At 40.1% G+C, this 72,089-nt stretch overlaps 1 protein-coding gene and 2 pseudogenes across 1 annotated transcript; 2 read left to right on the top strand and 1 right to left on the bottom strand.

The window, feature by feature from the left end:
• The first annotated feature begins 1,412 nt into the window (after positions 1-1,412).
• Positions 1,413-16,545, top strand: LOC109093130 (annotated as a pseudogene).
• A 9,716-nt stretch (positions 16,546-26,261) lies between these two features.
• On the bottom strand, positions 26,262-27,770 carry LOC122145142. The gene is made up of 2 exons (XM_042757290.1): positions 27,550-27,770; positions 26,262-26,819 (listed from the first exon to the last, which is right to left on the bottom strand). The coding sequence occupies exons 1-2, from the start codon at positions 27,670-27,672 to the stop codon at positions 26,262-26,264; spliced, it is 681 nt and encodes a 226-aa protein (XP_042613224.1). The 5' UTR covers positions 27,673-27,770.
• A 2,228-nt stretch (positions 27,771-29,998) lies between these two features.
• Positions 29,999-71,514, top strand: LOC109097844 (annotated as a pseudogene).
• Positions 71,515-72,089: the final 575 nt, after the last annotated feature.

Here is a 72,089-nt window from a genome sequence, read left to right as displayed (position 1 = left end):
TTGTGCTACAACAAGGTATCTCTGGCTAAAACTAGCTAATGTTAGTGTTTAAGTTAGTGAGTCCATGCTAACATACAAACCTAAATAGCGAAAGTCAATGTTGATCTGGGATGTTGTCATTGTGATTGTGACAACTGTAACATAATTATCCCATTTGCACTGTGATCTGTATTTTTACATATTTATTTTAATATATTTTATATATCCCTCCATTGCACCTCTCTAGGACCAAATTGGCCAAAATATATCCTAATGTGGATCCCAATTGTACGCGTTGTCACCAAGCCCCTGCTTCTCTGGCCCACATGTTCTGGTCATGCCCAAGAATAGGCACATTCTGGTCTGAGATATTTAATACATTCACCTACATTTGTAAAAAGAATATTGATCCAGATCCTATCATTGCAATATTGGGGTGGTACACAGTAAAGTTGGGGTCTCAAGAGGTCAATCTCTTAATTAATAGCATTCTCTACACTGTTAGCCCGAATAATTCTTACAAATTGGAAATCTCCCTGCACCCCCCAAAACACTTACGTTGGGTGTGTGAAACTCATTGTCCATCTTGAAAAGTTTACAAACCACAGTCCAAAACTCAACAGAAAGGTTTCAGAATGTATGGCAACCTTTCTTGGATTATTATGAAAATGCTAATTCTTTAGATTAAAAAAATTTAGGTTCTCATCTCCTTTTCTCCTCTTTTTTTTATTTATTTATTTATTTATTTTTATTTTTTATTTTTGTTGTTGTTGTGTTCTGTGTGCATTCTCAGTACTTGTACGAACCTGGGATGGAAATCTGCGACGAAATGAGATATGTGAGATAATGTATACAAAGTATGAAGTTTGTGGATGGGGATGCCTTGTATGACATTGGAAATGTCACTGTTTGTTTGTGTTATGTACATTTAAAACAATAAAAACACTTTGAAATAAAAATATATCCCTCCATGGCATATTTAAGTCTCACTTGAAGGTCCTGTGTCCCAAATTAATCATATAACAAATAAAAAGAAAAAAATACAATAAAAAAATAATAAAACAACATAGAACAAAGTACACGTAGCAAGGTTTTTAAATCATATAATAAATAAAAAGAAAAAAATAGAATAGGAAAAGAATAAAGCAAGCTAGTGCTAGATGCCTTTTTTGCTTTTGTTTTAATTGTATAAATAAAAAATAAAAAAATACAATACAAAAGGATTAGAGAAGCTAGTGTGTTTTCTTTATCTTATATATATATATAACTTTATTACAAATCAGTCACGGAACAAATATCACCCACACACAAACAAACTACTCCCGGAACAAATATGACTTTCACTGCCACCCTCTCCTCCAGTTACAAATAAATTATGGGGAAGAACTTTTTTTCTTGTCTTAAGTCCACATTCATAATCTCCACCCCTTATGATGAAATCTAGAGTCCTATAAAAGAACATCTGCCTGATTTGAGAGAAAACAGCTGCTGTTGTGAATGGGGAATCCCAGTATTTTACAAGACTACACTAGAACAGTGAGTACATGTTTTCAAGCTTTTACATCAGGCAATAAAAAGTTTTTTCCTTATAATGGTTTTCTACGGGAAACCATTTAACGTGAAACTTTGCATGTTATGTATATATTCTGGGTTCATATGCTTTCCTGTACAAAATATCCTGTACAACATCATCAATAAGGTCAATAATTACTGAATTTCACCTTTTAATATCTGCATTTTAATACATTACTACTTAATGCAAACACTTAATGCAAAACTGCGTAAAAATAAATGGCGGTCAGTGGAGCAAAGCTTCGTTTTGCCCTCCAGGTGGGTGTTCCTATGAGTGTGTGAAAACTATCACTTGTCCTCATTTTTAAATTGCTTTGGATAAAAGTGTCTGTACTAAATGTGTACTAAATGTAAATGTAAATGTAATGTAAATGAATCCAGCACTTTCCAATAATGAGCTTTAATTATAAAGAAAACGTGGCCAATATCAATGACTTAAACACCAGTAAAGACTATAAATATATACCCCTGTTAGCAACTTTTCAGGCAGAATTGTGTAACTTGAATATTGACATCTTGTTTTACAGATGAGTGCATCTAAACTCCAGGAAAGGTCTGTAATCCTTCTCAGATTCCAGCATTATACGCTTGCAATCAAAATTTTATGAAAACAATTTGACCAAAGCATCAGTAAACTATTAGAGAAAGTTTATTAACACACATTTGAGTGATTCTGAGAATTATTGAACCACCAAAAGTCAAATTTTGTGCAATTTTTTTTAAGTGCTTGGAAGCTTCTGTCACCCCTCTACTGCTTTAAAAAGCTTCCAGATCACGGATAATCTTTGATTTTATGTTTCTACCAAATATTTTCAATGAGATTTAAATCTGACTGAACAATTCTATGGCTGATCCCTGAACCAGAGATTATAGCATATTCAGGTCAGCCTTTTGTGTTCTTCTTGGCCATGCTTGTCTTATAGTCTCCGCTGAAAAGTTCTCTAAAGCTTTTGTGAGAGCCTTTTGGCCATATGTGCTACTCAACTTTAGAGTTTCCAAAAGCTTAATTGTGTTTAAACACTATTTTGTACCATATTGTACAAATAAGCAACTTTAAAACAGCAAATATGAATATGGGTCGAATAATTATGACATAGCTGTATTATAAAACAAATTACTCAGAAACATTATATTTTATATTGACATTATACATGCATTTTTTTAGAGAAAAGAAAATCTGTATCTTTATAAAAGATTACATTTGTAAATTATTACAGTTGATAATAATTGAGTAATTGAGGGGTTGAGTAATTTAACAATAAACATAGTTAACGTCTATTATGAACTGTATCATTCTGCAAGCTTTTCATAATTAACATAACACCAACTGTATTAAAATCTAATATAAAAAAAAATATATAAATATAAGTATGTCTGTTTATGTCTCCACTTCAGTGGTGAGGTGAGAATCGCACACACTCTACATACAAAGGAGGACGAGTTTGTATTCGAAAGGAGAAAAACTGTTTTTCAAAGTCTGCAGGAACTCAAGATATACTGCAGTGAGGTAAAACATCGGTTTTGTAGGCATGCATGTGTACCGAGCAAATATATCTGCGTAACACTTCTAGTTTGGTATATCTTCATTTTAACAAATTGATACTAATTATTAAATCCCACAGAAGGATTTTTTTGGATCTAACCCCTCAGTTAAAACGGCAGTGCCCCTAAAAGAACACGTACATCACAGAGACGTCTGTTCCACGTCTGCATTTACATCTGCTAGATGTATTTTTTTAGAGTGTTTGCTCATCTGCAGTACGTGTATAGGACGTTTCCTATCAGATGTCAAATAGACATTTAGAAGACGTCTTTAAGATGTTTATGATTTAGAATGTATGTAAAAATGACATCTTACAGACGTTGTTTGTATACAGTTGATGCTTTCCAGATGAAGCGATCTTTAACAGACATCTTGCAGACGTACATGTGCTGTCTAGGGCAAATGGACGCGATCATCCTTCACTCTTTACTACAGCAGGAAATAAACTGTGTAATCCCATAATCACTGTTTTAATCAAGGAAAGACATCAATATGTAAACAAAATGTCAAGTAGCATTACATTTACCTCAGGAAAGTCATTCAGTATCCACAGCCCAGCTAGAGAAATGAAATCTAGAGAAGAGCATTTCACTAAATATATGCACTGCATTTTACTTAACGTGTTAGTGATGACTTAATTATTTAATGCAAACAAATCTGTCATGAAAACAAGTTATGACAGCTACTGTGTAAATAATTATAATTCAACAACGAATTGGAGCATAAACAATTTTAGACTTAAATTTTTGTACAAGCTGCCTTGTGTACAGTTTAAATGTTTGCATACAATTTTTAATTTTTTTATTTGAGTATTTATTATTATATCTAAAAATAAATGGCAGTTGAATTTAATAGTTTGGACTCTGTTGTAAATTATTATAACCTTTAACCTATTATAATGGGCAAGTAATTGGGCTCCATACATAGTTTACAGCATTAGCTGAGGTAGATCTTTCATCCTTCAGAAAATTTGAATTTGAATTTATTTAAAGACAAAGACAAAAATGGTGTTATTGCTGATGAACATAAAATGTTTCCCAAGTCAAATTGTGTGCATTTCAGGATGAAGTGCCAAACATTGCATTACTGGGTTCTGGAGGAGGACAAAGAGCCATGGTGGGTTTGCTGGGATCCCTGGTTCAGCTTGATAAAGCGGGTCTTCTGGACTGTGTTCCTTTATCTGAGCGGAGTCTCTGGATCCACCTGGTACGAACCCTGAGAAACCATAAACACACAGAGATGAATTGGGTTGAAATGTCAAAAATGAGAGCAGTATGTTCTTCTCTGAAGGTGCATGGCCTCCTTATACCAAGAACCAGACTGGTCCACCACCAAACTAGAGACTGTGAAAAGAACAAAATCATCAAGAGACTCAGCGGTCCAGGAGTCAGCTGGGGAAACGCATTGGCCAAACTGAAGAAATATTAAAAACAAAAACACCACTACAGACTTACTGACATCTGGGCAGTGATGATCGTCACAGAATATGTGAAAGAGGTCTGTAAATATTCATAACTATTACCATAGTCTGCTATAGGAAGCTGGGTCCAAAATCTGAAACCATTTTGAAAATCTGAGATTTAAAGGCTAATCTGAATTGAACTGAACTCAAGCATAGCTGAGAATGAATTGGTGATTAATTTTTTTACTCTTGTTATCGTCATAAAATCTCACTCACTGAAAAAATGAAGAGTTGTGGGTTCTTATGGACTCCATTCTGTAAAGTTTCTCTGAGATGTTATTTATATATATATATATATATATATATATATATATGCTCAGAAAAGACCCATTTCCCATCTATGCAATGAATGAAAACCAACACATCAGTGGGACCAGCACAATAAAGACCCGTTTCCCATCTACACAGTGATCGACAAGCAATACAAACAGTGCAAGGACGAGAAAGGTCTGTGTTGGTGTCTGAACGAATTAAAGTGAGTTTTTGTGCTCGTGTCAGCTGTTATATGGAGGTGTTTTCTGTCTGCAGACCCCTGGTTTGAGATCAGTCCACATGAAGCTGGTTATTCTCTCACTGGAGCATTTGTGGAAACATCCAGCTTCGGGAGCCAGTTTGACAATGGCTCAAAGAAAAAACTTCAGGATGAAATGGACATGCTGTATCTGCAAGGTAACAAACTCTGTCACAGGAGAGTTTACTAATATTTGCAACATTACAGTTAGAAATGATAAAAGTCATTTATCATTATAACAGCAAAGTGAGTTTTACAACATAAAACGTCTCACTACAGAGTGATTTAAAAAAAATAAAAAATACTCAGTCTTACAGAGATCAGCTCTATCTTGCCTCAACACACCTGCCTGTAACTTTTATTTTTAATTATTGTGTCCTAAATTAGCTGTATCATATTTTAAAAATTAGGGTTGGAGCTGAGCTCTGCAGGACACCGACCCTCCAGGACCGAGTTTGGAGACCCCTGCATTATACTGTTATATTGCATATTTTGTTTTAAAATCATGTTTTTGATTCATTTATTTTAAACACTTTTAAACATAAATGTATTTCCTGCAGCTCTGTGTGGCAGCGTTTTAGCTGATGGAGACGAGATTAGGAAATTCCTCTGGCAAAAAATAAAAGGTGAAGCTGCATTTTAAGATTCACTTTTGCCTAAAGTTGACAGTCATTTCATTGTCATGTGAACTGCGTTTCCATTTGATTTTTACCCCCCAGATTTCTTTGAACATTTATTTCATATAATGCAATTGGAGATGTTTGATGAAATTAGGAAAGGTAAAGCATTTCTTTTCATTGCTGCATTTATGTATGGATAAGTTTTATTTTTTTCGTCTACTGATCTGTTCGTCCTTCCTGCTGACAAATAAAATGTGAAACTCTATAAAGGTGAAAAATAAAAAATGAGCTATAATTATGATAATCTGTAATCTGATTTTAAAGACTGTTAGTGACCCATAATTAATTAAATATCACTTGCTAGGTATAAAATATACTGTAGTAACATTAATAAAGTTCCATTTTCCAATGAAAAATACTTTTAAAGTATTTATTAATCTTAGATCATGTTAATTTCAACATTTACTAATACATTAATACAATTAAAAGTTGTATCTGTTAATATTACTCAATGGATCTGAGCTAACATAAGCTAACAATGAACTGTTGTATTTTTACTAACATTGCTAACTTAATAAATACTGTAACATATTGCTAATGCACCTTATTGCAAATTGTTACCGAATAGATCATAAGAATGCCGTCAAATTAATTTTAGCTTCAAATCAAAGCATCTTAAATGGCTTTTGCACAATGTTGTGTGTATGTTTGCTTGTGGGAAACCCCTGATATCTGAACATGATGAATTTGGGGATGTAAAGCAAGACATTCTGCAGTGTGTTCATGTTTGTTCACTATGTGTTTTCTTCAAAAGATCCTAATGCCTCACATGCAGAAAACAGTTACCAGGTGCTCATGGATCTTGTTAACATGAATCTCACAGTTTTGAATGGTAAAGATCCTTCTGCTCTTGATCAATCCATCAGAAAAACACTGAACGGTAAGACTTTACATCCAAGACATACTGCAGTGTGTTGAATGTGTGTTTTCTTCAAAAGATCCTAATGCCTCACATGCAGAAAAGTGTTACCAGGTGCTAATGGATCTTGTGGACATGAATCTCGCTGTTTTGAATGGCAAAGATCCTTCAGCTCTTGATCAATCCATCAGAAAAACACTGAACGGTAAGAGTGTGTTACAATTCATATAGAAGAGACTACTTTAGTTAATTTAAGAGTCTAGTTATCACATTTACTGCAGTCAGTATTTCTCAATGTTTAGTTTCTGACATATGGCCAAAACATTTATTTAACTTTAATAACAGTAATTATCCAGAATTTAACACGGTGAGGATAGTTTGATGGCAATGAAATCAAGGCTGTGAGAGACAGGCGTACAGTCTCTTCAGTGTGTTGTAATGTTCTAGATGACTCTTTTTTTTGTCAGCTGAAAGAAAGAATGACTGTCATATGGCTGAATGACAAAATGCAAGTTTTGATTTGAGAAGAATACCATTTTGTTTTTATCTCAAATGCTATTTCAAATAATGAGTATATATTTCATTTCTGTAATTAAAATTTCTCTTGTCTTTTCAGCAACATTTAAACAGTAAAACATCTGATTAACAAAAGGCACACAAACCAGAAGTATATGTTGTCAGATAACTAGAACTCAATAAATGTACTTGTTTCCATCTTTTACAGAGCTAAGTGGAGGAAAACATATGGATTTTCCTACAGAAAAACTGAATCTCACTGATAAACAAGCTGCAAAACTGTGTATAAAGCAATACACTAAGGATATGTGTCATAATTTGCGTAGTTGGTTCAGTTTCTGGCCTTTCGGTAGGTTGAATTGTCTGTACAATCTATTTGATTTGTACGATGTACTTCTTTTTTATTTTCTAACCAGATTAATGTGTGAACTGAGAAGTGCTTTACTGTGATTCATAAAGCTTCCAAAACAGACTGATGCCACAAAATAAACTTTTCTTAAATCATAAAGCTGAAGAAACAAATGAAACATCAAAAACCTTTTTCATCTCCAAAAAAAAAAAAAAACAAACAAACAAAAAAAAAAAAAAAAAATAGTAAGCTGAAAACAACATGGATAATGAAAAAACAAAAAATCAATGTCATTTACTAAATTTAAGAACCACTGTGGCATTTGTTTTAAAGATGTTTGGATCAGCATTTGTAGATGCATGGTTCAGTGGATCTGGGGCAGGAAATATGACTTTCTCCAAAACATGAACGGTGAGAACAGACCTGTTTGTAAATTTGCAATTTAATTTGAAAAATAAACTGATTTCATGCTGTGATCTCTTAGATGAATCCATTCCTTCTACTCTTCTGAAAAGTGAGACCAGAGACTATGAAGACACTGGACTGTTTATGAACTCACCCTACTTCTCAGTGCTGAGAAAAGAAAGAAATATTGATCTCATCATTTCTCTGGATTTCAGTGATGGCGATCCTTTCATGGTATTCATATGCACATATCCTTAGCAAAATGAGCATGCATATGCACACCATACAAGGTGCCAGTCAGAAAACATCAAAGTTAACAATCAATTAATCTCAATCCAACCAACAATTAATTAGAATTCAAATATTAAACACATTCCATCAAAATACATAGATCGTCTATTGGAATAAATATTGACCGAATACAAATCAACTTACTTAAACACATCATCTACAGAAAAAACTCAGATCAAAATCCACATTCAAACCATGTGGAATCAAAGTGTTCAATCTATGGATCCAGGTGGATTACGGTATTTTTACAGAGGAGAGGGGGTGACTTGGATCGTACTTGCTGAAATGGGAGGCTTATTGGATCCACCTGCTTGGATTGGGCAGGTCATTCTACCAGGAGGGAACAGTTAATGAAAAAGTCTGTGAAAGTGATTTTGTGCCTCTTTGAGATGGCACAATAATGCATTGTTCACTTACAGAATGCAAGCTTCTAGACGGCACATAACTCTCAAGTAATGAATTTAGGTAAAAGGGTGCCGAGCCGGTGGTGGTTTTGTAGGCAAACATTAATGCCTTGAATTTTATGTGAGCAGCTACTGGTAGCCAGTGCAAAATGATGAACAGAAGTGTGATATGCATTCTTTTCGGCTCATTAAAGATTAATCTTGCAGCAGCATTTTGGATTAATTGTAAAGGTTTGATAGAACTGGCTGGAATACCTGCCAAGAGAGCATTGCTATAGTCCAGCCTGGACAGAACAAGAGCTTGAACAAGAAGTTGTGTTGCATGTTCTGAAAGAAAGGGCCCAATCTTCCTAATGTTGTATAAATCAAATCGGCAGGACCAAGCAGTTTTACCAATGTGGTCTGAGAAATTCAGCTTATCATCAATCACAACTCCAAAGTTTCTTCCTATTTTTGAAGGAGTTATGGTTGATGAGCCTAACTGGATGGTGAAACTTTGTTAAAGTGATGGGTTTGTTGAAACCATAAGCAGTTCTGTCTTAGCCTGGTTGAGTTGAAGGTGATGGTCTGTCATCCAACAAGAAATGTCTGTTGAGCATGCTAAAATGCGAGCAGCTATCGTTGGATCATCAGGATGGAATGAGAATAGAGCTGAATGTCAACAGCATAGCAGTGATATGAAAAGCCATGATTCTAAATGACAGAACCTAGTGATGCCATGTAGACAGAGAAGAGAAGTGGTCCAAGAACTGAGCCCTGAGGCACCCCAGTAGCTAGATGTTTCCAACTCACACACCCAACACACCCAAAACAACCTAAATGACATATAAGACACAAAACACTCAAGCACTGGCGTGTGGTTTCTGAGATACTATTTTCCAATAGGGTTGACAGAAGAAACTGGTGGTTCACCGTATCAAAAGCAGCGGACAGATCTAGCAAGATAAGTATAGAACATTTGGAAGTCGATCTTGCCAGGGCTTCAACAACTGAGAGCAAGGCAGTCTCGGTCGAATGTCCACTTCTGAAGCCAGATTGATTGCTGTCCAGGAGGTTGTTCTGTGTGAGAAAGGCAGAGACTTGGTTGAACACAACTCGGTTAAGTGTTTTTGCAGTGAAAGGTATAAGGAAAACAGTCTGTAGTTCTCTAAAAGAGTTGGGTTTAGAGTGGGTTTCTTAAGAAGTGGGGTTATACAAGCCTGTTTAAATGTTGAGAGAAAAACACCAGTGTGAAAGGATGTGTTAATGATGTGAGTCAAGTCAAGTCACCTTTATTTTTATAGTGCTTTTAACAATACAGATTGTGTCAAAGCAATTGTAAAGCATTAATTAGAAAAATGTTGTGTCAATAAGGCAAAATGATAATAGTAAACACTATTTTTTTAGTTAAAGGCAGTTCATCATTGAATTCAGTGATGTCATCATCCAGCTCATTTCAGAAAAAACACTAACTCAGCAGCCAGTTCAACTATATCGCTGGAAATGAAAGGTCCCCAACTAAGCAACCCAGAGGCAACAGCGGCGAGGAACCAAAACTCCATCGGTGACAGAATGGAGAAAAAACCTTGGGAGAAACCAGGCTCAGTCAGGGGCCAGTTCTCCTCTGGCCAGACTAAACCAGCAGTTCAGGCTGCAGCAAAGTCACATTGTGCAGAGGACTCAACTGGTTCCCGTGGTCTTGTCCTGGTGGCTGTCTGAGACAAGGTCTTTACAGGGTATCTGGGTATCATCTAGTTGTCCTGGTCTCCACTGACTTACGGCCTCCCGAACAATGTAAAGTAGGTTATTCCAGAGTTTGGGTGCTAAACAGGAAAAGGATCTGCCGGCCACAGTTGATTATGATATTCTAGGTATTACCAAATTGCCAGTGTTTTGAGAAATCAGCGGACGAGGAGGACTATAATGTAACAAGAGCTCATTCAAACACTGATGTACTATGCCATTCAGGGCTTTATAAGTAATAAGCAAGATTTTAAAATCTATACGATGTTTGAAAGGGAGCCAGTGCAGTGTTGACAGGACCGGGCTAATATGGTCATACTTCCTGGTTCTAGTAAGAACTCTAGCTGCTGCATTTTGGACTAGCTGGAGTTTGTTTATTAATAAGTGTGCAGAACAACCACCCAATAAAGCATTTCAATAATCTAACCTTGAGGTCATAAACGCATGGATTAACATTTCTGCATTTGACATTGAGAGCATAGGCCGTAATGTAGATATATTTTTGAGATGGAAAAATGCAGTTTTACAAATGCTAGAAACGTGTCTTTCTAAGGAAAGATTGCTATCAAATAGCACACCTACGTTCCTAACTGATGACGATAATTGACAGAGCAGCCATCAAGTCTAAGACAGTGTTCTAGGTTATATGAGTGAGTGCAGGTACAACAGCAGGAGAAATGGCTTGAAGGAGATGAGATGGAACAGAATCAAGCGGACAAGTAGTAGGATGATTGGAAAGGATGAGCTTAGAGACCTCTGACTCAGAGAGTGGAGAGAAGGATGAAAACGAGTGTATGTTTGCTGGTAAGATGTGTTTGACAGTTTGTGGTGTGGCAAATTGTGCACCAAGGTTTGTAATTTTATTAATGAAGACTGTGGTAAAGTTGTTAGAGTCAGCTGTCAGAGGGAAGATTAATGTTTTAAAGAGCATGCGAGAGTTAGGCAAATTGTTAATTTTGTTGTTATAGTATGTCCTTTTAGCAGTGGAGACATTAGCAGAGAATGAAGAGAGGAGTGATCGATATACATTAAGGTCAGTAGAATTTTCGTGATTTGCACCATACTCTTAATAAAAATTAATAATTTAATAAAAACAAATTGTAAAATATCACAAACATGAAATTTCTGAATAAAATAACTTTATACACTTTAGTTATATATTTGAGGAAATATGATGAGGAATATACAGTGCCTTGAGCTTCATGTAGAATGATGAAATGACGAAATGAAAATTAAAATATACAAAAAACTTTTTAAATGACTTCTGTTTCTGAATAAATAAAGCCATATTTAATTTTTGTTCTAACTGCTGCTCAGGTTTTGTATGTGGACAGGTTGCAACAGTTCTCTTGTATTTACATTTAGTCATTTTGCAGACGCTTTTATCCAAAGTGACTTACAATTGGGGATACATAAAGCTATTCTTCTTAAAGAGGCAAACAGACATAGGAAGTGCTTGTAATACCAAGTTTTAGACATTGTTCAAAAAAGTACAAGCTAGAAAGAGAAGAAATAAATAAAGAGAAAGACAATTGTTTTTGTTTGTTAGTTTTTTTGTTAATGATGAAGTCAAGTAGCTTTGAAAGAGACGAGTTTTCAGCTGTCGCTTGAAAATTGTCAGAGATTCAGCATTCCGGATAGGGGTGGGAAGATCATTCCACCAGCCAGGAATGGTGAACGAGAATGTTCTGGAAAGTGATATTGAGCCTCTCTGTGATGGTACCACAAGACGTCGCTCACTAGTGGATCTCAGACTTCTGGAGGGGATGTAGAGTCGTAATAGTGAGCAGAAGTAGGTGGGTGCTGAGCCTGTGGCTGTTCTATATGCAAGCATCAATGTCTTGAACTTGATGCAAGCCACAACTAGTAGCCAGTGCAAGGAGATAAAGACAGGTGTAACATGGGCTCTTTTGGGCTCGTTGAAGACCAGTCGTGCCGCTGCATTCTGAGTCACTTGTAGAGGTTTGATTGTGCTTGATGGAAGTCCAGCCAGAAGAGCACTGCAGTAGTCCAGCCTAGAAATGACAAGGGCCTGGACAAGAAGTTGTGCAGCATGCTCCATTAGAAAGGGCCTGATCTTTCTGATGGTGTGCAATGCAAACCTGCAAGATCGAGCAGTCTTTGCAATGTGGTCTTTGAAGGTCAGCTGGTCATTAATACACCAAGATTTCTGACTGAAGTTGATGGGGTAATTGTAGAAGAACCTAGCTTGATGGAGAAATCATACTGTAGAGTTGGAGTGGCAGGGAAGACAAGAAGCTCAGTCTTTGCCAGGTTGAGCTGTAGGTGATATTCTTTTATCCATGCCGAGATGTCCCCCAGGCAGCCTGATGCCTGTTTCACACATACTCTGCAGTGCGTGTGCGTTGCGTTTTGTTTTTGTTTTTTTTGCACCCATGTTAACGGATTAGAGCTTTCACATTGCATGAGGTTGCGGTACGTCAGTGCGTTCCAGGTGTGGCGCATCTGCAGCAGTGCAAGGATCGTTTTACGCCCAGAGTCTAATTTTGCTGTGCTGCATGTGCTGAATTAAAGTGAGTGCTTTGTTCGCATTAAAAATGAACATAGATCGATACGGAAATGTAGTAATTTCACAGTAAATAGATATAATTAAAGTTTACTGTGTTTCACAGGCTTTTTGGCTAGGTTTAAAACAAAGAAAAGTGCACTTTTAGATAAACAAGTCAACATATGCCTTTTTGGAAGTAGAAAAACAAGTTCTTTAAGACCTGTGGGACTGTTTGTAATAAAAATTTAAATGTAAAAAGCATGAGAGCCGACTGTTTCTGTCAGTGATAAGTTTTATTTTAAAATATTTGTGATAACCTAACACAAGAAAGCTATGTGTTCAAATGTGTTTCCACTTGCTTGAGCAACTTAATAAACAACGCTGTTTATATTAATTATATATTAATTAAATATAAACGTGAATATGTCTATGAAAGATTGTGTAACTGTTCTGTGACAAAAAAGAGGATCCCAATGCTGAAAAAGCACTTTCAGTATAGACTAACTACGTTTGGATTTGAAATCAAAATAATGGATAAATGTTGTGTTCATGGTAAACAGCCGCAGATCAGTAGCGGACTGCAAACACATCCTGTGTGAAGGCACAATGAGTCCGTGCTGCTTCTGCACCGCATACGTAACGCGCACGGACCGCATACGCACTGCAAATGGATTATGTGTGAAACGGGCGTGAGATCTGTGCAGCTACAGTTGGATCATCTGGTTGAGATGAAAGATAGAGCTGTGTGTCATCAGCATAGCAATGGTAGGAGAAGCCATGTGCCTGTATGATGGAACCCAGTGATGTCGTGTATATGGAGAAGAGAATCCATCCAACAACTAAACACCTACCAACCCCAAGTAACAAGCTGATGTGCTTTGGATACCTCCCCTGCCCAAGCCACCCTGAAAGACCTACCAGTGAGATAGGATTCAAACCAGCGAAGTGGAATCCCTGTGATGCCCACTGAAGAGAGTGCAGACAGGAGGATCTGATGACTGATAGTGTCAAAAGCAGCAGATAGATCCAGCAGAATAAGTACTGATGATTTAAAATCAGCTTTTGCAATCCACAGGGTTTCCATGAGTGACAGTAGCGCAGTCTCAGTTGAATGACCACTCCTGAAGCCTGACTGAAGCCTTGTATGCTGATGTTGTATGACTTGAGTGACACTGATACAAGTTCACGTCAGTTTTTTGCATTCGTATTAGTGTATTACGTGTATTAGTGACCTGGCATGAGAGATTCTTTCTACATAGTTTCACAGTTTTATTAACCTACTGTAGTCTGCAACAGTTTTAGGGGTTTATTGGGGTTTATTGTGAATGATTTTAGGCTATGTTGGCAATGGACACACTCGTGACGTTGACGGAGATGTGGTAGTTTTACTGTATGTGTCTTCCACTGTGTTCAACAGTTTATTTTTCAATAGGATCAAAGAAAAGAAGATTGAAACGACCTGGATATTGAGTCCAACTCCGTCCGTTAGTTAAGCTACCAGGGCCATTCACTTTTGCCTAGGCCTGCCCAAAAATAAATTTCTGCCTATGGAACTCTAGGTTCGGGCCGTTCCCAAGCTCAGAACCCTTCCCCGGAGAGCACGCCAAATATGCATCACCATACTTCAGCTAAGTAGTAGTTATTTGTTTGAATATCAATACTTTAGATACTCACATCAGTATCGATATATCGATACTACGCCCATCCCTACACGCCATATATTTCTCTGTTCACCATGCTCTACTTCATCTACCAGTGAATTCAACGATCTTATCATGCTGCCATGTTTAGAACGATCAAAACGTAACACTCTTCCACCAATCCCCACCTTGAAGCAACGATTGATGGAGGGTGGGCGTGGTCAGCTCGGAATGCATTTTCAAAGCTGCACTGAATTTTGCTACAAATATCCCATGGCATCATGATGAAAAAGCAATCCTAAGTTCCTAACTAGTCTAAATGCATTTAGAACAAATAGCATTTAAATCATCATTTTGCTACTATTTCTGCTTGGATGTTACACATATCAAATCAATGTGGGTTATACATTTTTTGTTGCCATTTTGCATAGTGCATTTTAAATTGAATTTTGCTACCTATATGCTTTCATAGAAAACAACAGGAATAATCGTGCTGCTTTTTTCCTCATGACATTCATTCCGACCACCAGAGGTCGCACTAACCTTGAAAACATTGACAGATAATTACAAATACTGTGTATTATTTAAACTGATGAAATAAGAAGGAAGAAACATTTAAACAAAAGTGCATATTATTTCATTTTAAACATATTTATCAATAATATATTCTATAATATATTATATAATATTCTCAAACTTATGATTTCAGTGAATAACAACTTTAATTTCAATTGAAATGTTTCGTTCACCCTTTTAATGAAGCGATACTGCTATGCTTTTCAACTACAGACAGTGAGAGAAGCTGCTGAGATGTGCGAGAAACTAAAGATCCCTTTCCCTGAAGTCAACATTCCCAGTGAAGACGTGAAGAAACCAAAGGACTTCTATGTGTTCAAAGGCACAAACACTCCAACCGTGATTCACATCCCTCTGTTTAATGTGGTCAACTGTGGAGGCAAGTTCAGATTCTCTAGTTGAATTATAATGAATCATCAACTATGTTCTCATTTAAGTGTTTTACTCTTTCCTCAGATGATATTGAGACCTGGAGCAACAAATATTGCACCTTTCAAGTTCCTTACAGCACTGAGATGATCACTGAGCTTATGGAGGTCGCTGGAAAAAACATCTCAAACAACAGAGAGAAACTGCTGGAGCAGATAGGTGCAGCTGTTCGGCAAAAAGGACACAACTAATGAGTTGAATAATAAGTCCTTACTGATTGTTTTAAGGTTGTGCGTGTGTGTATGTTTGTGTGTAAGTAAATTCCATACTCTCTGTCACTTTATGTATCTTTTAGGTTAAATAGTTAAATAGATGAACATTACTTCCACTATAAAGGAGAAATGAAAAACTAACTAATGTTCTGTTTATTAAAAGAAATTTAGTGCTTTTTAATTATATTTACATTTATTCCAAACTAATAACTATAATAAATGTCATATTCCATGCATATTTGTTAACTGCTATTCAGCTGTTCTTTTCAGTAGTCAAATTATTTTTGGATTATCAGTCATCAAAGCTCAGTAAACACTGTAAGTGTCATGTAATTTTATTTCACCAAACTGATTTCTCACTAAAAGGCTAGAAGAAAGTGAAATGTCATTTCAAGCCTGAATGTGATGTGACACATCTGATTGAATTGTTTAGCCTACTTACCTTTTAATTAAACTTGTCATTAACACCATGATTTGTTTATTCAGGTCAGTTTGAGGATGCAGTGCATGAAAATAAGAAGTGGGGTTTATCGGCCAATCTCAGCTCTTTTCTGTTTAATATGTTAAGTCTGTTCCTTAATGCTTGACTTTCATTAAGCAATAAATAGATGATCATTAATAAACAAATCAACCATATCCTACCACAGACTTACAACTATGCATGCTTCTGTTCCAATTAATTAATAAATTGTTTTCTAAAAATAAGGTTTTATCCTGCTAATATGATTTCAAACAGCACAACTGCTTATCATAGGGGTTATGTGCAACAGACTTATGTATTCTATTAACCAGGTCTTGTCACTTCCGATTCAAGTGTTTTTCATATGATCCCGACACCAACCCTTTAAAAATTATTAAATTGATGTGATTAAATTAAATAAAAATACCTATGCACTGCAGTTTTCAATGTATTCGAATGCAGCCCATGAAATGCAGCGCTTCACTCTGAAACATGCAGCACATTTATTTATTCTCATTTATTTATTTATTTCAGAGTCTGTAAATGGCATTAAAGGCCAGAGATACAAAGAGGAGAAAGTATATATTCTTCCTACTCATATTTTCATTTTTTTTCTTGTCTTTTGCTTAAATAAAATGCATTAAAAATCAGTATTGGATTCTGCCATGAAAAGTTAAGATCAGTGCTTCCCTAAAATTTATGAATGTCTGAAATTACGAAATTAAGACTTAAATGTTAAAATTTAAGTCTTAAAAGTTTTGTAGCTGTCTTTGGACGATAAAGTTCTCTAATTTAAAAAGCTAGTTGAGTTGATGTCAGTTTATTTATTTATTTTTTGTTTTATGTCATAAAGATATGCAGTTTCTGTGTGAATGATCGGTGGTGGAACTGGCTGGGATACAAGGGTTGCATAAATTACATTTGACTGAAACACTTGTATTGAAACATTTTGCATTCTACCTATGATAAAATGTGCTAGATGATAAGTTTTGTGAAGAAGGGCCATTGGTAGGAAGCTTTTTAGCAGTGTTCATGATCAATATGCATAACAGTGACTGTAAAATATGTAAATTATGGAAATTACATATTTTGAGTTTTGATATTTGAGATTGCACTACTGTGGGCGCTTTCGGTATTACTTTAACCACCAACCAACTACATCCCAGACCCCACCCCACCCACACCCACTGTCCCCTTTTTAGAAAACTAAAATATGATCACCCTAGTTTTAGTTCTTTGACTTTTAGCAGCAACAGTTCCATGTCTGTTCTTCCATATTGATCATGTTTCATTTCAAAATGGCTTCGAACTAGAGACCTACATCAGAATTCGTACATGTGAATTCGTACGACTGTTATTCGTAGTTTAATAAAAACTTACTTGTTTATACATATTTTAGGTTTAGATATTTCTAATTTGTGGGAGTCTGGCGAATCATTTCATTCTTCCCACAATACAAAGACAATGGAGAGGGTTGGATTGTTTTCCTCCCGTTGGGCATGGCCTAAATGCGCTCTGTCTATATCCCACACACACACACACACACACACACACACACACACACAAGTTTCTAACCGCCCACGCCCATCAAGTCTTGTGCAGCGCTGCACTCTGTTGCGTCGGATCTTTCAGTAGTCCCCCGGGAGTGTAGGTCTTTACATCAAATTTTATACACTTAAAAAAGTCAGTGACTCACTCTCTACTACTGCCAAAAAACTAATAACATCAACCAAAAAAAAATTTTTTTGTTTGTATAATATATGTCTGTACTGTGTATACTTATTATGTATATATATAAATACACACACAGTATATATTTTGAAAATATTTACATGTATATGCATTTATATATTTATATTCTTATATTTCATATTATATATTAATATATTTAATATATAAACATAACATATTTTTCTTAAATATATGCATGCATGTGTTTGTATTTATATATGCTTAATAAATATACACAGTATACATGCATATTCAGTCATGGCCAAAAATATCGGCACCCTTGGTAAATATGATCAAAGAAGGCTGTGAAAATTAATCTGCATTGTTAATCCTTTTGATCTTTATTTAAAAAAAATCACCAAAAGCTAACCTTTGATTGGATAATAAGAATTTAAAATGGGGGGAAATGTCATTATGAAATAAATGTTTTTCTCTAATACACATTGGCCACAATGGAACACACAGTTATGAGCTGAATGATGGAAAAACTTGGGAGGTGTCTTATTTGGCACTCGTATCTACAGATTACATTCTGGCTGAACAATCAGATTCGGCTCCACCACTGGAAAGTGTCAACATCCAAGCAGAGAGGCATTGTTGTAGAAGGAAGCCATTGTGGTTGAAAGACTATGTAACTTTAGGTCTGACAGCAAGAAGAAAAAAAGAAAAAAATAGGGAAAAAAAGAAGAAAGTAAAGATCAACTAAAAGTGAAAATTATAGGTTAAAGTTAAGTTAAACTGTATTAATGCACATATAAATGTTCATGTTGCACATGCTTGGTTATTAGAGAATTGTTCTGCATTTGGTGATACTTAACCAGAAAAAGAAATCAAATCAGAAAACATGTGAATTAACTAAGAATACTCTTTATATTGTTGGTGATGTTCAGTGAAATGCAGTACAGATGTAATCAATTAAGTCTGGGGGATATTTTGTGTTCACTTAACAATGTTGAATGGTAAATGCCACTAGAGGGAGTTGTTGTATAATGTGGAAACTGGTATGCATGTAAGAAAAGAACTGTTGTGTTAGACATGCAGTGCTAGTAGAGAAACCATGTGAGTTACTTGAGTGTGATCTCTCGTGATTATACTGTATACAGCTACACAACAACATGCACCATTAATGTTATAATTTCTGTTGATTGTATTCAGTTCATCACCACATTCATCCATACAGAGCAATATTTGATATTCTGGTTTCTTTTTCTCCAGTTTCCTTGTATGTAATCAGATCATTGGTTCTCCTCTGTAATTTTGTTTTTTTGTCAGACACATTCTGTTTTTGCATTTAGATTTGTCATAGCCATTTACGAAACCTTTACTTTCAAGTATATTGGATATCATATTTTTTAAATGAAATGTTTGTCACAAACTTGGCAAATACTGTAAATTAAAAGTCTATGATGGACATACATTAGAAGTTCTACCTCCGTATACATTGTTGTGTTTGATATACCAAACAGGACCCAGAAATCCTCTAACTCACATCTTTGTTTCTCACAAGCAGTTGCAATCAAATAGATTTGCCCTTACCTCTTGAATTAAGAAGATGTAATCAGATGTTTCCAGAATCCTTCCCCGGTGTCCATGCTCACTCAGCCAGATCCGGACCACTATGGGGCTTCGACAGAAGTTTTCTTCAAGTTCAGATAATAGGTTATTAATAATAAAATACTCATAGACTTGTTTAAAAGAAGTTTAATGCATCACCATTGGAAATGGTTTCATTAATACCTCATAAGTAATAAAATCAAAAATAACAGCGAGAAGACTTCACCTCGAATTGCAGTGTGAATGTGTTCGAAACATAGTGTAACATAAATTTTGAAGTTGATGTTAAGGCTGTAGGGTTGCGTTTGTGTGTGTATTGCTTTTCTGTCCCTCTGGGCTTGTCGTAGGCAAGGTTTGGGCACGCACATGTTAACAAGAGCACCCAGTTGTGCCATGTGAGTTTCTTTGGAGTTAAGAAGAATGAAAAGTACATTGTCCATATAATACCTGTGTTTCGCTTTCTTTATTTTATTATTTGAAAATTGTTTAGGCGAACCTGAGACGTAAACTCAGTCACAATAGCATTTTATAGTCATGCATAAAATTTGCATTGAGGCAGAATGTCTCCACCTTTCCTACTGCCATATTTGTCATATACAGTGTACACACACACATAACGCTCTGTGTAAGCAGAAACCTAGGTTGCTATCAGGGGCGCAGAGAGGATTTTTTAACTGCAAGGGACCAAGCTGTAAGCAGTCCAATTTTTTCAGTCCAGGAAAATCACCAGCTCAGTCATAGACGATGGTATATGATCAATATAGTAACCACTACAGGCACAATTAAGGCAGCTTCCAGCTCCTCATAGGACCCCGGGGTCAGGAGTCATAGCATATACACACACAGAGAACTTAATTCATTAATAAATACATTTATATATATATATATAAACTAAAAATGGTTACTGTAATCATACACAAATTAACCATGGATTTACTACTCTAACCATAGTTTAACCATGGCATTTGTGCAACTGTGGTAATACAAATTGTAATCAATATGCCAAAAACAAAAACAAAAAACAAAACAAAAAACAAACAAACAAACAAACAAACAAACAAACATGGTTAATTTTCATTTTGTTGGGGTAATTTTGTTTGTGTTGTGATCGTATTTGCAGCGCGTTTCTTTATTTGCTTGTGTTGTGAGCATTTGCAACTTCAACTGTCAAACTGAGGAAGATGTTTTCTTAATTTGCTGTTGCTTTTTCTATTTGCATGTGTTTTATAAAGTTGCAGCACACTGTGCTCTCTTGGCAACCGTACCTCGCCCCTATTTTGAAATCTCTGCCCCACACGTAGGTATGCAACCATGGCAACGACGATCGCGGAAACAAGTGAAGATGACACACAAGCATATTCAAACAAAAGCCAACACAGGTAATTAGTGTTTTGTTTCTCTGATATTTTCCTCTTTTTTTATCTGCCATCTCTCTCAATCTATAGTCGATCTGCTAATATGCATCCTGTGCACTCAAATTGAGTGCTGTTCTCTCTATCAGGACAAGGTATGCCCTCTTACTGCTGATTAGCTTCAAAAATACAAAAATCGCTTAGTGCACGTTTAAGGAGCGGTGGGCCCGGTCGCCACTACTTAGGCTCATGTACAAATTATTTCCTTACGAAATTAATTCCTTGTGAAGCCAATAAACTCCTCAGGAACTCATACAAGACAGATGCCATCCAATAAAACAATGAAACTGATCTGGAGAAGGGATCTCCAAAGAGAAAAAACAACTCATTTATGACCCCCTTCCTCCCTCTCCCCTCCCTGCCCCTGGTTCTCCCCCAAAAGCAAGAATATCCATATGCCACATGTGTTATATCTTGTAAATATGTTGTTTCCCTTTCATGTTTGGTATCATTTTAAAGATCTTTGTGCAATTGGTAAAATGGTCTCAATTTCACAGTAGTCACTTGTATTATGAGAAATATTGAAAACCTTTGTAGAATTATGTTCTGCTGAGGAAGGGGTATGTCCCATTTTAGGGTCTGTGGGAATGCTTACCTATCTCCAAGCCAGGTGTGACCCTGGGGCCACGAGAACCTAACAAACCAAAAGGTGTTTATGTTTTTACAACCGATTTGAATATTTCTTTGTTTCTGGTTTGAGTATATAAGGGAAGTGACAAAACATTACTTTTTAGAATCTGTAGTCAGAAAACCCCCCATGCAGTGTGTGAGAGTCTCTGGAGCTCCGCACCAGATCTCTCGCTGCTGTGTGTCTCTCTGCTGTCTGGTATGATTAAAAAATGTAATTGTGGTAAACACATTGTGCCCATAGACCACACTGTATAGTTGTTTGTGCTACTACATGTGCACATAGGCTAGTTAAGTTTATTCTTTAAAAACACGTGATTACTTTGCTGTAAGTGTTCTTTGAGATACTTAAGGCCCCGGTATACTTCAAACAAAGTTAGTTTTTGTTCTTCGTTTGGGGGCAAAAAGAAGTTCGAAAAGGCTGAGCGAGGGTATACTGTATTCGAACAGTTCCATGCGCTGCTGGAGGTGGGTGTAGATTAATGTAAACATAACTTGTGACGCTCGCGCGTATCCCCTAAACACAACAACGATGAAATTATGAAGTTTAGGCAATCTAGGTGTGAGACGGGCACCAATGGTCAGAATATTATAGACAAAAGAATAATGACTAGCCCAGTTCAGAGACAAGTATCATGTTTGCTATACAAAAAAGAACCATAATCAGTCCTTCATGGGAAGTGTGAATGCCTGTAAATCTTTAGCATGATGTGGAAAAAAAATATTGGAATCAGTTTGTTACTTTATTTTATTAGTGTTCATTTATTTGATTAAACTGGATAAATTGTTACACCTTTTTAAGTTTTATGTGGTGTCATGATTTACTTTTGATAAAAACAAAGGTTTATTATGGTATGTTCGTTTGGCATTTCATTTATTGTATACTCTTTAAATTCACTTATTGAAAGAACAGCAGCAGCAGCAGTGTGGTGTAACATTTATTTGAAACACATGTATTTGGTACTTGCTACTTTATATCTTTACTCTTTCCTTTCATTCTTTTCATGGCTTTGGAAAACTTGTCTATGATGTTTCTCTGCATGGCGTTTTGCATAACTATGGGTCGTTGACACCAAGCTTCGTTGCAATTTCTTTCTAGCAATTAAATGCCTTCTCTTAATCTTTAAAGTCTCTCTGCGAGCGATCGCACAGGTGCGGATATATCTGTGCCAACTCAGCTATTCGGCACTCCAGTGTATTCATGTTGCTAGTGACTAGGCCGGAGATATTGTTCTATGTTGCCTGACCTCCACTGAATGAGAAATGAATAAAAAGAAAAAAAAATCGCACGTCAAAGAAGGTGGAGTTTCAGAACACACCCACCGATTGCGTAATTGCCACTGACCAATGGAAACTCAAAGGTGTTTAGGAGCCAAAACGAACTCCCCCAGAAAGTTTCCTTTGGTCAACTGTTTCGAACTGCCAAAACGAACTCAAAACGAACTTCGTTTCAGCCTGATTTAGTTCGAAATGACGTCATATCAGTTTGTTCTTCACTTTCGGTTGAAGTATATCGGGGCCTTTAGGTAAAAGGTTATTGATGCTACAGTATACATTTTAGACTGTGTGTCTTGTGTTAAATTAGGATAACTGTTTCATGTGTGACTTTGTTAAATTTGTTTGTCTTCTGCGTGGAAGACTTGACTATTTCCATATAGTTAAAGTAAAAGGAGCAGGTTGCCACGCGGCTACAATGTGATTCACAATTGCATTTTCCTTTCTAAATTGGCTTCTACTTGTTTTATTATGTAATTGGCATGATACAATTTTACCTGATTAATAATAATAAATTGTTAGATTTTATTTATTCTGAGCTCTCCTGAAATCATTATGACTATTAGACTGTGAGGAGGCTTTTGTTACCGCAAATCTATGGCCAGGATAGGTCAAACTGAAGGCTCATGAATGATAGGAGCAGTGGGCACGTCATTGGAGACCTTCTGATTTCTGTCTATCACAGGTGTTAGCAAGTTGTATGAGAAAAGACTAAGTAAACTACACTTTTGTTTATATATCACTGTACTTCTAAAGGAAACCAACTGTCTTCAGGAAATTTTGGATATCATTTTTAATTCAATGTAATGCCTGATAAAGCAGCGTTTGTGAGAGCGCTGCTTTGTGTACAGCGTTACTGGGGAAACCTCGATCTCTACCACCCCAACAGCTGCTGGCAGAGAATGAATTTGCACATTTATGCCGCCACAAATAGAGTGCAAGTCCATGGGAAACACTGGAATTATTGCAGCATCTTTTCAAAGAAGCAAGCTAATCTATCTCTACTTTAATCTTAACAGTTACAACATCTTAAAGTCGTAGCCCAAGCAGTTTAGCAGTTTCTCAACTACAAAACACTTCTTAAGATAAAATAAAAACATAATAATACGTGAGAAAGTAGTTCCATCTCGCAACAGTATATGTTGCAAAATGCATCTCCTTGCAGAACCATTGTACAGCACACCCAAGATACACATACATGGCAGTTTTTACTGTTGAGCAACACCTGTTTGCAGCTCTAACAGGATGTACAATTTAAAACTGCTTCTAAAACTTTTCAGATGTTAGAGTAGAGGTCTGTAATCTCAAAGATCATTTGCTAAAGACTGTAACTCCAAATTTCCAATTTAGCATTCTCATAATTTTCTTATTCAGAACTTCCCGTTTCCTGAGCAACTGAATTATTTTCCTTATTCTAAAAATGATCCCCTGATGATGATCTGGCCGATGTTCTGTCCTGTGTTCCTTGGCGTTGTTCTTTGTTCTTTTGTTTTTTAACTTTGCTACTCCAGTCTTTCTGAATCCCATGGACAAGAAGATCATCAAAATAAATTTCTAGTTTAACTGGTTCATTGTTACAATTCCCAATTTAGAGTTTATCGGGGGAGGGAAATTTCATATTTATTGGATCATCTGATCCTACAACATATATTTATTTCTTTTATTTTTCAAAATTAAATTGGAATGAATATCATTTATTTACAATAGTATCATAATGAATTATTTTCTCTTTAAGAGACTGAAAAACATTGATAAGCCACAAGGTAATTATAATTTATTCCAAGAATAAGAATAACAAAAATAAATAAAATGCATCCAACTTAACACTGCTTTTTATTTTTCAGTGGGTTGAAAGTTCTCTTTAAACACATTGCTTTCTTCTCATCTTTGTGCATTTTCAGATGTTGTGCATATTTATGAATCAAAATGTTTAACTTTTAATATTATAAAAGTAACATCATTCATATTGATAGACATCTTAGCAGCAGTATAGACATCTTCTGTCTATACTGCTGCTATACAACATGCAATATACAATATATACAATATTGTACAATATGCAGTATGTCAATCTGCAATACCACTGTCTGTACACTTTATTTATCAAAACTTCAAACAAATGCACTAAATAATATGTCAGGTGAAATTACTATATCTGGTTACTAAATGTGAAACACTATATCTGCAGTAAATGTGCAATAATATACACTATATGTCAATTGTACAATAGTTACTAAATCTCTACAGATACTCATTCCATTTAAATTGTACCTTTGTATAAACATACTGTGAACATTTATAGTACTGCACGTTGGCTAACGTGCAATACTATAAATGTTCACTTTACTCAGATTGCTCAATGTGAATATCACGACTCAGTCACTTGTTGTATTTATTTGTAAAATTGTACTGTACAGTCTTATAGTCTAATTTATTGTCTGTGGTTATATGTTTGTTTTTCTAACACCAGTCAGGAGCAGTGCTCCTAATTTTGTTGTATGCAGAAAAATACAATGACAATAAAGGTGTTCAATTCAAATTATACACAGGGGTGCACATAAGTGGTCCAGCAGGTCCGCATGCGCGACCAAAATAAAAAATGCGCTGTATAAACAAGTTCTGCATACCGACATGGTTGACAGCTGTTAATACACAATTACCATTTTAGATCGATAAACTGTACTATATAAGATTTCATTTCAAAATCAAAGCATAAATATAGGCTATCTCATGCCGTTTTCAAAGCATAATGCAAAACTGTGACATTCATTCACTGACGCTCTTTAATCAGCAGCAGCGCTAAAGCTGGAACCGTCAACACTCAAAAACAAAAGCCCGCTCAAAATAAAATCCAAAATAATTAAAACTCTTAAAATGAATAAAACTATTCAATTTAATAATCTATTAACCAAATCAACTATTTTTAGACGCTACAATCCAAAAATACTTACAATTGGATAAAATACATAAAGCGATTCTTCTTAAAGAGGCAAACAAAGAAAGTAGTATTAAATATTAGCATTTTATTTTTAACCTCCTAAGACCCGAACATTGGTTTGACTTGCATTTTAGATTTCTTCTAGCTATTTGGGGTTAGGAGGAACCAATAAATATAATAACCAGATATTATCTTTGAACATGAAGCACTTTTTGAAAAAAAATGATGTCCACATATGTGGACACTTGGTCTGTATCCATAGAAAAAAATCAATACACCATTGTGTAACAAAGTGCAAATCTCTTTTATTTAAAGCCTGAGTACTGTGCGGAACAGTTTTTATTGTTACTGTTGCATATATACGTTTCAAAGCTTCTAAACATGGATATAGAAAAACACCATTTATAAGAAACAAGCGGTCATATCACACAACAGCCCAAAACTTTAACTACTCCAAACTAGGAATGTCCTTTTTATCTGTGGGAACAGTTGATCACACTTAACCACTGTGAAAAACTGTAACAGTTGCCTGCAGCTTGCAAGCACAAGAACACCTGCATGTTACAAATTTGGACTCAAGTGCTGCATTCTTCAGATTGGACCACCTATGGAAGATGTGCATTAGCCCTTCTGCGGACTGAGATGTGGGGCACTTCCTTCACAGTGCGCTTTTTCTCTGGCTCTGAATGGTCTGTGTTGTTTTCCTGTTCTGAGAGGTCTGTACTGTCTTCCTGTTCATTGTTATGCTGGGCCAAGTATGTCTTAGCCACTTCCATTCGGAATTCAAGAAATTGCATGATGCCCTTTCTTGGCGTGCCACGTACTGTGTGATCTTGGCGGTACAGTAGCCAGCTGTTGGCTAAAGCAACATTTGTGAAGTGCATGAGCATCCAAAGCGTCCACTTTTTGGCAATGCTAAGGTCTGAACGATAAGCATAAGTTACACCACGGAGACGTTTACGTCCCCGGCTGGCCTTAGTGGACTGTGGAGTGGGATCTTCATCCCCACTACTCTCCTCCTCACTGCTGCTTGGCTCCTGTTGTGGAGGATGGTAATCAACATCCTCTACAGGGTTGTCAATGTCAGACAAGTCCTCTACCTCTGAGTTGTCCCCAGCAATTGACTCCAATACTATTTCCAGTGCCTTTGAAAGGAATATGCCCTGGAAATTTATCAGGAGAAAAATAAAATAAAAATTCAATGTAAAGTTGTTATCACACATGCAACGTAAATTTGTACTGTTGTAAACTATTGTAATTGATGTTTTCTAACAATTTTTCCAAAACTAATTTTTTTGCTAAAGTTTTTACATTTTAAATTAAATAAAAAATCAATTTAAAGTTATTTACACATGCAAAATCAAATAATACTGTTGTAAACTATTGTAAATTGATGTTTTCTAACAAATTCTTCCCAAACTACATTTTTGCTAACATTTTTAAATTTTCAACGAATAAAAATCAATGTTTTTATTTCACACATGCAATGTCAATTTATACTGTTGTAAACTATTGTAAATTGATGTTTTTCTAACAAATTCTGCCCAGACTATATTTTTGCTAACATTTTTAAATTTTTAACGACTAAAAATCTATGTAAAGTAATTTATCACACATGCAATGTCAATTTATACTGTTAAACTATTGTAAATTGATTTTTTATAACAAATTCTTCACAAACCTATGGTTTCACAGTTACATTTTTTGCTAACATTTTTACATTTCAACGAAGCCATAAGTCCCACTGTCCACATATGTGTACTTCAAGTTTAGCGAGATAGTACATCTTTACCTTTACAAAAATTTGTCAAATTGTCATGCCATATTAATCATACAACACCAATATGCATAACTTAACAAGAATCAACAATTAAATTTTATTAGATTTTTTACCTTGTGGACGTTTTGGTCTGGTGCGGCTGCCTGACTTTTCGGATGTGTTCGCCGCCATCTTGGAATTTCTGTGTAAAGTGTTTTTCTCTTCTGACCCCACCAGATGGCAGTGTAAGTGTCCATGTTTGTGTACAACAGGTTCCAATTACACAGAATTAGGTTTTATGGCGCACACAACTAAAAATGTGATGTCCACGTATGTGGACGCCAGGTCGTAGGAGGTTAAGTTTACTATAAAATAATTGTATTTGTATTTAATACTAGACCTACCTTTTATTTTTAATATTACTATCACACATTATTATTTAGTTTATTATTTTATATATATATAAATAAAAAAAACTAAATAAATAAAGTGCAATAATATTATAACTATTATTAATTAATTTTTTATAGTTATATTTAATGGGTCATGCTATGTACAGTGTGAGGACCAAACCAAATCTCCAGGTTCTCTTATGAGAACCAGTCTGAAAAAAATATGCACATCCCTGATTATACATCATAATATTGGTTGTCTTTCTCTTTTCAGTATTGTTTGCCGTCTAGTCCTGATCACAGAGTTTAGCTCCAACCCCAATTAAACAGACCTGAGCTGCTGAGCTCAAGTATCAATAGAAACTCTGCAGAACGTTGGTCCTCCATGCCCAGGACTGTACACCAGTGTTGTAAGTCATCAATCTACCAGTCATCCTGCATCTCTGAATTGTCATGTTCAGAGCATACTGCAGAAGATCTCTTTGAACATTGTCTGTCAAGGTTGACTAACATAAAGAGTTTTGCTCCAACCTAGTCCAGCACACCTGAACAAGCTAATCAAGGTCTTCAGGTTTACTAACTTTACTAAAGTTTGATCAGGTGTGGACCTAAAGTCTGGGTGTGTATCACTTAGGTCCTTTAATTTTTTTTTTTTTTTTTTTTTCATCTGATAAAAACGTCTTCATTTGTGTTCTGCACAAAAGGGTCTCATTTTTGGGTGAAATATGCTCTAATGTTCTAATTGACATTATTCTGTTTTATAAACCTTTTCAATATTTTAAAGATTTATTGTTATCAAAAATTCTGTTCACACAGAAATTATGTATTCATTTCATGAAAAGTTACAGTAAAGACTTTTAAATTGTTATCTATCTATCTATCTATCTATCTATCTATCTATCTATCTATCTATCTATCTATCTATCTATCTATCTATCTTTTAAATAAATACTGCTCTTTTGAAAGTTCTATTCAAAGAAAACTGAAAAACTATCATGGTTTCCACAAAAATATTGGGCAGCATAACTGTGTTCAACATTGATGATAATAATAAATGTTTCTTGAGCAGCAAATCATCATATTAGAATGATTTCTGAAGATCATGTGACACTGAAGACTGGAGTAATGATGCTGAAAATACAGCTGCGCATCACAGAAATAAATTACATTTTACAATGTATTCATATAGAAAACAGTTATTTTTGTTGTATTTATATATTTTACAATATTACTGTTTTTACGGTATGTTTGATTTAATGCAGGCTTAAGATGTGATCAGGGAAGTATTTTTTTTACGTGAAATATGTATTTAAATAAATAAAGTTGGTACTCATTTGTGAATTGTCTTATTTTGACAATAATTATGAATATGAAATATAAATATAATCATGAATTCATGGTTGGAATTAGACCTGAAAAAGACATCTTTTCAACTTTCACGTTTCAACCAAATTGTACCGTTGTTTAGACGTCTGGCAGTGTCGTCTTTTCAACGAGTTATTGCCGGGTGGGAAGCTCCTCACAACTCCAGTAATGATGACAGAATAACTGCTGAAATCATATACAAGATCTCAAGCAACACGTGAGAATAAACATGGTTTAAACAAACACATATGGACTCTAGTTTTTGTCTCTAACAAATACAAGAATATCAAAGGCAGGATGTTACAAATGTGGAAACAAAATGTGTCACACTTGCTGTTATTTTAGTATCATTGAGATATAATTGTTTTATTTTCCATTTTAACTTTAAAGTTTTAGTAATTGCGTTGTGTTTTTGTCATTTTTATTAGTTAAGGTTATTTTAATGTCTATTTTTTATTCATTTTCACTTCATTTTTATTTTATTTATTTAAATTAAAACGAGAACTAGCTGAAATAAAAGCCTGCTGATTGGTGGTCAGTGAAAAAGCACATGGTGATCAGATCAAGTCCTCATCCTGCGTTCCACAAATGAAGACAAAAGGCATGCTTTGTTGTATCAAATCAAAACGAAGCTTTCCAGTCGTCATCTGCTGTCCACTACAATTGCAAGTTTCCAACACAGTGTTTATTTATTATTAAATCAGTATTAAATTATATATGTATAAACTTTATTATAAACAGTTTACAACGGTTTACCATGTTTTCACATGAAGCTTTTTTGCTCCACCCTCACCTCCAGTTACAAAGAAATTACATGCAAGAACTTTTTTTTTTGTCTTGTCCACGTTCATCATCTCCACCCTTCATGATGAGATCTAAAGTCCTATAAAAGAACATCTTCTGCCTGATCTGAGAGAAACGGCTGCTGTTGTTATTGAGGAATCACAGGATTTTACAAGACTACACAAGAACAGTGAGTATATGTTTCTAAGCTTTTACAACAAGCAATTCAAACTATTAATGTGTAAATTTCCTACCGAAAATATATAAAAAATGTATTATCATTAGTAATATGCATTGCTAAGAACTTCATCTGGACAACATTAAAGGCGATTTTCTCTGTATTTTTATTTTTTTGTACCCTCAGATTCCCGAGGGTCTTATTTTAAATGATGTATACATCTCAATTTTTCTCAATCAAAAAATTGACCCTATGACTGGTTTTGTGGTCCAGGGTCACAAATGATGTTGGTTTGATTGCTTCTATTGTCCTCATTTGTAAATCACTTTGGATAAAAGTGTCTGCTAAATAGGGTGGCCATATGTGCCATTTTTACGGGACACGTCCTGGCCAGGATTTTTTTTATTGCCTAAAACATCCAAATTAGTTTGACCGATCAAAGACACCAAAGTACCGCGAGAGCGACTTAAAAGCATAAGGAGCCGTCTGCTTATGGCGTTATTTCCCTGTCAAATGTCGAGAGCGCATTATTGTAGCGCGAAAGTACATTAATACAATGCGCGAGCGCGAATCTCTCTGCTTGCGCGCGGAATATAATGTGCGGAGCTATTCTGCTCTGCTCTCTATAGCTCTCGTGAAATAATGTCATACAACGATCGATCTGCTCAGTGCAAACAGCCAAAACCTGGACATTTTAGGCAATATAGAAATCCTGGCAAGGGTGCGACCCTTAAAAATGGTCCGTATGGTCACCTTACTGCTAAATGACAATGTAGATGTAATGTAAATAAATAAATACCACTTTTAGCAACCTTTTTTTTTTTTTTTTTTTTTAAGTGGTTTAATAATTGACATTTCAGGCAGGATTGTGTAACTTGAATGTTGACTTGTTTTACAGATGAGTGCATCCAAACTCCAGGAAAGGTCTGTAATTCTGCTCAGATTCCAGCATTATATAGTTGCAATCAAGATTATTCAACCCCCTTTACCAGCAAGACATTTTGCTGCCAATAACAAAATTTTATATAGTTTATTAACACACATTTGAGTGATTCTGAGAACATTGATGAACAAGTTGATGAAAAATGAAAATAAATAAATAAAATAAAATAAATAATAATAATAATAAAATCTAACTGGGTTTAAAAATTCATGTACAAAATTATTCAAAAGTGACGTGACATACAGTGAAGTGACACACAGCCAAGTATGGTGACCCATACTCAGAATTCGTGCTCTGCATTTAACCTGTCCAAAGTGCACACACAGAGCAGTGAACACACACACACACACACACACACACACACACACCGTGAACACACACCCGGAGCAGTGGGCACACCATTTATGCTGCGGTGCCCAGGGAGCAGTTGGGGTTCGGTGCCTTGCTCAAGGGCACCTCAGTCATGGTATTGCCGGCCCGAGACTCGAACCCACAACCTTAGGGTTAGGAGTCAAACTCTCTAACCACTAGGCCACGACTTCCCCGACTACAACCACCAAAAGTCAATTTTTGTGCAAATTTTCAATTTTAAGTGCTTAGAAGCTTCTGTCTGTAACGGTTCTGCTGGTGTGCCCTAGTTGGCCACCAGGGGGCTGTTTCATAAAACAAGTTTACCAAATAAGACAGGCTTATTTCAGTTAGTCAGGCTTATTTTCACTTGATTTGGTTTCATAAAGCAAAATTATCATAGCTCAAGCTCAGTCACTGTGGCAACTTATGCTGGGAAACTAACCTGACCCTCAGCATAATAACAGCCACTCTAACACTAACCAATATAAAACCAGAAAACAGAAATGCATTGATATTACGACGCTGACTCTCTCACATACAATTATTTGACGTTATCAGTCCAAAAATAAAAATATACAGAAAATGCAACTTAAATAAATCAAATAATAATAAAAAATAGGCTACAACCAACTGTATTTAATGTATTGTGCCCAAGATTTAATGACTTTGTTTTAAGATATTTGAAAACATTTTAACGTGCTGCTACATGCGCATTCAGTTGATCAGCAGTTTCTAGCCATGCAGTCTTTCTCTCTGGTTTTATGACAGCTGTATTTTATGGTTATTAGTAGAACATTAAAACATTACAATATAAAATTACTCTTAAAAGCATTAAAAACACTAAATTGAAAGTTAAAATCACTAAATTAAAAATGAAAAGAAATAATATAAAACAGACTATATTTTATATGATAAGAGGAATACACATGAACTCATTTGAGCTAGTAATTAGGGCTGTATTAGCTAGCTTACATTTGATTTACAGTTACTGCTATCATAAAAATACTTATATTTAGCATTAAAATTCTACATGTCACATTTAATATCCAACAACAAATATTTTAGCAGAATGCATATTTTATTCAGAATTATTGAGCTTTTATTCTATTGGCTGCCATCTATTTAGCGCGCATGCGCCCAGCAGCGCTCGTTCACTCACGCAAGCCTCACCCACCCCTTACTGCAAAATGGATATATTTGCATGACTTTCTAACATTTACAAATGAAAAATATACCTGTGATGTGTCAGTTATGCACTGAGGAAAACACAATGTCTCAAATGCATTAAACGGCACAGATATTCGCTGTTAGTCATGGTGGATCGATTTGATCCATGATCGACATTAACGGCTGTTTAAGAATAAGCCTGCACATCAAATTAACATGACTCATTGAACCTGGATCGAATTTGTGAGATTGCTGAACTTAAATTGTCATTTATGATACTTAAGTACCAATTGATTTGTTAGGTTATTTCAAGTCAGGTTTTGGACTTAAATCCCCGCTTTTCTTAGCGTCTTTTATGAAAGAGCCCCCTGGTCTGGGGCAGCCTAAGGCCCCGTCCACACGGAGACGCGTTTCGTTGTATACAGGTAAATTTTGTTTCGTATAGGTGTTTCGTCCACACGGATCCGGCGTTTTGGGAGAGTGAAACCGATCATTTTTGAATCCGGGTCCCAGAGTGGATAAATTTGAAAACGCCACCCTTTCGTTTTTGTGTGGACTGCGAATCCATATATTTTCTGAAACGATGACGTTATCAGCCCATGTCTCGCCCCTAGTCACACACCGCTACGTCACATAACAACAACAAAAACATGAACAAACACTGAACGATTGTCTTTTTTATTAACTAACATTAACACAGATTAAAAAATTTATTATTCCATGTTCGTTTGAATACCGTGCGCAAGGTTTATGTGCATAGTCCAAGTCTTCATCTCCGTTTTTAGTGTTTCTCTGTGGCAGAATTACAGCGCCTCATGCTGGTCTGGCATGTATACTAAATCATTTTGTGGTTTCGCGTGGATGCAGATATTTCTTGAGATGAGGAAAACAAAAGATCGGATAGGGAAAGCTCTGGCTTCATGTGGATGTAGCCTAACTGTCAGGCTAAGCTGAGCTCCTCTAACACTGACCAATAGGAACGCATTGATATTACGGTGCTGAGTCTCTCACATACAATTATTTAACGTTATCGGTCCAAAAACAAAAGTATACACAAAAAAAAAAAAACACACTGTCTCAAATGCATTAAACGGCACAGATATTCGCTGTTTGTCATGTTGGATTGATTTGATCCATGATCAACCTTAAGGGCTGCTTAAGAATAAGTGTGCACATCAAATTATCCCGACTCATTGAACCTGGATCGAATTAGTGAGATTGTGTGAACTTAAATTGTGTTTTATGAAACTGCTTTAGTCCCGAATGGTTTGTTAGGTTATTTCAAGTCAGGTTTTGGACTTTAATCCCCACTTTTCTTAGCATCTTTTATGAAACAGCCCCCAGATGCCACTGTGTGTTCTGTTGAGCACATGGTTTGTTGTTTGTTTTTGGTGCCGTGTGTTCTCCTGTCTATTGTCAGACCTCGCCCTTCTTGTCATCTCATTATTTTTTTTAGTTACTTCCCCTCTGTCTCCCTCATTACCCTCCTCGTTTGTCTCCCTATTTATTCTACTTGTGTCTGCAGTACTATGCTGGTACATGAGTTTTATGTCAGTTAGGATTCGGGTGGGTGTGGGTGTGTGGTCATTTTATTTTTCCCTCTCTGGGTAGTTTTTGTTAGTTTTGTTTTTTCCACTTATAAAGAGCCATTCATCCTGCATTTGAGTCCTCGCTTCTTCCACTCACCCATCCCGTGACATTAGCCCTATTCACACGGGATTAGTATTACTTGGTGACCTCCAGTCATTTCTTAATAACTGCAGAGGTTGTCTGTGATCTTAATCCCGTGCAAATTGGCCATGTCTGTAATTTGTAAAGTAAAAATTCCCCCACAAATGACCTACCATATTTTGCCGAACACAGAGGTCCTGTGATAATATTAGTTCCGTGCAAATCGACATCTCTGTGATTTGGCCAGCATTTGGTGGGTCGTTTATAATTTTTTGCGGTTTTTGTTGCCTGTGTACCTTTTTATCCACCTTTGCGAAGAATGGAGCTACGTTGGAGTGTTTTGATAGTATTTTGGGGGCTGTCATATCGCTATACTACACCATACAACTATACAATTTGCAGAAAGAGAAAGCTAAAAAGTTTTCGAAGTTAATGTGTTACAAATTAATCAAGCATAAGCTTGAGATATTATTTTAACCTGGTGAAACGTAAATGACACAGAGCACAAAACTATTAGTTTCTTTTTTAAATCCATCTAACCTGACCATAGAATGGGACTTGCAAAGCCTTGACATCCGGGTATCCGGGAGATAAATCAGTAAATTTGAGTAAAATCACAGGCTTTGCTTATCCCGTGCGAATGCACCACATGGAATTTAGATGTGGGGGGGTAATTTCAAAATCACACAAGGTCCCCAGATAATACTTATCCTGCACGAATACACCAAATATCACCACTCAAATTCAAACCTGAAAAAAAAAACTTTCAGATCACGGATCATCTGTGGTTTTCATGTTGCCACCAAATATTTTCAGTGAAATTTAAATCTGAAGACTGAACAGGCCACTCAAGAACATTCTAACACCGATGCCTGAACCAAGCTTAAGTAGATTTGGACGTTTACTTTTGGATGGCTGTCCTGCAGGAAACTCCATTGACCATCAAGCACTGAAGGCATCACAATTCTCGCTAAAATGGCCTATACTTAAAATAATCCATGATGTCCTTCATACAGTCATGATTTCCACTTCATGAAACAGCAAAATACCTCTGTATCCAGACTGGTCCAAAAGGTTTCAGTTGAGTCACATCACTCCATAAAACATTCTTCCAGAACTCCACAGGTCTATCCAAATTAATTATAGCATATGCAGGTCAGCCTTTTATGTTCTTCTTGGCCATGCTTGTCTTCTTAAACTCTGCATTGAAATGTTTTTTTCCTCCTTTCATCAGGTCATCTTGCAAGTCTATGGCAGTAAATTGAGGGGGTTTCTCATTGACTTTTTTGTGCTTTTTAGGTTTTCTGGTACAACACAATTTAAATTTATGCATAAGGCTGTCAGCTGTGTCTCTAGGAACTTTGTGTTTTGGAAATATTCTTGTAGCCATAGACTTTCTGTTTCAGAGAAAGCACCGCAGGTGCTTAGGAGGCTATAGTTCTCGCCCTGTAACGTCGCTCAGAACGTAGGAAATGAGGCAGGAATCAATTTGAACAGTTTACTGAATTTTCTTCAGTAGCACAGACATACATTAGATGGTATAGTAGTTGCAGTATCAGGGTTAAATTCTTGGTATATTTGTGTGAGGCTGCAAATAAACAAAACAATACTAAATGACACATTACACCATTATTGATACAGTTTTATCAGTTGAACGTAATGTCTAGCACAAAACAAAAGCTTAAACAGGCAAATTATAAGTTATAAATCACTATTTACATATAAATTGGTACAGAGCAAATAATGCATTATCTGATACAGGAACAACACTCAAATTAATGTTGTCACAGTACCAAAATTTCAGCATTCGGTACTATTACCAGTGAAAATCCATGGTTCTCTGTACCAGTTTCGGTACAAAAGTAAAACAAAATTTGATTATACTTTCATTTAATCCAAACTGTGTACATAATAATTTTATAGGGATTTAGAATGTTAAAGTCAAGAATAACAAGTTAGCTAAAAAATACAAATAAAAGAAGCCCAGAACTGCTTTTCTGACTGATATGACACAATGTTAACCATTTGTACATTCTCTAACACGTATATTTTAGATTCACAATTCTTTAAAAAGCCTCTGGTGTGTAAAAATAGTAAATATCATGTCATCCAGTTTTTTACCCTAATAAAAGTTATAGGACCATTAAATAGTTAATAAAGAAACATAATTCTAATGTTCATTATATTAGCGTTAGCCATGCTTATGCTAACGATTAACTACTCTAATAACAGCGTTGATTTTAATCCTACATTTAAATTAAAACATTGCATAGTGTTCATAACAGATGCAAATTCATTTTTCTTCGGTTTTCTTCAGAAATACAGTAATATAAAAACACCCGGTTTAGACTTTGACACGTGCAGTGCTCATGTATATTCAACGAATTCAAATCCTTTCACCCTGACCATAGACTGTTTAACCTCTTGTCCTTCGGGAGGCACTTCAGGATCCTCCGGACAAGGACCAGCAGACTCAGGAACAGCTTTTTCCCTACTGCTGTCTGCTTACTGAATTCTGCCTACTGAACATTGCACTTATTGCACTTCTGGTTAGATCCTAACTGCATTCCGTTGCCTTGTACCTTACATGTGCAATGACAATAAAGTTGAATCTAATCTATGAATCTATGAATCTCTTACTTACATTGGACGTACATCTGCGCTTTGCTGTTTATGATGAGAGAATTCGCAACAGTCAGTGAACGGGCGCACACTTATCAAAACTGATGAGTTTGAACAATGACTCATCTGAACGCCTCTGATTGGCCATTGCATTCCTAAGCTCAACAGAATTGTGTGTGATTGGTTAAAATGCGCAACACTGTAAAAACGCCTAAAATTAAATATGGTGCAACATGAGATCTTAACTTAATGTCCTAATCGACACTGTCTATACAGTACATATTCACTTTTTTTTTTTTTTTTTAACAACAGATGTAATAGATTTAATTTGTTTGTGCAGGGGCATTTTTGTCCAATTTAGTGGCATTTTTGCCCCAAGTCCCCGTGGCATACACACGCTCCGCCTATCCTCTTGGCCATATGTGTTACTCAGCTGTAGTGCATGCATGGACTAAATGTGTGCATGTCTAAGGCTGATGATACATGGGGCAACTTTTTGAGCAATTTTGCCTGTCAACTTTTTTTGAGCAATGTTGCTTGGGCACTTTACCGTTGAGAATGAATAACAAATGTCTATCTGGATGCTTTAGAAAGGTCATGGGCCCTGTGTTTCATCTGCTTGCCCATTGGTGACAACATTGCTCAAAAAGTTGACTCATGTATCATCAGCCCAACAGCTCAAGCTACTGTAATTCAGTTATGTTATATATTTTCCAAAGGCTTAATTGTGTTTTAATTTTGTACCATACTGTACAACTTAAAAACAGCCATTTTGAATAGGGGTTAAATAATTATGACATAGCTGTATTACCCCAAAAAAAATCCTATACCTCAAAAACATCACATTATATATTGACATCATAACTTTTAATTTGCTGCTAGACAGTTTGTAGATGCAATTTTTAAATAAATAAATAAATAATAATAATAAAAAAAAATTAATCTTTAGAAAAGCTTACATCTATAAATTATTACAGTCTCCGGGGGTTGAATAATTTAACAATGAACACAGTTAATGTTTATTACAAACTGGATCATTCTGCAATCTCTTCATAATTAACTACGGAGTTAATTGTCTGCAAACCTAAAATAAAACATTTATGAAATATCAGTATGTCTGTATGTCTCCATTGCAGTGGTAAGGTGAGAATCGCACACTCTCTACATACGAAGGAGGACGAGTTTGTAATCGAAAGGAGAAAAACAGTTTTTCAAAGCCTGCAGAAACTCAACATAAACTGCAGTGAGGTAAAACATCTCATACTTAATATGTTTACTATTAGCGGTGTAATCCCAGATTACACAAAAATCAACACCCTTCGGAAGTTCTGGGCCAGATCTGCGCAACGGACTTGGGCCGGTGTCTTTTGGCACAACTGACCAATATTGGCATGGATCCATTTTTTGCATCCGGACCAGAAATGGGCCAGCTCTTGACCAGATGCAGATTCTTTTATGGTGATTTGGCCCAAATATGGGCCAGATCCGGTCCCTTTCCGTTCTCAATCTGCTCTAGTATCATGCCGGTTCTGGAACAGCTCATTTTGTAGCTATATATACAGGCCTACACACACACACACACACACACACACACACACACACACACACACACACACACACACACACACACACACACACACACAGATAAATAGAATACATATCTAAAATTCAAATACAATTCAATTCACATTTATTTGTATAGTGCTTTTCACAATACATATTTTCATGCAGCTTTATAGAAAATGCATGTTTCTGTGTTACAATTAAAAAGTAAATGAAGGTGACTGTGTCAAAATAATGTCCATATTCCACCCCAGACAGCAACATAGTGTTGGCCCAGATCCGGCCCACATCTGGCCCGCATTTATTCGACATGACGCTCTTAGACAACAAAAAGTTTAAAGTACTTTATTTAGATGTATAGACAATAACTTTACTGAACATTTTATTAAAACAATATTCATATTACTACACAAAACAATGATCATTTTGATAATTATCGCACAAAAAGCAAAATTAAACTGTATATGAAACATTACCCCAAGTAGTACAAGTCTTGTAATCAAGTACTTACTGTACAAAATATATTCACTAAGCTAATATATATATATATATATATTCACTAAGCTAAAACAGTTCTCATGAGAATGAAAAGAATCTGATTAATTACTGCAGGGAAGTTGTTATGCAACAGTTCTTACAAATGTGTGTCACCACTGTGTGCTTGAGTTGGTTTTAGATGTCATAATCTCATGCAATGTCATTTTTCAAGGGAAATGTGAGCCCTTCATCTGACCCCACAGCTTAAAGACAGTTCCCTACTTTTCATTGTCTTTAAAAAAGATTAAATGACCTATTAATGATCTAAATAAACCATAGAATGTATATGTACAGTACATAAAAGATGTTTATCCGAACAGTGCTTGGGACAATTCCTAAAATATTCTAATCAAGGGTGCGTTTCCCAAAAGCAACTATGGTCACAAGTTCTTTCGTTACCAATAGAGTTCAATAGAACTTACCAAAATCATTAGCTAACGATTCTTTTGGGAAACGCACCCCAGATCATTACTCCAGTCTTCAGCGCCACATGATCTTCAGAAATCATTCTAATGTGCTGATTTGCTGCTCAAGAAAAATTTCTGATTATTAGCAATTAGAAAACAGTTGTGCTCCTTAATATACAGTATATGCAGAAACCATGACATACAACCATTCAAATGTTTGGCGGCTGTGTGTGTATTTAATAGAAATCAATGATTTTATTCCGCAAATAGGCATTACATTGGTATAAGTAAAGTCATGTTACAAAAGATTTCAAATAAATTATGTTCTTTTGAACTTTCTATTCATCAAAGAAGCCTAAAATATTAAATAAAAATATTTTTTTTAAAAATATTTACAGGAAATATTAAGCAGCAAAAACTTAAAATAGGACATTGTTATTTCATGTTATATTAATATTTCATAATATTACTTATTTTTTGATCAAATAAATGCAGCCTTGAGGGTCTGCAGAGGCTTTAGTTAACACAACATTAACATTGATGCTAGTCCATCACTAATTACCACGCAGCAAACTTTAACATTTAAAATTAGGAGAAGCAGTTAAAATTCGTTAATTACGTATAATTGCAAACCTCTAGACGTCTTATTCATGTTATCAAGCCCTCTATAAGAGTTCGCTAACATTACAGTCCAACACTGATCTAAGGAGCAATAAAAACACCAAACCTTTAAGTTAACGAGTACACAACATAATAAGAAATTCATTTATTAATAGAACAGTTTGATCACACCGTGTGACTTACCTTGGTGAAGTTTTTGAGGTAAGAGCGTACAGACTGTGGCTGCCTCAATCGTCATCTGAAATCGAGAAGAAAATGGGCGTATCGATCCTGAAGTATTGATATATCGATACTGATGTGTGAGTATCGAAATCAACAATAAAAAAAAAAAAAACAACAATAATAAGTTTTATTTACCAACCATTGATTTTGTTTATTAACAAAAATAATAATGATAATGATAATAATAATGCGTACAATATGCATTGAATTGGACAAATAACCTGTGTTAGTGAATAACTGGGTAGGATAGAACTATTTTCCTGCTCATCTGAACACACGCAAACGCTGCAAGACAGAACTAATAAATCACTGAGAGCGTTCACTCACTGCTGACAGTGCAAACAGGGCTGCGTTTCCCAAAAGTATCATAGGAAAGCACTGATGCTTTTGGGAATGCCAGCTCAGAACAATGCTTATCAGAGGACAGAAAAAAAAACATATATGTTTGAGTCATTTCACAATAAATAAACAAATAATCCTAGCCTACAGTTTGTGCAATAGCATTTAGCCTATTTAAACGGAATGTTAAAAAATCATATTGATCATGTTCTATTCTGTAGTATAAATCACTGTCAGAATAAAAAGGGTTGCTTTTTATGCATGCAACAGTCTGTCACTGGTAGTCCCTTATGAAAATGAACAATGGTGGTTTTACTAAAGTGACCGTAGATCAACTATAGTATTTGAAAATTTCCGTGGTTTACACTAAACATATTTAGTAAACATATTTTTACCACATGTAAACAAAAAATATAACCTAATAAGTTGCAATTAAGGCATACTGAATGTTAAAATATGTTTCAGATATAAAGTAAAGTAGATATCATTACCCATTTTACTCTTAGTAATTTAACAATTTAATAAATTTCATAATTAAGTTCAGTTTAGAAGTACACAGGGCCAGCCCTATAGTGTTTTGGGGGCCCCCATACCTACAGTTTCACCTTACCACCCGCATCCCATCTCAATGTACACATCCTACACTGACACCTAATTGTAAAAGTTTTACCAATTTGTTTTACTCAATATATTTATCTTTCAAGAAATAGGTAGGAAAATATATTTGGGTAGTTGTCAAATATTCAGTCTTTTTTTTTTTTTTTTTTTTGGTAAAATACTATTCCTGGCCCTTCAACTAATTAAAGTTGTCCGTGGAGTTTAAAAACAGGATATGGTATCACACTGGAGGACAGTTTTCAGTGACATAATGTATCAAGTTTATATGCTGTTAGAAATATATGGATGAAAAAATTATTGCCAATTACTAAAATAGACACTTGTAAAATTATAAAATAAAATAAAATTTATAAAATAAAAATTGTATGCTTTCCTTTTTAATTTGTAAAAGTTGTTATTTATTGAACATCCTTGAGACAGTCACACAATAGGACAATTTTGAGATTTAGTTCAAAAATGTAAAAAAAAAAATAAAAAAATAAATCTAATAACAAACTTTTTATTGTTTAATCAAAGTTTTTATAACAATGGGTCCATGTAAGACAAATACATTTTGAATGATACTATTAATTATTTAAAAAAAAAAATTATCTTGTGTGACAGTGAAAATGCCATGTCATGACAACAACCCATTTAAGCAAACTTTTTAAACTAAAGAGTTTAAAATTTTAAATTAAAGAGTTTAACGATTGCTTGAGAGAAATGTAACAATCGTGACATAGCCGCCCCCCCAACTTTAAACTGATTTATTTGAACTTAAATTAAGTTAAATGTACTGTTGAGTAAAATTCATGCTAATTTAATGAGATCACACCAATTTCATTTGACATATTCTGTGAATGTTCCCTAAACATAATTCACTCTTGTTGATCCAACCAGTGTTGTTGCTGTTCAGACTGGTGCCTTCGTGCAGAGTTGCATGAGTTTTCTTTATTTTTATGAAAATGAAAAGTCCTGTTAGAGTTTAAGTTTTTAATGTTTAGTTATTTTGAACATTTAAAAGAGTACAAACAACATAAAATGATGTTTTTTTTTTGTTTGTTTTTTTTGTTTGGTTACCATTGTGGTGAAGAGTGGAGCTTGTGCTTAGGTTGTCAGTAGCTGTCATACACACATAAATGTTCTATGACAATATAGACTGTGTAAGTCACGTGTTGGCTTTCAAACTGATTTCAGTTATTCTTATGATAATGCAACAGCCAACATAACACTTGTTCACATGCTAAGTACAATATTTGCAGCATGCAAGTAATGATCAAGTAAAAATGTTCTCATGACATTAGCACAGTTCCCTATCTGTCGGTCACTACGAGTTATGTCGAACGACATATGGGGTCTCACTTGGGAGTAGTGATGGGATTTATGGCTCTTTGAGGGGATCCGGATCTTCGCGATCCGTTCCTTTCAAAGAGCCGTTCAAAAGAACGGATCTTTTGGCTCTTTTTAAATATTTAGTCAGTTTTAAGAAGCCAGCTTGGGGGCATCTCAGTTTATCCTGGAAATAATCATTGGGAGGAATGATGAGGTGAGATTTGTAGTCAAATAATTAAAACTCAGATATCCACACCAAATATCTGAGTTTGAATTATTCTGAAATATTGATTATTACCTCAGTTTGTCATGTGTGGACTATATTCCATAGGGTTGCACAAATCCCTCTGCTTAGACAGTGACATCACTATTTTGGATTTACCTTTAGTACAAAGTGTGTGTGTGTGTGTGTGTGTGTGTGTGTGTGTGTAAAGCTACGTTGACTTATGTTATTCATACAATACCTACTCACAAATAAACATCAAAAACAAAGCCGGCTGCAATGAATTTCTGTGCAAAACAGCTTTTTACTACAAACACTTCCACACAAGAACATTTTGATAGAAAACAAAACATATTTAAAGTAGATAAAATTAGAATAAATAAAATGGAAATGTCTACATACTACAAACTATTACTACTGTAAACTTTGCAAATAGGACATCAGCCCCTTCAAGTCAACACAATAACAAAGTGGGCTACCCAATGACAGAGGCACGCAGGGTTTTTTTCCACTGGAGTACTCACGTGAAGGATGCGTGCACAATTAATAACTAATATCATCACGCTATAAAGGGTTGGCCTGCGCTGGGTGCGCCCCTCCCCCTATAACTGTTCTGTCTCGCGGAGGAGCTCATTTGTGTGCATCTGTGTGAAACACGCATAGGAAAAAAAGAACGACAGAAAGAACGGCTCCCCTCCAGCCGCGACTCGGCTCCCATCGTTCATGTTTATGAGCCGTTCAAAAGAATCGGTTCGTTCGCGAACGTCACAACTCTACTTGGGAGGCCAATCATCTCTGAGTTTAAGAGAAAACGCCAATGAAAACTGGCTAGTGGATTTTACATACCTGAGCCACTCCCCGTGCCTACGGGTATAAATAGGCGACAGGTGCATCCACTCATTCAGATTTTTGCTTCGCAGCCGAGTAGTTGATGAGCTATCTCCAGTTCATCTTTGTGTTTGGAAAGTCTGTTTCCTGGTCGGCGTGACGGCGCATTACAGCGGTGTCCCTGCAGCTGTGATTCCCCTGGGCGCTTCGGCTAAAAGAGCAGTTTCTAAAAGAGCAAATCACGGACGATTCGCGTCTTTTTCAAGATGCCGTTTCGTCCGTGTCCTTCGGATGCGGTCGTTCCCTGTCCTCGGTTGACGGTCACGAGCGTTGTCTGCAGTGCCTGGGCGTCCAAACACGCTGAGGCAGTGCTCGTGGATCTCATGCGTCTATTGTGGGCGTATGAGCATGGCATCGCTGCGATCGCGTCTCTCACTCCTCAAGGGGAGTGCAGCAGACCCCTCTGCCGCCACCCGTCCCGGTTTCTCTGGCTCGAGCAGGGGACCGCCGGCTGGTGCTCTAGGAGATCTGTGGGTGACAGTGAGAGCTTCTCCGCCGGGCCACGCCCCACGGACCTCTCACTCCTCCCGCAGCGCATGTCCCGTGCCGTTTGATTCTGCTGGGCCGTCTCATGGCGGCCCCAGCGTGTCTTTCGGTGGGCCGCCTGAGGATCAGATGTCGATTGCTGCATCAGGGGATGGGCTATCGGCCTCTGAGGATGAGGATTCGGCGGGGCTGCCCCCCTCGGGTGTTGCCGCTGCTGCCGAATCTGACTTAAAGTTGTCGGCCATGCTTGCCCGGGCAGCCGTGAGCATCGGGCTGGAGGTGACTACACTGCCCAGCCCTGAGCGCTCGCGGCTGGATGATTGGTTTCTCTGCGCGGAGCGCGGCTCACAACCGCATTCTGCTCCGGTTCCTTTCTTCCCGGAGGTGCATGAAGAGGTGACGAAGTCGTGGATGGCCCCTTTTATGGCCAGAAGCTGCTCGTCTCCCTCTTCCATCCTCACCACCCTCTACGGCGGCACAGCCAGGGGGTACGTGGAGGTTCCCCAGGTGGAGAGGGCGGTTGCAGTGCACCTGTGCCCACAAAACGCCGCCACTTGGAGGAATCGTCCACGTCTCCTGTCCAAGGCCTGTAAGCTGTCGGCGGCTCTGGCTGCCAAGGCTTACAGTGCTGCGGGCCAGGCAGCCTCTGCCCTGCATGCCATGGCTATCCTGCAGGTACATCAAGCCAAGGCGCTAAAAGCAATGCACGAGGCGTGGTACCGACCCGAGGATGATGCAGGAGCTGCGCACGGCGACTGACTTCGCCTTACGGGCGACGAAAGTCACAGAGCGCGGTCCCTCGGGAAGGCGATGTCCACATTAGTGGTCCAGGAGTGCCATCTCTGGCTAAACCTGGCCGAGATGAGAGACGTCAACAAAGCTCGCTTTCTCAACGCTCCCATCTCCCAGGCTGGCCTGTTCAGTGACACTGTTGAGGACTTTTTCCAGCAATTCTCTGCAGTACAAAAGGCCATTCAACACATCTTGCCCTGACTTGATCCTCCAGCTGCCACCATTCTGTCACAGGCAGTGCCTCAGCTTGCTCGTCGCCGCGGGTGCCCTCCTGCACCCTCCACACCAGCTGCGCCCCGTGCTGAGAGTTCTTCGAGGCCGGCGCGTCGAGCCCCGCGCAGGAGAGCGGCGCCCCCCGTGTCACAGCCAGCCGCTAAATCCTCTAAGAAGACGACGAAGCGGCCCTGACACGGGCAACTCGGAGACGTGGGAGACTGCTCTTCAGGAGCTGGCGGAGACAGCGCCACTCCTTCCCCCGGAGGAGGGCCGGGTGGAGAATCCTCAGTTTTCTTTTCTTTCTGTTCCGCCGCTGGTCCGACGGCCGGTGGCACCCACATTTTCAATAAAAGAGCAATTTCCCTTTCCTTCGAGTTGCAAGGCTCGTGGGTTGACAATGAGCGACGCACTGCCTCCTCATTCTCACCTACGACGCACCCTTTCGCCAGTGGCCAAGAGGTTGCGGGTCGGAGACGCAACGCCTCTCCACGTGTCTCTGGCCAGTTCCTCCGGGAACAGGGGGAGTTTTGCTCTGATGACTCAGAACGCGATGCTTTCTGGGCCATCCAACACAACTCCCCATCGCTGCACCACTGCGGGTATGTCGACTGTCCCTTTGGTGCCACTTGTACGGAGTTTGGGGGCGTGGCTTGTGCTGCCCAACCCATCACGCTGGGTATTCAGACGGTTCAACTCGGCTACGGGATTCAGTTCGCCTGGCGACCTCCCAAGTTCTATGGCGTTCTCGAGACTTCAGTTGCAGCCCAGGATGCCTCTGTCTTGCGCGAGGAGATTGCTGTCCTGCTGGCGAAGGATGCAATCGAGCCGGTCCCTCCAGCCGAGATGAGGAGCGGGTTTTACAGCCCCTACTTCATCGTACCCAAGAAAAGCGGTGGCCTTCGACCTATCCTGGATCTGCGAGTCTTGAATCGGGCCCTGCACAAGCTCCCATTCAAGATGTTGATGCAGAAACGTATTATCAAATGCGTCCAAGCCCAGGATTGGTTTGCAGCGATCGACCTGAAGGACGCATACTTTCATGTCTCGATCCTTCCTCGTCACAGACCGTTTCTGCGGTTTGCATTCGAGGGTCAGGCATGGCAGTACAAGGTCCTCCCCTTCAGGCTCTCCCTGTCCCCCCGTGTCTTCACGAAGGTCGCGGAGGGCGCCCTTGCCCCACTCTGGGAAGTGGGCATCAGGATCCTCAACTATCTCGATGACTGGCTCATTATGGCCCGGTCCCGAGAGGAGTTGTGCGATCACAGGGACTTCGTGCTCCGGCACCTCAATCAGTTGGGGGCTTCAGGTCAACCGAGAGAAGAGCAAGCTCTCCCCTGCGCAGAGAATCTCTTATCTCGGTATGGAGTTAGACTCGGTGAGTATGACGGCACGTCTCACCAGCGAGCGTGCCCAGTCAGTGCTGAACTGCCTGAGTTCCTTCAGAGGCAGGACAGTGGTATCACTGAAACACTTTCAGAGGCTCCTGGGGCATATGGCATCCGCAGCCGCAGTCACGCCGCTCGGGTTGCTTCATATGAGGCCACTTCAGCACTGGTTGCACTCCCGAGTCCCAAGATGGGCATGGCGCCGCGGTACACATCGTGTCACCATCACACCGATGGGTCGCCACCTATTCAGCCCCTGGTCGGACCTTGCCTTTCTACGGGCCGACGTGCCCTTAGAACAAGTGTCCCGGCATGTTGTTGTCACAACATGCAACGGGCAGGCAGCTTCAGGGTCCTGGACAGGACCTCGACAGCTTAGGCACATCAACTGTCTGGAGTTGCTGGCAGTGCATCTAGCTTTACGGCGGTTTCGGCCGCTGTTGCTAGACAAGCACGTGTTGGTCCGCACGGACAACACTGACGGCTGTTTCGTTCATCAACCAACAGGGCAGTCTACGATCACGTCGCATGTCTCAACTCACCCGTCATCTCCTCCTCTGGAGTCAGACACGGCTCAAGTCGCTGCGCGCTGTCCACATTCCTGGGGAGCTCAATCGTGCAGCCGACGCGTTCTCACAGCAGCTCACTTTCCCTGGGGAATGGCGACTCCATCCCCAGACGGTCCAGCTGATCTGGAGTCAATTCGGGGAAGCCCAGGTAGACCTGTTTGCTTCCCACGAGTCCTCCCACTGCCAGCTGTACCATTCCCTGTCCCAGGCCCCCCTGGCCACGGATGCACTGGCACACAGCTGGCCTCGGGCTCTACGCAAGTATGCGTTTCCCCCAGTGAGCCTGCTCGCACAGACACTGTGCAAGGTCAGGGAGGATGAGGAACAGGTCCTGTTGGTTGCACCTTACTGTCCCACCCGGACCTGGTTTTCGGAACTCATGCTCCTCGTGACAGCCCCTCCCTGGCGCATCCCCCTGAGGAGGGACATCCTCTCTCAGGGGCTGGGCACCATTTGGCACCCGCGTCCAGATCTCTGGAACCTCCACGTGTGGCTTCTGGACGGGACGCGGCAGACCTAAGTGATCTGCCACCGGCGGTGGTGGATACTATCACTCAGGCTAGAGCCCCCTCTACTAGGTAGGCCTATGCTCTGAAGTGGAGTCTGTTCACGAATTGGTGTTCTTCTCACTGAGAGGACCCCCGGAGATGCTCGGTCAGAGTCGTGCTTTTTTTCCTGCAAGAAAGGTTGGAGCGTAGGCTGTCACCCTCCACCTTGAAAGTGTATGTGGCTGCCATTGCAGCCCATCACAATGCAGTGGATGGCCTGTCCCTGGGGAGGCATGACCTGATCGTTAGGTTCCTGAGGAGTGCCAGAAGGTTAAATCCTTCTAGGACACCCCTGATTCCCTCCTGGGACCTCTCTATTGTTCTGGCTGGACTTCAGAGGGGTCCCTTTGAGCCGCTAGACTCAGTCGAGATTAAGTTCCTGTCTCTCAAGACAGCCCTCCTGGTCGTGCTCACTTCCATCAAGAGGGTCGGGGACCTCCAAGCATTTTCGGTAAGTGAAGAGTGCCTTGTGTTCGGGCCGGCCTACTCTCACGTTGTCCTGAGACCCCGGCCTGGATACGTGCTCAAGGTTCCCACCACTCCCTTCCGAGACCAGGTGGTGAACCTGCAAGCGCTGCCCCTGGAGGAGGCAGATCCAGCCTTGGCGTTGCTGTGTTCCGTAAGAGCGCTTCGCATATACGTGGACCGCACCCAGAGCTTCAGAAGCTCTGAGCAGCTCCTGGTCTGCTTTGGAGGTCAGCAGAAGGGGAAGGCTGTCTCCAAACAGAGGTTGGCCCACTGGATAGTGGATGCCATCGCCTTGGCGTACCATTCCGAAGGCGAGCCGTGCCCCCTGGGGGTGAGGGCCCACTCCACACGGAGTGTGGCCTCCTCCTATGTGCTGGCGCACGGCGCCTCTCTGGCAGACATCTGTCGAGCTGCGGGCTGGGGGCGACACCTAACACCTTCGCGAGGTTTTACAACCTTCGTGTAGAGCCAGTTTCTTCCCGTGTGTTGGGTAACAGGTAATTGGCGGGAAGGACTGGCTCGGTGTCACGCTTGCTGCGTCATTCCCCCTAACACGGGGATGCGAGCGCCTTTCTTCTCCCAGGAGAGTTCCCCGTTTGGAGTGCCCTGGTCGAGCATCCTCCAGCACCCTCGGCGGTCAGACTTGACGAAGCAGTCTGACGCCAGGCCCAGTAATGGTGTTAGCATGCCCTGAATTCCGGTCAGCCCCTGTACTGGATTAGATGTCCATATGGCTTGATTCCCTACGGGTAATCCCATATGTGTATTCTTCCACGGTAAGGTTTCCCTCTTGGTAAACCCGTGTCTTCCCTTGACAGACCCGCTCTTTCAGTTTTTTCTGGCAGCTGTTCCATCCCTACTCCAAGGTAGGACCTGCCTCAGAGACCCATTCCATATGTAGTACTGCCCCCTGGGCCAGTCCATATCAGTATCTCCACATGTCACCTCCCTACGGGCAGGATGTGGTCTCTGTAGCGGCCTTTTTCCTGAGGCTCGCTTACCCATCGTTCTGCCAAGCTGAAAGAACAAATAGGAAAGATTTGAAGCAATCTTTCACTGAAGGTTGAAATCCCTTCCAAAAAACTTTTGTGGGCGGAACAGCAGCATGGGCTTCTCCAGCAGCGATGTACTCACCCTTTTGGTCCCCTTCGGTACCAAGGTCAGTGAATTTGCGCTGGGGCTTTGGGAAGGTCACGACCTTAAGCGTAGCTTTTGTGACGCTTGTCGACAATTGCAGCACCACAGGGTTGTGACGGTGTTCAGGTTGTGGCGTTTTCCATAGGACCCCATATGTCGTTCGACATAACTCGTAGTGAACGACACACACTGAACTTCTCAAGTTCAGCTTTTACACTCGTTCCCTGATGGAGGGAACGGAGACGTTATGTCCCCATGCCACAACCTTGAACCATTCACTGTTGCCGGGACACGTTCTCGGCTCCTCAGCATAAAACCTGAAGAGTGGATGCACCTGTCGACTATTTATACCCGTAGGCACGGTGAGTGGCTCAGGTATGTAAAATCCACTAGCCAATTTTCATTGGCGTTTTCTCTTAAACTCAGAGATGATTGGCCTCCCAAGTGAGACCCCATATGTCGTTCGACATAACGTCTCCGTTCCCTCCATCAGGGAACGAGGGTTACGTACGTAACCGAGACATTACAGCTCATGTAGCCTATATGTCAAAAATAACTAAACAACAAACTTTAATGTCTTTCCCTTTACCAAAAACACATTAAACAGCACTTAATTTCAACATTTATTCTCCTGGTCTATCCCTATGCCAAGCATGCTGGGAACTAGAACACTGCCCAGTTTCAGTCAATCCAATGTAAAAGATTCAAGTAGGCCCAACTTAACTTCAACGGTTTAAGTTAACATTTTACCAGTGTAATTTCATTAAGTATAATAAAATTGAGTGCAAATGACACCTGAATAAAACAATAAAGATTTATGTTGTTTTAGCTTATTTTAAGTAAACTGAGCAAACAACTAAAATCTTTTTTTTTTTTGAGTGTACACACCTTTTAAATCGTCTTACTCAATTTCGTTTTTATTGAAGGAAATTAAAGTATAATTAATTGTAATTTGTTTTTAAAGATTTTATTAACTATAAAACTTGTGCAGTTAAGCTAATTCAGAAGGAAAACTTTGTCGTCAGTTGACAGCAATATTACCCCAACAAATAAACATCTCAATTGCATTGTCTGTAAATTTGCAACAAAAAAATGTACAGAGGTACTATTTTTTATTACAGAACATTCTCAAAACAGCATAAGAAGACAGTTAAAAAAGGGCTTATTACAAATAAATAAATAAATAGTTATTCCAAATAGTACCATAAAATGACCAGGTAACTGCAGGATTTTTAAAATAAAATTTAAGAGCTTTAAAGACCTTTTAAGACCTGCACTTCACATTTCAGCCTTTAAACTATTTTTAAGAAAAGAGTCAAAAGTATCAACTATTATATTAATTTAAACAATTAGGCTATTATTATTCAATTTTTATATTAAATTACTTAAATATATCTTAGTGTCTTTTTTGTTTAGATTTTTATAATGCATTAGCTTTTTGTCGATACACTGGTTCACATTTAAAAATATGTAACAAACATAGCAGACAGGCTTATTGAAAAAGCAAATTTGTTCTCTGCCAGAAGGTTTCACTTTCGGAACTAGCAGTTTCCCCGGTAACGGCAGCACAAAGCAGCGCGCCTGACTTTGAAACGTGCAGTGCTTAAGTTTATTCAGTGATATCATAGCCTTTGCAGAGACTGTAAACATCAAGTGTTTCCCAAGTCAAACTGTGTGCATTTCAGGATGCGGTGCCACACGTTGCATTACTGGGTTCTGGAGGAGGACAACGAGCCATGGTGGGTTTGCTGGGATCCCTGGTTCAGCTTGATAAAGCGGGTCTTCTGGACTGCATTCTTTATCTGAGCGGAGTCTCTGGATCCACCTGGTATGAACCCTGAGAAATAACAAACACAGAGATTGAATTGGGTTGAATGTCAAAACTGAGAGCAGTATGTTCTTCTCTGAAGTGCATGGCCTCCTTATACCAAGAACCAGACTGGTCCACCAAACTAGAGACTGTGAAAGACCAAATCATCAGGAGAATCAGCGGACCAAGAGTCAGCTGGGAAGACGCATTGGCCAAACTGAAGAAATATTACTATGAGAAAGATCACTTCAGCCTGACTGACGTCTGGGCAGTAATGGTCGTCACAGAATATGTGAAAGAGGTCTGTAATTATTCATAACTATATACCATCTTCTGCTATAGGAAACATACATGTAGTGGGGTCCAAAGTCTGAAACCAGATTGAAAATCTGAGATTTAAAGGCTAATCTGAATTGAACTGAAGTCAAGCATAGCTGAATTGGTGATTCATTTGTATTCATTCTCTTTGCAAAATCTCACTCACTGTAAAAATGAACAGTTGCAGGATCTTATGGACTGTAAGTTTCTCTGAGATGTTATATATATATTCTTTTCAGATAGATGAAGGCAAACTCTCAGATCAGTGGGACCAGCACAATAAAGACCCGTTTCCCATCTACACAGTGATCGACAAGCAATGCAAACAGTGCAAGGACGAGGAAGGTCTGTGTTGGTGTGTGTCTGAAAGAATTAAAGTGAGTTATTATGCTCGTGTCAGCTGTTATATGGTGGTGTTTTCTGTCTGCAGGCACAGAAGACCCCTGGTTTGAGATCAGTCCACATGAAGCTGGTTATTCTCTCACTGGAGCATTTGTGGAAACCTCCAGCTTCGGCAGCCAGTTTGTAAATGGCTCAAAGAAAAAACCTCAGGATGAAATGGACATGCTGTACCTGCAAGGTAACAAACTCTGTCACAGGAGAGTTTACTAATATTTGCAATATTACAGTTAAAAATGCTAAAAATGTATAATTTTAACAGCAAAGTGAGATGCTGATTTACAGAGTGATATTACGAAAAAAAATATTTCTTCTGAATAATTTACGGGTTCAAATGACAAGTTGATGCATTAGACTTTTATAATTGCATATTTGTTTTAAAATCATGTTTTTGATTTATTTATTGTACACACTTTTATACATTAATGTATTTCCTGCAGCTCTGTGTGGCAGCGTTTTAGCTGATGGAGACAAGAACAAGGAATTCCTCTGGCAAAAAATAAAAGGTGAAGCTGAATTTGAAGATTTACTTCTACCTAAAGTAGTGTCATTTCATTTCATGTGAACCCTGATTATATTTGACTTTTCCCCCAGATTTCTTTAAAGATTTATATCCTAAATGGCTGAGAATGTCTGAGGAAATGAGGGAAGGTAAAGTATTTCTGCATTTATTTATGGATAAGTTTTATCTTTTGGTTCCACTGATCTGTTCATGCTTCCTGCTGCCAAATGAAATGTCAAACTCTATAGAGCTGAAAAATAAAAGATGAGCTATAAAGATGATAATCTTTTATCTGGTATTAAATACTGTTAATAATCAGAGCTGGGTAGTAACTGATTACATGTAATCAGGATTATGTAATCAGATTCCAAAAATGAAGTACTTGTAAATCGATTATATCACATTTTAAAATATGACTTTGTTGTCATCTGAACCTCTTTCACCTAATATATTTGCTTGAAGTACCTGAGATTTTAAAATAAATATTTTAATAATTAATTATCACATTTGCATGTTCACGGTTCTCTATATGTTACGTCAGTGACTGACGAATTGGGATCTCGCTAGAGAGATGAATCGCCTTCGAGTGTTAACAAAACAAGCCAATGAATGTTGGCGTGCGAGATTTGCATCGCGCACCCCGCCCTGCAGCACGGGTATATAAGGAGAGCTCGTGCAGTCGCACGTTCAGTTTTTTGCTGAGGAGCCGAGACGGTGTGCCTCCGCCGTGCAGCGGTGGTACAGCAACTGTGGCGATGGAACGTAACGTCTCCGTTCCCTCCTTCAGGGAACAAGGGTTACATACATAACTGAGATGTTCCCTTTCAGTCAGTCCCGTTCAACATTACGTCAGTGACTGACGAATTGGGATCCGTATGGAAAGCGCCACTATTGCTGACCCCCTCCAGTGCCCTGTGAAAGCCGGCAAGTCCCCCCACACCAGTTGGGGCAGAAGATAGGACAGGGCTTAGGCAAAGGAACCCGCCACTGCTGTTCCGTACAGTTGGATTGGATAACACTTGGAAAGCTTACCCAAGTAGGGGAATGCTACGGAACCACATTCTGCGCATAGGAGGTAACGTGGAAATTACACATATGGACTGGCCATAGGGCAGTGCTACATATGGAAGTCCCTGCGGTAGACTTAGCCCGCCTGTGGTGAGATTACTACGCAGCAGAGACGGCAGAGAAAAAATCTGCCAGGGAAAGACACGGGCTTACCGTGAGGGAAACCGTACCGTGGAAGAATATACATGTGGGATCACCCGAAGGGGGAATCACTACACACGGGCACCTAGCCCAGCACAAGTCTGACATTGGACATACACACGAGTGCTGGACATGGCGTCTGGCGCTCCGCCACGCCTGACTGCCGAGGGTGCGGGAGGAACTTCAACAGGGTTCGCCAAGAGGGAAACTGAACTGAGAAGCACTTAAGTGCACGTATCCGGTCCATAGAGGGGAATGGCGCAGCAAGCGTGATTGACACCGAGCAGGTCCAGCATTACAGGCCATCTGAGGCGAGTACATGAGAGGACACAGGCTCTACACGGAGATTATAGAATCTCGCAAAGGTGTTAGGTGTCAACCAGCCGGCAGCTCTGCAGATGTCTGCTATCGAGGCGCCCCGTGCCAAAGCCCAGGAGAAAGCCACAGCTCTTGTAGAGTGTGCTCTCACTCCAAGGGGGCACGGTAAGAGACTAAGGCCTGATATGCTAAGACTATAGCCTCCACTATCCAGTGGGCAAGTCTTTGTTTGGAGACAGCCTTTCCCTTCTGTTGTCCTCCGAAGCAGACAAAGAGCTGGTCTGAGGTCCTGAAGCTCTGCGTGCGGTCCACGTAAATGTACACGAACGGGACAAAGCAAAGTGATGGCTGGGTCTGCCTCCTTCCAGGGCAGCGCTTGCAAGTTCACCACCTGATCCCTGAAAGGCGTGGTGGGAACTTTGGGCACGTTTCCAGGCCGGGGTCTCAGGACAATGTGAGAGTTGGCCTGCCTGAATTCAAGGCACATATCGTTGACCGAAAACGCCTGCAGGTCCCCGACCCTCTTGACTGAAGCCAATGCAGTGAGGAGCACTGTCTTCAGCGACAGAAACTTAAGCTCTACTGACTGCAGAGGCTCGAAGGGCTCCTGCTTCAAGGCCGTCAGGACCAAGGGGATATCCCAAGAGGGTACCAGGTGAGGGCGTGGAGGGTTCAGCCTCCTTGCCACCCTAAGGAACCTGATGACCAGGTCGTGCTTCCCAATGGACTTGCCGTCTACTGCATCGTGATGTGCGGCAATAGCGGCAACATACACTTTGAGAGTGGAGGGAGACAGCCTTCGCTCCAGCCCATCTTGCAGAAAGAAGAGCACAACTGCGATCGGGCATCTACGGGGGTCTTCCCGGCAATAGGAACACCAATCAACGAACAGGTTCCACTTCAGCGCATAGGCATGGCTCGTAGAAGTGATGGTGTTTACTACCACTGGAGGTAAACCACCTGGAACCTCTGCGTCCTGTCCAGAGACCACACGTGGACATTCCACAGGTCTGGGCACGGATGCCAGAGGGTGCCCCCTCTCTGAGAAAGGATATCCTTCCTCAGAGGAATATACCAAGGAGGTGCTGTCACGAGTAGCATCAGTTCTGGGAACCAAGTCCGACTGGGCCAGTATGGCGCTACTAAGAGGACCTGCTCCTCGTCCTCCCTGACCTTGCACAGCGTCTGTGCAAGAAGGCTTACTGGGGGAAACACATACTTGCGTAGGCCCTGAGGCCAGCTGTGTGCCAGTGCATCCATGCCGAGGAACAGCTGGCAGTGGGCCATGTCCAGAGAGGCAGACAGGTCTACCTGAGAGTCCCCGAAGCGTCTCCAGATCAGCTGGACTGTCTCGGGCTGGAGTCACCATTGTCCTGGAAGGGCGGGCTGACGTGAGAGCTCGTTGGTTGCATGATTGGGCTCGCCTGAGACGTGAACAGCATGAAGCGACCTCAGATGCTTCTGACTCCAAAGGAGGAGATGGCGGGCGAGCTGCGACATGCGACGGGAGAGTAGACCACCCTGGTGGTTGATGTACGCAACGGTCGCATTATTGTCCGTCCACCCAGGACATGCCTGTCCCGAAGCCTCGGTTTGAAGTGGCGCAGAGCAAGCCATACTGCCAGCAACTCTAGGCAATTGATATGCCACTGCAGACGAGGCCCTGTCCAGGTGCCTGAAGCTGCATGCCCATTGCACATGGCACCTCAGCTGATGGCAGAGGCATCTGTTGAAACAACAACATGCCTGGACACTTGCACTAGGGGAAACCCTGCCCGTAGAAAAGCAAGGTCCGACCACGGGCTGAAGGTTTGGCGGCAGGACAGGGTAACCAAGACCTGGTGCGTGCCGTGTTGCCATGCCCATCTTGGTACTCGATCCTGAAGCCAATGCTGAAGCGGTCTCATAAGAAGCAGTCCAAATGGCGTGACAGCGGCAGTGTATGCCATATGCCCCAGGAGCCTCTGAAACAGTTTCAGTGGAGCCGCCTTCCTGCCCCGAAATGACTCCAGGCAGTTCAGCATCGACTGAGTGCGCTCTGCCGGGAGACGCGCTGTCAGTCCAACTCGACACCGAAAAAAGAGATCTTCTGCACAGGGGAGAGTTTGCTCTTTTCCCAGTTGACCAGAAGCCCCAACCGGCAGAGGTGGCTGAGTACCACGTCCCTGTGTTCGCACAACTGAGCTCGGGACTGGGCCAATATGAGCCAGTCATCGAGGTAGTTGAGAATGCGAAATGCCTGCTACCCTCAAGGGGACAAGGGCTGACTCTACGACCTTGGTGAAGACACGAGGCAACAGGGACAGCCCGAAGTGGAGGAACTTGTACTGATATACCCACCCCTCGATCGCGAAGCGGAGAAACGGCCTGTGTCGGGGGAGAATCGAGACATGAAAGTACTCGTCCTTCAGGTCGATCGCTGCGAACCAATCTTGTCGACGAACGCATTGAAAGATACGTTTCTGTGTTAACATCCTGAACGGGATCTTGTGAAGGGCCCGTTTCAGAATGCACAGGTCCAGGATTGGCCGTAACCCACCACCTTTCTTGGGTACAATGAAGTATGGGCTGTAAAACCCAGACTTCATATCGGCTGGAGGGACCGGCTCTATCACATCCTTTGCCAGCAGGACCGCGATTTCCGCTCGCAAGATGGGAGCATCTTTGTCCAGCACTAGTGTTGTTTTTTGCGGCCTGTTTTAATTTTAGTCTTAGTCTAGTCTTTGTGTGAAGCTGTCATTTTAGTTTTTATTAGTTTTAGTCACATTCATACTCTTTTTAGTCTAGTCTAGTTTTAGTTGACGAAAACTGATGACATTTTAGTCTAGTTATAGTTGACGAAAACTGATGACATTTTAGTCTAGTGATGACATTTAGTCTTGATGACTGTCTAGTTTAAGTCATGAAAATGGTAATTTTAGTCTCTTTTTAGTAATGCAATTCTATTTAACCCAGGCAATATAGTACAAGTACCTAGAAGTATAGACAAAACCAAAATTTTATTTTAGCCAAACCCATTTCAAACAAGGTTATATTATTATATTATTGTTACCTAATAGACTCAAGAATACATCCATTCCAGACACGTAAGACTCTCTGATTTGAATTTACATTTATTTTACCAACCAAACATATTAGAAGTACACACATAGATTTAAATAAAATAAATAAAAACAATTTTAAAAAAATCATAATAGTCTGCTAATTTTTCTCCCAAAGACGAACCCTGGCTGGCCGGCCATTGGTCCCTTTCTCTGTGTCAAGGCTGATTTATACTCAACGCGTCCGCAATTTCACTTGGGTGAGAGCAGAAAATATGACGTCATCGCGGTGTTGTTGGAAGTTCGCTTTGAGTGCGCCTGAACTATTCGCGTGATGGAGTGCACGGCATTTTTTGTAACTTTCCTCATAGCTCCGCATCCGAACATGCACGAGTTCAGGGCGATTCTAGCCGAACATGCATGTCTGTGTCGCGTTTGTCTGAAACAGAAGCTGTTTAATGTGAAGTTCAAACTCCATCAAGGGCTTTTCGACGGAAAACGCTTTTTTTGGAAAAAAATGTTTGCATAGTTTGTCCATTTAAAGTACGTTTTATTTTTATTGTATAAAATAGAATTAGAATTAATTTAGATATTAATTATACACTATTTGCTTAAAGTTGTCTTGTGTTTGATGTGTAATACAGCCAGTAGTTTAAGATTGTTTTAAGTTTGTACATAAAGATATTATTAATTCATCAACTCATTCATCACAAGACTTGTACTGGCTAATGACTTCTTCTCACCAGTGATTCCCGACGATTTTACTCCTCGACGAATTACTCCTCGTCGCTCCCCTGTTGTTTCAAAGAATAGTACAACGGCGAACGCGACAAGTATAAAAGCTTGTCCGTTTGGGACGGTGCGCTCGCAGTCAGCGGAGCCAGGCGAAATATAAATCCCGCTTAACTTTATTTGTTGTCATCTAAATAATGCCGCAAGTGGGACTTGAGGAAGTGATGTCGGTCGCGTCTGTGCAGTGAGACACAGGAAACAGAAATACTGCAAAACGGTTGCCCGTCTCAGGGGCGCCGCTTGCCCTGGCGCTTTACGGGCCGGGTCGGGGCAGAGACGGGCTGCGCCGCTTTCCTGGTGCCAGCTCCATGCTGTGGCCGTGAAGGCTGCTGCTGAGGCTGGAGCGGAGGTGGAGGCAGCAGGAGGGTGCCCTCAGCGATGAGCAGGCGGAGGGGCTGCGACTGGCAGCTGGGTGACGGCAGCAGCGGGCCACCGGGGCAGGATGTGCTTGATCGCCTCCGTCTGCTTCTGCGCAGCGGAGAACTGTTGGGCAAAGCTCTCCACCGCATCGCCGAAGAGGCCAGAATGTGACATCACAGAACCAAAAAAGCGGACCTTGTCGGACACCCCCTTATATCTGCCAGGGTAAGACAAACATGGCGTTCATGGACCACTAGCGCGGACATCGTCTGACCCAGGGACCGCGCCATGACTTTTGTCACCCGTAGGGCAAGGTCCATCACAGTGCGCAGCTCCTGCATCACACCTGGGTCAGAACTACCCTCGTGCGCGATGCAAATTTCACACGCCAACATTCATTGGCTTGTTTTGTTAACACTCGAAGGCGATTCGTCTCTCTAGCGAGATCCTTATTCGTCAGTCACTGACGTAACGTTGAACGTGACTGACTGAAAGGGAACCTATATTTTTTTAATGGTTTCATGTGTGTGATAACATAGTAAGGAATATCTTTATATCTAATGAACGAATTATGATAATTTGGGCTCCTTTTAATCATTTTTCATTTATTTTTAGAAAATAATGACATGCAATTTTCCATGATCTATGCATGTTTCATGAAGGTGCAAATAAAAGCGCAAAGTAAAACTACAGTCCTTTATCCAGCTGCGCCTGAAGTGCACCTGTTTGGTTTTATGTGTTATAGTACGGTGCCCGTAAGGTGACATGGTCGGTTCACTTAGTTGTGTCATGGCCACGACATATTAACTTGTGGGAATGTGATAATATGTTGTGACCACGAGATATTAATTTGAGGGAATGTCATATTAACTTGTGGGAACGTGATGATATGTCATGGCCACGAGATCATTTTGTCGAGGTAATGACATCCTTATGTCATGGCCTCCAGATGTTATGTTGAGGGAACCACACATTTCTCTGTGGCCACAAATTTAATGCGTAAACAAACCTGCGTGACCATAGCAACCCGGGATTAACAAAAATAGATTAAAAAAATTATTAACATTAACATTAATTTAATTAAATATTTGTATATTATTATTATTATTATTATTATTATCACATTAACTTATTAGGGCTATATTCTTATATTTATCGTTATATATGCTTATTTCCCCTTTCAATTTGTGTATCACTTTACTTAGTTAACGTTTTGTATAATTATGCTAATTTTTGCTAGCCTACTATATATTTTGTAAATAAACACAGGCAACTATGCCAATAAAGTTTTGACTTCATGATTGTATTTATGCCCATGTGTGATGAAAAATGAGTGTGTTGTGTTTTCATTTACAAATGAGACTACTGAATGATTAATTCCTCAAGAAAAAAAATTATAGTATTGTGACGTGGGGAAGAATCACTCGACAAGTTTAGGCTTAGTGCACAACAAAAGGCCCCGGAGGGTGGATTTTATTTATACAAGGTGACAGGTGCAGGATGGCAAGCCGGTGCGTGGAGGCTGGTGCTCACAGTGCTCTTCAGTGCTCCGTCCAAGTGAAAGTGGGTGTCCAAACGTGCTCCAAAGGGTGGGCTGTCGGTCACTCGCTGCTTTCTGGAGGAAAACGAGAGAAAGGGTTAGTCCTGCGTGCATTCGGCTCGAGATCCGTCTCCCCCTTCTGCTCAGCATCTGCTGCTTAAAAGCAGTGCTCTAATGAGCTGCAGCGGTGGCCGATCAGCCGGCGGTGAGGACGTGCAGGTGTATGTCGTTGATTGCCAGGGCGACGCTGATTGCCAGGCTGCTGCTCCCACGCTTCCCGGGCCACGTCCAAGAGCCCCCGTGGTTGACGGCCGAACAGGAGCTCAAAGGGGGTGAAGCCAGTTGAGGCCTGAGGAACTTCGCGGATCCCAAAGAGCACGTAGGGGATCATGAGGTCCCAATCCCGCTTGTCCTCCGCTGCTACGCGTCTGAGCATTTGCTTAAGGGTTTGGTTAAATCTCTCCACGAGCCCATCCGTCTGAGGGTGATATACTGTGGTCCTCAACTGCTTCACCCGCAGCAGCCTGCAGAGGTCCGCCATTAGCCGGGACATGAATGGGTTCCCCTGGTCAGTCAGGATCTCTGAGGGGAGGCCGACTCGGCAGGCCAGCAGAAACAGCTCCTGGGCGATGGACTTCGCGGTGGCCTTCCGCAGGGGGACTGCTTCTGGGTACCGGGTGGCGTAGTCGACGATGACCAGGATGTGCTCATGCCCACGGGCAGACTTCGGCAACGGCCCTACTATGTCCATTCCAATCCGCTCGAAGGGCACCTCGATGATAGGCAGCGGGATGAGCGGGCTGGGGGAGGGGTCCTGGGCGACGTGGCCTGGCAGGTTGGGCAGGCTTGGCAGAACCGCTTTACTTCGGCCTCCAGGCCCGGCCAGTGGAAGCGGTCGAGGATGCGTTGGGCGGTGTTGGCTGCCGCGAGGTGACCTGCCATAGGGTGGGAATGGCCCAGCTCCAGGATGGTCTCGGTCTTGGCTCGTGGCACGACTAGCAACTTTTTCTCCTCCCCCCTTCGCTGGGCGACACAGTACAGCAGGCCTTTTTCCACGACAAAATGTGGGAGAGGGTGGGGCCGGGGAAGGACGTCCTTTCCATCCACGACTCGCACCTGTGCCCAACAGTGCTTGAGTCGGTCGTCCTCCCGCTGTTCCCTGGCGAACGAGCCCCCTCCAGCCGCCTGTTGGTACACATCATAAAATAAGTTAGTAGGCTGGGAGGGGGACTCACCTTCTCTCCCACTGTCAGAGGCGAGGAGCGCCGGACGGCGGCGGGGTGCCCGAGGCCGTCTCCGTCTTCGACGGTTCCCCTCGCGGCTGGCAGGCTGAGTAGCGGCAGTGAGCAGTCTGTCGAAGCCGGGCCAATCCCTCCCCAGCAGTACGGCCACCGGCAGATCCTCCACCAGGCCAACCTCCACCGGCCAGGCGCCTTGGGGTGACGAAATGGTGATTCTTCGGGCCGGTACTTGGCGAGTGTCTCCATGTACACAGGTAATCGGGAGGAAGCTTTTCTGGCCGCTTCGAGGGGGGCACAACCGCGACTGGATGAGGGTGACCGCACTGCCTGAGTCCAGCAGGGCCCGGAAACGTTTCCCTTCCACCGTCACCTCTGCTTCGGGGGCTCCTGACGGTACGTGCTGGTGGACGATGCAGCCTGCCAGCCACGCTCGCGGGGGTGATGGTGGTTCAGCGCTGGGCATGGGTTCATCCTGCGGTGGAGGAACCGTCGGCCTGCTGACCGGTCGGGGTGCGCCTTCGAGCGGGCGTCGCGCCTGGACCACCCTCCGGGGAAACGGCGGCGCTCGGTCCCCGGCCTCGCGGTGATGGACGGCATCCGCCAGCTCGATCGCCTCCACGAGTTCCTGGATGTTGGCAGGGTTCCTCATTACAACCGCTTGCCGATGGTTGCGGGGTAAAGCGCGGAAGAGGCGATCGACCACCACTCGCTCCGCTACCTGTGCTGCAGTGGGGCTTCCTTCCAGCAGCCAGTGTTGAGCGATGCGACTGAGCTCGGCTGCTTGGGCACGGGCTGGCACCTGGGCCTTGAATTCCCATTCCTGGAATTGTTGGGCCGCGCAGACGGGTGAGAGGCCGAGCCTCGCTAGGATCTCTCGCTTGACCTCATTATAGTCTTCGGCGGCCGCAAAGGGAAGGGAGAAGTAAGCCCGCTGGGCTTCTCCGGAGAAGAGGGGTGCCAGCGCACGTGCCCACTCGTCCTCGGGCCACGCCTCGTGCTGAGCGGTGTTTTCAAAGACCTGTAGGAAGGCTTCCACATCGTCATCCGCGGTCATTTTCGGTAACAGGCGGGTGGCTTGGGCGCGGGGACCAGGTAGCGGAACGCGCTGGGAGGCGGCGGTACGGATGGCGGCAAGTTCCTCCACCTCCGGCCCTGGCGAGTGGCAAGGTGTTCTACAATGTGCTGCTGGCGGATGCTCAATTCCGCGAGGCGCTGTAGAACCTCTTCCATCGTGGGGCTGAGCGTGCCTCCTTCCACGGGGCTGGGGCGTGCAAACATGGAAGAGAAAAAAAAAAGGATTAAGGAATTAAGGGCTGGGGCGGTGAACTTGCCGGTGATTCTTCACCGATCTGCCCGCATTCTCCACCACTGTGACGTGGGGAAGAATCACTCGACAAGTTTAAGCTTAGTGCACAACAAAAGGCCCCGGAGGGTGGATTTTATTTATACAAGGTGACAGGTGCAGGATAGCAAGCCGGTGCGTGGAGGCTGGTGTTCACTGTGCTCTTCAGTGCTCCGTCCAAGTGAAAGTGGGTGTCCAAATGTGCTCCAAAGGGTGGGCTGTCGGTCACTCGCTGCTTTCTGGAGGAAAACGAGAGAAAGGGTTAGTCCTGCGTGCATTCGGCTCGAGATCCGTCTCCCCCTTCTGCTCAGCATCTGCTGCTTAAAAGCAGTGCTCTAATGAGCTGCAGCAGTGGCCGATCAGCCGGCGGTGAAGACGTGCAGGTGTATGTCATTGATTGCCAGGGCGACGCTGATTCTTCCTATGACGCTCGCCACAGTATTTATAATTATGGTCTATTAATTAGCCGAAATAAAATGAAATATATGTTGAATTTATCCAGCAAAAATTTCAGTCAGCATAATCAACGCTTGATTTGCATGTCGAGCATTTGCAGTAGGCTATTATTTACAAAAGTATTCAGAACGTTAAGTAAAGAGATTGAAATGAAGGGAAAAAAATTAATATAAACAAATATAAACATGTGGTTCCCTCAACATAACATCTGGAGGCCACGACATAAGGATGTCGTTACCTCGACAAAATGATTTTGTGGCTAATATCAAGTCAAGTCAAGTCAAGTCTGCTTTATTGTCAATTCTTCCACATGTACAGTGCATACATATAGAGAATCGAAATTGCATTACTCTCAGACCCCCGGTGCATACAGATAACACTAACAGTAGAGCCTAAAAATCTAGATCAAATATAAAATATAAGATATAACTATACAATAAGAGAATGTAAAAAAGACATATAATAAAAAATTAAAATAAAGTTAAATAAAGCAGAGCAAGGCACATGGCAGATAGAGTGCAAACCAGTGAACAAACAGTGCAGATAAAAAGATTTTTAGTGCATAAAAAAAAGCTTATTCAGTCTGATTAAAGTGACAAAAGGGCTCAAGAGCAGTTATTTTATTTAAACTGTCTGATGAGGTGGTAGAATGACATCAGTTCCATGGTGAATGAGGTAGTGAGCAGACCAATGCTGCACAAAGTGACTGGTGCATGTCACCGTATGTAAGTGGGAGGGGGGGTGGAAGGACCTGGAGATGTGGGATCTGGGGGGGGGTTCATAGTTCAGTGGTGCCTGGGGCAGAAGAGGGACGGGGGGGGGGGGCAAGTTCGGGAGCGAGTTCAGCTTCCTGACAGCCTGATGGATGAAGCTGTCCTTCAGTCTGCTGGTCCTGGCCTGGAGACTCCGCAGTCTCCTCCACGATGGCAGCAGACTGAAGAAGCTGTGTGACGGGTGGGTGGGATCACCTGCGATGCACAGGGCTTTGTGAGTGAGACGGGCTCCGTAAATGTCCTGGAGGGAGGGGAGAGAGACACCAATGATCTTCTCAGCTGCTCTCACTATGCGTTGAAGAGTCTTCCGGCAGGCGTTGCAGGCGCCATACCACACAGTGATGCAGCTAGTCAGAATGCTCTCAATGGTGCCTCTGTAGAAGGTGTACATGATGCGGGTTGGGGCTCTGGCTCTCTTCAGTTTGCGGAGGAAGTAGAGACGCTGTTGTGACTTCTTGGCCAGTGCTGCAGTGTTGTCGGTCCAGGAGAGGTCCTCTGTGATGTGCACACCCAGGAACTTGGTTCTGCTCACTCTCTCCACAGTCGCACCGTTGATGGTCAGAGGAACATGCTAAGTGTGCACTCTCCTCTTTGTCTCATCTCTGTTGCTAATGAGACCCACCACAGTCGTGTCATCCGCAAACTTAATGAAGAGGTTGGAGTTATGTGACGGTGTGCAGTCGTGGGTCAGCAGAGTGAAGAGGAGGGGGCTCAGCACACATCCTTGGGGGGCCCCAGTGTTCAGTGTGATGGTGCTGGATGTGTTGCTACCGACCCGTACTGCCTGAGGTCTTCCAGTCAGAAAAAGTCCAACAGCCAGTTGCACAGCGAAGTGTTGAGCCCCAGCTCGATCAGTTTGTGAATGAGCTGTTGAGGGATGATTGTGTTGAATGCTGAACTGTGTCTATGAACAGCATTCTGACGTATGAGTCTTATTTCTCTAGATGTGTGAGTGCTGAGTGGAGGGTAGTAGTGATGGCATCATCGGTCGACCGGTTGGACTGATATGCAAACTGGAATGGGTCCAGGGAGGGGGGGAGGGCAGACTTGATGTGGTGCATGACTAGCCGTTCAAAGCACTTCATGAGGATGGGAGTAAGTGCAACAGGATGGTAGTCATTGAAACAGGATGGAGATGGCTTCTTCTGGACTGGAATGATGGTGGTAGTTTTGAAACATGTGGGAACAACAGCCTGACTAAGTGAGTTGTTGAAAATGTCTGTGAAGACATCAGTGAGTTCTGCTGCACAGTCTCTCAGTTCACGCCCAGGAATGTTGTCAGGACCCGGAGCTTTGCGTGCATTGATCCTGCTGAAGGATCTCCTCACGCTGTCCGGGGTCAGCATCATCATCCGGTCACCGGGAGGAGGTGGAGTCTTCTGTGCAGTGGTGCTGTTTTGTGCCTCAAAGCGAGCGAAGAAGGTGTTCAGCTCGTTGAGCAGAGAGATGTTGCTGTCACAGGTCCGTGGTGGGGGCTTGTAGTCCGTAATGGTCTGTATCCCCTGCCACAGGCTCCGAGTGTCTCTGCAGTCACTGAATTGATGTGCTATCCTCCTGGAGTACTGTCTCTTAGCCTCTCTGATGCCGCGGTATAGGTTGGCCCTGGCTGTTCTCAGGCCCACCTCATCTCCAGCTCTGAATGCAGCGTTCCGCGTCTCCAGAAGTCTGTAGACCTCCCCTGTCATCCACGGCTTCTGGTTGGCCCGGACAGTGATGGTTTTTGTGACTGTTACATCCTCAATACACATGTTGATGTAGGCAGTGACGGTCTCTGAGTACTCCTGGAGGTCAGTGATGTTATTGTAAGTGGCAGCCTGCTTAAACATATTCCAGTCAGTTGTATCAAAGCAGTCTTGAAGAGCGTCTTACGACCCGTCCGGCCACACTTGAATCTGTTTCTGAACTGGTTTGGCGACTTTAACGAGCGGTCTGTATGCAGGCATTAGCATGACAGTGATGTGGTCTGAGGCACCAAGGTGGGGGAGGGCTTTGTAAGCTCCTCTCTGTGTGGTGTAAACAAAGTCTAAAATGTTTTTACCTCTTGTTGGAAAATTAATGTGTTGGTGTATTTTTGGAAACACACTCTTTAAGTCTGCATGGTTGAAATCCCCAGATATGATGAGAAAAGCATCAGGGTGTGCTGTCTGCTGCTCACTGATGTGCTGGTGCAGTTCATTTAGTACATCGTTCCTGTTGCTGTTGTTCGGGGGAATGTAAACCCGAAACGAGCAGTATGGCAGTATATTCCCTCGGCAGATAGAACGGCCGGCACTTAATAATCATAAACTCCACCAGGGGTGAGCAGTGTTTGCAGATCACAACAGTATCGCGGCACCACGCGTCATGACGTTCCCTCAAAGTAATATCTTGTGGCCACAACATATTATCATGTTCCCACAAGTTATTGGGCAAATTCCAAATGGAAGTGAGCATCCCTATGGCCAGGGCCAGACTTACCATTGGGCTTGAGTGGGCTGCAGCCCATGGGCCCCGCCTTGTAGGGGGCCCTGCCTTTGCCCGTTTATGTTTGTTTGATTTGTTCGTTATTATACGCTATTCAGAATTCATTAATTATAATCCGCATTTCCACTGCGCACGCAACGCAGTGTTGCCAAGTCAACGGTTTCCCCGCGGAATTGGACTACTTTAAACTGTTTCCGCTGATTGTTTTTCATGTCCGCGGGTTTAAGCGACCACAAGAATGTGATATTTAGTCCCTAAAATGTGATTTTTTACCGGGGGACCCCTCGAAACGCGATTGGGCTAGTTTAGGCTAGTTTTGAGTAACAATTGGGCGGGTTTTGTCATTAAAACCTGGCAACCATGCAACGCGCGATCTAAATGGGCCAGCCGAGGCTACTACAGCTTACAACTACGACCTTCGAGTTCACAATCAAACAGCATAAACTGGTATTTATGATTATTTCACATAGAAGGACACTGAATCGCGTTTGCACCAATTGGTTTGTTATCACATGGCTACTTCAGCTCCATTAAGCCTTTAGCCCTAAAGAGCGCACATTTATAAAGATAATCATAAATTCTCAAATGTTCACACCTCATTTCTTAACAGAGGATGATTTTATGTTAATATATTAATGTTCCTCTAAATTATGCAATCATCTGATGAGTTTTGAGAGCTCTTTCTTGTCTTACTGCCATTACACATAGTGGGGAAGATATGACATTAAAATGATTTTAAATAAAAAATGGCTATTTAATGAGTTTGTTTTTATAACATAGCTATCCCTATGATGTAGGACTTATCCTATCACACAAACAAGTCCGTTTTTCTTTTTTAAAATATCTGCAAGATCACAAATGTACAGTAAACAACAATTTACGGAATTCCGTTTTGCTATGTCAGAAAGAAAATAGAACAAACAGCAGAACCGCTGCGTCTCCAAACAAGTGTTTTGTTCTTTAGGGTTACACGGACCAGTAAATGATTCAAAATAGTCGTTTGCAAAGTTACATGAATCAGCTTTTTTAAACGAATTGGTTGATTCAACTCAATCATTAAGAAAGTCACTTGCTGCCACCTACTGGCGGCTGTAGTTTCATATTTAAATACAAGTAGCTTATTTTATATTTTTTGCAATCATTTAATTTTTCTACATTAAAATATTATATTTAAACTTAACGTTTATGCACAATCCATCTATGAATTTAGCTGATAGTGATTTAATTTCTATTGTTAATAGCCAGCATGTCTTTTTATTCGATTGAATTTATTGATTAAATAAGAACCTGACCTGCAGTTATTTCATTGTTGTGATCTCTCAACTGAGAGAACACATCCTGTTTATTATATTATAATGAATATTTAATATTACATTTAAACTCAGACTATAGCCTAGACATGTTGCATATTAATTGTACTGTTTATAAACCTCAAAGCATGTTTGTTCAAACTCCATAATGATGTTCTATTTGAGGGCATTTGTAGTGTAGGTATAGGGCCCAAACATAACCTCAAGCCCAGGGGCCCCTGCCCCACTAAGTCCTGCCCTGCCTATGGCCTTCTTCCTTCGAAAGGGCAGAGCCCTTGAAGTGTGTTCTTTGAAGGGTGTAGGGCATTACTGTCTCATATAAGCGTTTGGAACTCCCCTGACACAGGGAAGGACTGGCCAAATGTTACCTTGACAACGCTGCACATGCGTGCAGCATTCAGCACTCCACCAGTTGTTGCAAATATATATATTTCTTCTCATTATTATTACTTTATTCAAATATTGTCTAATTGTGTCTTATTTACTATCAAGCTTTTTCAAACTAAACTTGCTTAAACTTGCTAACACTTCCATCTTAAGTAATATTTCTGACAAAAAATATTTTGTATTAAAATAAAGACAAATTTAATTAGCCTATTCTACTTACTTTTGTATGTGAAGTCTAATCAACGACAACTTTGCTTTAAAATGCATCGCAAGATCTCCTAACTGAAGATCACATGACAAATATTTGTACTAATAATGGTGAGTTTTAATTGGGAGAATTTTCTGCAAATAATGACGTGCAATTTTCTATGATATACAGTATGCATGTTTTATGAAGTTACCAGTAAAAATGCTACATGACAGCTACCTTCAATTTTTTTTTGATAAGCTACATGTGCCTGTGTTATAAATTCATGAAGAAAATCTTTAAATATAAATGACGGATTATAATGGTTTTGGACTCTTTTTAATCAGGAGAATCTGCTCTTAAAAATGGTATTTTTCCACGATCTGAGCATGTTTTATGAAGTTACAAGCAAAATGGTGACACTCTTGTACCAAAACTCACTCCAGTTTATTCAAAGCCACAAACAATCTTGCTTGTTTTATTCTACTCGATGAGACCTTTCAAATGACATATGACACATGTGACACATGACTACCCGAGCTGTATGATGTTTTTGACATATTAGAGTAAATGGCACAAAAAACATATTTTGTAAATTAATATTAATTATTTTTTGTTATTTATCAGCAAATAACTTGGCACTACTTTGGAGTTAATCAAAGCGGCTACATGCATTGTAAAGCTCAGACTTTTTTTGCTGATCAAGTCTATAGTTTAAAAAAATTGATTAATAATATTTTTTGCAGAGGGGGGCCTCCTGCCCGCCTGCAGTACTCTCTGGTTTAGAGGGACTGCTCAGCACTTGTTAAGAGTTGAGAGAGAGAAATAATTACATTTATTAAAAATAAATTCTAAGCTTTATTCCCTTTAGGGTTTCTTAGTAATTTGATTATAATTTTTTTCGTGCGGGATGTGTCCCGCTGGCAGGCTTAAAGGGTAAATGCACTTTATGTTGTTAATAACAATAAATGGAATAAATTTTCTTAATATTTGTATTTTATGTCAATATGGTACACTATTATCCTATTTAAATCAAGGTGATAGGTCAAAAGATCAAATGTAATCTTAAAGTAGTCTGATTATATTACCTATAGTGTGTAATGTAATGGATTACATTACTGACTACAATTTTTGTCATGTAATTTGGAATCAGTGACGGATTACAATTTGTAAGTAATCTACCCAGCTCAGTTAATAATACATAACTTATTCCATATCACTTGATATAAATTTATACTGTATTAACACTTTATAATAAAGTTCCATTTTCAAAGGAAAAAAAACTTCTAAATCATGTATTAATATTAGACCATGTTTCACCAATTATTAATACATTATTAAAATCAAAAGTTGTATCTGTTAATAATATTTAACGGACCTGAGCTAACAATGAACTGTTGTATTTTTACTAACATTGCTAACTTAATAAATACTGTAGCAAATGTATTGCTTATGCATCTTATTGTAAAGTGTTATCAAATAGTTATCAAATTCATTTTTAGCTTAAAATCAAAGCATCATAAATGGCTTTTGCACAATGTTGTGTGTATGTTTGCTTGTGGGAAACTTCTGATTTCTGAACATGATGAATTTGGGGATGTAAAGCACTTACATTCAAAACATTCTGCAGTGTGTTCATGTTTGTTCAATGTGTGTTTTCTTCAAAAGAACCAAAAGACCCATCTGCAGAAAAGGGTTACCAGGTTCTCATGGATCTTGTGGACATGAATCTCGCTGTTTTGAATGGCAAAGATCCTTCAGATCTTGATCAATCCATCAGAAATACACTGAACGGTAAGAGTGTGTTACAATTCATATAAAGGAGACTAGTTATTTTTTAGTTAATTTTAGAGTCTGGTTATCACACTTACTGTAGTGAATATATCTGTCTGTTATTTCCTAATACCGGTAATTGTCCAGAAAAAAATATACGGATCTATTGAACACAGTGAGGATAATTTGATGCCAATTAAATCAAAACTGTGAGAGACAGATGTACAAACTGTTCAGTGGTATGTAATGTCCCAGATCACCCAGATCATTTTGTCAATTGAAAAGCAGAATGACAGAGAATAAGGCAGAAAATACCATTTAAAATAAAAAGGCATTACTTCACATCTACCTATATTTAAAATGTATCAAGGTGTCTTGGCTTTTAGGAAAATGTTACCATTAAAAAATGAAAATCAACCTAATTGATGAAACTGCAAAACTGTATAAGGTAACATGCAAAAACATCTGTTTTTCCCAAAAACTTATTAACACAAGATACACAAACTACAGCTGTACCTTGCCAGAAAACAAGAACTCTATAATGTACATGTTTCTCTCTTTTACAGAGCTCAGTGGAGGCAAAAGTCAGCTGATTTTTCCTATAGAAAAACTGAATCTCAAAGATAAAGAAGCTGCAGTACGCTATATGAATGAACACACTGAAGATGTGTGTAAGAATTTGAGTCATAGGTTCAGTTCATGGCCTTTCGGTAAGTTCACTTTTGATTTTCTAATTAGATTTTCTAATTAGATTTTCAAAACCGATTGATGCCACAGAAGATAATTTTCTTTAGACAACCAGTTATGTAGGTAATTTAAAGCATAAAGCTTAAGAAAACTAGTGAAAGATCAAGATAACCACTGTGCATTTGTTTTACAGATGTTTTGGAGAGCATTCAAGAATGCATGGTTCAGTGGATCTGGGGCAGGAAATATGACTTTCTCCAAAACATGAACGGTGAGAACAGACCCATTTGTAAATTTGTAATTCAATGTGAAAAATACACTCATTTCATGCTGTGATCCCTCAGATGAAGCCTTGCCTTCTACTCTTCTGGAAAGTGAGATGAGAGACTATGAAGATGCCGGGCTGTTGCTGAACTCACCCTACTTCCCAGTGTTGAGAAAAGAAAGAAACACTGATCTCATCAATAACAAATAATAAATTAAACTCGATCATTTAATTTCATTATATATGCACATATAACACATACTATAATAAAAGTTAAAGGATTAGATCACAATAATAAATAATAAATGATAATTTACTCTCCCTTATGTAGTTTCAAACCTGTATGACTTTCTTTCTTCAGTAGAAAACACCAGGAACAACTATGCTGCTTTTTCCTCATGATATTCATCGTGACCACCAGAGGTCACACTAACCTTGAAAACATTGACAGATAATTTCAAATACTGTGTATCATTTTAAACAAAATAATAATATTAATAAAAAAAGGAAAACCATTTAAACAAAAGTGTATATGATTTCATTTTTAAGGATATGAATCAATAATACCTGGAGAGAGCATTTCCATTCATCTCAGACTCATGATTTCAGTGAATATCAACTTTAATTTCAACTCAAATGTTTGTCTCACCCTTTTAATGAAGTGATACTGTTACACTTTTCCACTGCAGACAGTGAGAGAAGCTGCTGAGATGTGCAAGAAACGAAAGATCCCTTTCCCTGAAGTGAACATCCCCAGTGAAGACGTGAAGAAACCGAAGGACTTCTATGTGTTCAAAGGCACAAACACTCCAACCGTGATTCACATCCCTCTGTTTAATGTGGTCAACTGTGGAGGCAAGTTCAGATTCTCTTGTTGAATAATAATGAATAATCAACTATGTTCTCATTTAAGTATTCTGATCTTTCCTCAGATATTGAGACTTTGAGGAACAAATATCGCACCCTTCAAGTTCCTTACAGCGCTGAGATGATCACTGATCTTATGGAGGTCGCTGGAAAAAACATCTCAAACAACAGAGAGAAACTGCTGGAGCAGATAGGTGCAGCTGTTCGGCAAAAAGGACACAACTAATGAGCTGAATAAGAAGTACTTACTGATTGTTTTAATGTCTTTTTAATGTGAATGCAATATAATGCTATATTCACTTTAACTTTACATCTACAAATCAATTAAGTAAAATAAAATAAATGAACATTACTTACAATATCAAGGAGAAAACAACTAATGGTCTGTTTATTAAAACAAAGTATATTTCTCATCAAATTAGTGCTTGTCAATCATGTTTTCATTTATTCCAAACTAATAACTAGAATTAGTGTCATTCCATGCATATTTAGCTGTTCTTTTCAGTAGTCAAATTATTTTGGGATCATCAGTCATTAAAGCTTGGTAAACACTGTAAGTGTCATGTAATTTTATTTCACCAAGCTGGTTTCTCACTAAAAGGCTAGAAGAAAATGTTTAAGTCATTTCAAGCCATAAAATTACATAACAAACCTTAAACAATTCTTCACATTAACACCAAAATAGGCATCTCATTCAAACAACATAATACATTCATTCAAACAAAATAAAAGATGCAGTGCATGGAAATAAGAGGAGGGGTTTATCGGGCAATCACAGCTCTTTTATGTTTGATATGTTAAAACACATTTCTGTAAGTTCAGTCTGTTCCTT

Source organism: Cyprinus carpio, chromosome A5 (assembly GCF_018340385.1).
Source record: "Cyprinus carpio isolate SPL01 chromosome A5, ASM1834038v1, whole genome shotgun sequence".
NCBI lineage: Eukaryota > Metazoa > Chordata > Actinopteri > Cypriniformes > Cyprinidae > Cyprinus > Cyprinus carpio.
Note: the sequence above shows the minus strand (reverse complement) of the source record. Positions and strands in the feature narration are given on the sequence as shown.

Excerpts from the sequence above, each read along its gene's own strand:
- LOC122145142 (XM_042757290.1), bottom strand. The coding sequence starts at position 27,672 with ATGGACACTTACACTGCCATCTGGTGGGGTCAGAAGAGAAAAACACTT. Across the intron at positions 26,820-27,549 it reads CAGACCAAAACGTCCACAAG|GGCATATTCCTTTCAAAGGC; the intron begins GTAAAAAATCTA and ends ATAAATTTCCAG.